Here is a 72,089-nt window from a genome sequence, read left to right as displayed (position 1 = left end):
GACTAAGATAGGATAGGAAGATCACATAAGATAGGAATAGGATTGTTAGGGTTTTTTTAGATTATAGGATTAGGAATTTGTAAGTTCTAGGAATGCAAAGTTGACCCTTTCTTATGTTTTGGTTATGTTATTAGATGGAGACTTCTTCTGAGAGGAGACGCAGAGAGTTGGCAGCTAAAGGACCATCAGCACCGTGCCTCCACCAGTGTCGATTGAGCCACCAGTATAGATACCGCCAGAGCAGATATTACCACCACCAGTCCAGTTACCTGGTCCAGTGGATTTCCCTGATCCATTGGGATTACCTGATCCAGTAGACTACATGCAGTTCTTTGAGCCTTTGTTACCACTACCACTACCACCAGAGTACCAGTATCCACAGGAGATTGAGCCACAATTTCAGCCTGCTTTAGCTCCAATTCCTTTAGCTGTGTATGCCCCCGCTCCTGAGATTTTCCAGATGGCACCTGCAGAGGGCATGGGAGATCACGAGATAGATCAGCATATGGGTATGCAGTTTGGTAGTGCTGAGATTGAGAGGGTACCATCCCGAGAGTCAGCAGGAGAGGTCAGGGAGCCCCGTACAGTACCGTATCATGAGTTTATCAGCATGCAGGAGGATATGCAGTACCGGAGAGCTCAGTGCCGAGAAATACTGGGTTTGTTCGAGCAGCGAGAGACAGGTCCGTTGGCAGTGCTTCAGCCAGACTATCATTTGAGAGAGAGACTCCAGCAGACATACCAAAGAGCTTCTTGAGAGCTGGGAGAGTTGGTTCATAAGGGTAGACACACTTGCGCGGAGTTTCATCGGGCTATTCGACTTATTCAGTCTGTTTTAGAGACGCTACGACATGAGGTGGATCGTATTCCACCAGGCTTCTGAGACAGGATAGACAGTCAGAGATGTTGTATGATATGTGACATATGTACATAGAGGCCGATATAGTAGTAGTGAGATTAGATATGTGTAGCTTACAGTTTTGGCTTGTATCGGCAGTAGTTTGTGACAGATCTTTTGTAGCAAGCATTTACACCTGATGTTGGTGTTGTTTTATAAATAAACCTTCTTCAACCTCTTTTCTTTTATTTATTTATTTATTTAACCTTCAGTCCTTACAGCATTTACATTTAATTTACTGTTTTACAGTCTTTTTCGTATTTTTAAATTATGTTTGATTTTTGAAAAGACAAACGAATTGTTTAAAAATGATATTATGTGAAACAGAGCTATAAAAAAAAGAGAGAAAAGAGTTTGATTTGTTTAAATTTTCTGTTCCAATATGAGCTAAATTGTTTCTTTACTTATTTTCAACTGTTTATTGGAGTATTAAATAAATTGTTTGTCTTATCACCAGAACAATGGCACCTAAGAGAAAGAATAGATCTGAGACTTCTAATAACAACTCTGAGGAACAAAACAATAACCACCATATGGACCAGGTGTTTCATTTGATGCAACAACATATGATTATGATGCAGCAACAGATGTGCAAATTAATGTCTACCTCTAGTTTTCGTGTTTTAAAAACGGCTCCCACTAACTTTTTTGGAAGAATGACCTGATTTTGTTTCCAGTTCTTAAAAGAATGGCACCCGTTCACGTTCACAAATTAACGAGAGCCATACTCTTGTTATTTACTCTGTAGTTTGTAATTTTTGTAGTGACCATACGAAAATAAATAAATAAACTGTATCGCATTAAGGGATATGCGATCAAATTCAACTTATAAGTTGAAATATAAAAGGCCGAACATGTAATATATATCTAAAAGGGACACGTAAATATGCAACAACGAATTGTCAATGAATTGTCAATACATATGGGCGATAGGAAATGTGATATAACTTGTAGGATAACGGGCGCGACAAGGGTTTAAAATCGATAATTTAATATGATAAAAATGCAATAAACAAGTAGAGAAACTAAGAGTTACAATAGAGTTTTAGAGGTTACAGATAGTTTGAGAGAAGAGATATCTTACGAAGAAGATTAGTTACTAAACATAGTAGAGAGATGGAGTGTTTGTGCCGGAAATGAATTCGTACATTCCCTCGTGTTATTTATATACTACACTACTATATGATAAGAGCCTCCTGTTACAAAACCAGTATATATGCTCACTTTGCTGGGCATTTTAATATAAATTTAATTGCAATTTTGAGTTTTGGTAAATTAATTCCATATGCATTAAATATTTTAAATAAAACTGGTTTGTCATTGGTGTAGAACTTGATGGATGTAAATACTGATAAAATAATTTGTTGCTAAAAACACATTAATTAAAAGAGAGAGCCCAATTACTTCATGGGCAAAGGCTCTCCTATTGTAAAAGTACTATAATTTACTACTTATTATCCCTAACCTGATCCCCGATATAATGTTCAGTGATCTTGACTAAATTAGATAAACTGAAAATTTTAAACATATTTATAAAAAGCCCAAACTAATTCGATGATACTATTGATTTCTTGTTAGTTGGACTAGACTGTAACTACTACTCTACCAGCATAATCCTCTGGTATTTGGAATATTCTTAACAATACGATGAAGTAACAATTTATAAAATTTAGTAAATACAAAATTATACTATATTACTAAAGGCGAAATGGAGAATTCTTGTAACCGGTCCTCGAGTTTGGTCTTTGGTTAGCATAATATTATTTATTTATAAAATTGTTAGGTTGGTTCACTTGCAGTGAATGAAATGAAAATTTGTGATCATAATTTATGGAGAAAAAAAGATGTAGGGAAAATAGTGAACAAACGTGATAGTTAAGAAATATTTTGATGAAGATTGCAAGAAAACTAAGGAGAATGGAGCATGCCTTCCTAAAATGGTGTGTTAATGTTCTAGTTTAATTTGTCTGGAATGGACCGAAGAAAAGAATAATATTGTAAACAGTGTCCCACTTTCATTACATCCATTATGTACTATTTAACAATATATTTGTAAATTTGTCTATAATAAATTGATAATAATTTAATTCTATGTACCTAATCAAGACGTCTTTTAGTATGCCAGGGTGAAGAGATCGAAGCTTGAGATGGTAGTTAAGGTTTTCAATTTGCGTAGATGGAGAGTATGTGATTCATGGGCTTTGACATTTGCACAGATAGAGATAGTATGTGAAGCAGATGGAATAAAAAATAACAAAAAATATTATCATAAGCTTCTAGAAGTTTCAATCATAAATTAACCCTGAAATCAGTAAATCAGATTGTATATGAGTGTGTGCACCGGAAAGAGGAGGGGGCAACTAAAGATAGAACATGCATAAAGCAAAATGCAGAAAATTATGTAATGCAGAAATTAATCTCTACTGATTCATTTTTCATATTCCAAACTCTCACCTTTTCTTTGACGGAGTCCTGACTGCTTACATGATCTAGATGCTTGCGTGATAAATTAGGATTAGCTTCAACTTCATTGACAATCTGTTGGTTCCAATCAATCTGAGATGTGAATACAATCATTAGTAGCAGGAATACTAGGAGAATTGGTCTTGACATTGCTTTGATTATCTCTCAAGTAACTTTTCCGATCCTTATAAAACACGATCGCCTGCCAGTGGAAGATTAAATAAAAAGTTAAATACCAGATATCTATTTTACAAGCAACTTCGCAATAAACATACATGTGTGTGAGTGTCTATAAATGTGTATTATTGGATAGTATCCAGCTTTAAAAAGGATTTTGGGGGTTGTGATGGATATGTATTTTGTAACACTTAATGTGTTTTAATTAATACGACCATAAAGTACTTATTTGATTGTCCCTTCATGAATTATATAATAATTCTAGAAATTTAAACAATAATTCAGGTGCAGTTTGGCATTATATTTTAGAAGTTCCATCAATTCCACCAGTTTTTATATACTGGCTGCAATTAGGAAACTTAAAACAGAGGACAAGAGAAGTAACTCAGCTTGGGACCACATATAGTAAGTGCATAATAATTGACCAGTTTGCATGGTCATAATAGGTTTGACAAAGTTAAAATATGAGTAAAGCACGCGATCCAGGAAGTCATGACTAGTACAATACAGTGGCGAACAGGCTACAACAGGGGCACAGCGGATTAAGCATATGGTCAAACATTTTATCTAAAATTGACAAGCACGGTGCAAAACTGATAAGCATAATGTCTCATACTGTGTTCATCAATGAACAAACTGCAAATTATCAATAAGAATCATACTAAACATAGGAACTAGTAGTATATGTAGTTCCGAACTACATATACCTCTGGAACAAAGCAGCAGAATCCTTTTTTTAATCACTAGCCAGATATCAGAGGCTCGGGATTTTTAGCTTGTGTTCTAATGAAGTTCGAAATCTTGGTGTTTTAGGGCCTAGAGGAAACCCACCAATCCATCTTGTAGTTGGTGACTAAAATCTAACAGCATCTCCAACAGTCTCTTAACTCACTCTTAAATATACTATAAACTATTGACTCTTAGTGGTTTAATGTAGATTCATCTACAACAATACTTCTTATATTCACTCCTTAATATATTTAATACTATTTAAAGTAGGTTATATCCATAAAAGTACAAAAGAAAGTGGATGGAGAAAGAATGTTTTCATATAAATTATTATATAACATTAGCTACGAGTGATTAGTAGCTCTTAAAATTGAGGGGAGTGAAGATAGTTTTAGTACATTTAAAAGCCACTAGGAGTCTCTTGGAGCAAAAAAATTTACCATCCTCTTCAAATTTCAAGTTAAAAGCCATTATAAAGAGCTTGTTGGAAATGCTCTAATGTAGTGACAATATGGTACCAAGGGGTCGGCCAAAATGTAGCTTAATGCCATAACGGAAAAAGCTTAAAAACACATCATGGAGAGCTGGCATTTGACAACAAACTCCTTGATGAAACATTAGAAATTGGTCATAGATTAACGTTCTCGCTTATGATTGAAAGTGACATCCTTCCAAACCAATAAAAGACTTGAGCGGGAATCAATCTACTTCGCTACAGTACAGAGGGCTTTCCATAGACCATGATGATGCTATGGAAACTGGGTAAGTTTACTTCCCTGCATTGACTTTCTTGTGCACCTTTAACTAGTGCGGGCAGCACTTGCTGCAAAAATATACCGTTTAAAAGGTTTATCCTGTGGTTCCAGCTCAAGTCGTGTAACATATTTGTAATGCCCAGACATTATGCTTTTAGTTCTTGAGTTAGTCGTTACGTCCAATATGCGTGGAGTGTGGTATACGGTATACGAAAACAACACATTTAACCTACAATGTTTCCAAAATCTGGCATGTGGCCACTAGTTTAAACAATAATAAATATACAAGTATGCAATTTCATGAATAATCATTCTTCTGTAATTACGTTCCTAAGTTTGATATTTGCCAAATTGGAACTTCTAGTTATAATGTAGCAGGTCAAACCATTTACATTAATTTTCGAAATCCTATCAATTATTGATGTTAAGTTAAAAAAGACAGTCCCACACAATTAGTAGATGATATAATTCTACATAGCTACAACTTCGAGTCTGGATACATAATACAAATCACAAGTTAATAGTTAGCATGTAAATTAATTTTAAATTTGAAGTGTTTGTATATATTTAAATGAACAAAGTAAGCAATTACTAACAAAGTATATAAAACATTCCTGGAAACAGAATTCTGCTACTTTAATGAAGTTTAGAGTATGATGATGAAGATGACATACCAGTAAAGAAGCTTTGATTTGTTGAGCTGCTCAGGTGATTGGGATTGTACGATTTGGTAACTAGAGAGCTACTTGATTCAATAGATACGCATTTGACCCGACCCGTACTGCCACTTCTATCAGAATGATAATGATAAAATTGAGCAAAATTGAACCGAAACCCGAAATTGAAATTGAAAAAAATTGGATAAATTGAATTAATTAATAACCAAATCGAATAAAAACTGAATCGATAATATAATTACTGTTTAATTTTAATTTTTTTAAAATTGAATATAAATTGAACTGAATTAAATTAATTATATATAATTTTTATATTATATATTTAAGAACAATAATATTTTTAATTGAAATCAGTAGATTGTCTAAAAGTTGGTCAATTACAACTTACAAGTATTTCATGTGAGGCCCAACTTGAATTTAAAGGCATCGGCAGTAGCCCATTATTAGGAGTTTAATTTGTTGTATAGAATCTCAAAGATAATTAGGCCGATTAGAGCATCTCCAATAAGGTTGTTAACAAAATTGTCAAACCATGATAAATCATTAAATATATTATTTTTTAATTTTCTCTCACATTCATATCACTCTTGATAACATTTATTAAAATTTTGCTCCAATAGTTAACCAACTTTAAAGATTGCCCATGTGATCCCTCTAAATTAATTTTATATTTAATTCAATATAAAAGTGGGTTGAATAATATACACTTTAGATGTTTTTTATGACTTTTTGTTAATTTAAGAAGTTGTCAGGGGGTTGCCAAATTTTGGCATAGGCAACCTCCCAACTCCAATAAGTAGGCAACCAAGGATGCCGTGGCACATAAGTTTGGCAATCTCATATCGAAGATGCTCTTAGAGCATCTATATATTCTATATTATATAATAAATCTTAAATCCACAAAATGCATGGTCTTTTACACCCCATACCCTAACTCTTCACACTTAATTACTAAAAATGCCATTAAAAAGTGAACCTGATTATTCAAACAAAACAAAAGACCCACGTGCTTATATTTTCAAATCTTAAAAAGCTTACCAGACAATCTTTGCACAATTATCAAAATTTCAACTACAGGATATTCAAAATTCAAATTTCAAATACTCTTTCAACACCGTCTCTCTTCTCAGTTCTCTTTTTAGGCATCTGAGTATTGTCTTATATATTCATTCATATTCTCTTTTTTAATTGGAATTGTTGACAGATCTAATTATTTTTCTAATCCTTCTTGCAGATATTTCATTTCGGTGATAATTTAATTTTATTTCAGGTATCTTCTCTGAATTGTATTTCATTTTTTGATTATAATACATGGTGATACCTAATTTTGTTTAGTTTGCAATTTTACTTAACAAGTGAATTCAGTTTTAGTTGATTGCAAGTAGAATGGTTGATTTTCAATAGCTTTGAGGTTATATGTCATTCACTGTTTGATATAATGTCTCGATGAGTTCATTGACATCTAAAATTAGATTTTAGTAATTTTTGTTCTCAGATGGATAATATTATGAACTCTTAGATTTATATGTCATCTAACATTTGATATAGTATTTCAATGATGTGTATCTATTTTGTTTAATTTTTACAAGTACCTTACATATTCGAATTGACACTTGAAGAAATTTTATGATTTCAAACCAGTAAAAGAATGGTCGGTATGTCTCGGATGTCCAGAATTGCCACCAAAAGAGAATGTACTCATGTTTTCTAGCCCCGTATATCCTTAAATCTCTCTATAATCTATTAGTATATGCGCATTGACACTTCTAATATTTTTGCAAAGATATGAGGTTTTTGAATTAATATTTATAGTAAGTATTATATTATTATTATTATCATGAAGTTTGATAATGATTTATAGTTGACGAATGATGAATAAAATGAGCTTTACAATTAAGATGTTGTAATTTGAATATGTAATGATGGCCATTTTATTAGGCTAATTTTCCAAGCCAACGGCAAGATCCACTATAGCCATACATGTGATAATGATTGGTGGACAATTAGAGATGAAGCATCAACACTTACGAAAGATGGGCCAAGTTCTAGGAATGTAGGTATCGCACCACTATCCACTACCATGTTTGAAGATGTCAAGAAGCAGGTGAGTCCTTGCGAGCATGAAAAATAGGCTAATGATCTTATTTAAAAAACACTAAGCCTAAAATTATCAATCTTGATAATCAGAGATCTTTCAGCAAGTCCACAACCAAAGATCTGTACGTGTACCTCACTCTCCTTAAAGTGTGAAGTACTCATGTATATTTAACTACCTAACACAACCAAACAATGACAATACAATACTTCAAATTGGACATTTCTTAATTGTAGCCACTGCTTTAAGAAACTGTTGTAATTTAGAATTCAAATTTGAATTATAAAGCTTTTTTATATTCAGATAGTCAAATAGTAGAAGAAGACGAAAGCTGAAGTTTGCTTTGCTCCATCTCCTCAAATGAAAGAGGTATTTCTGTGAAATCATCATCGTTAAAGCCAATTTCCTAACTGCTTCTACTGCTAACAAATTATCCGAATTTTATTTTCAGACAAACTACGGTCATCTTAGGCTACAAAAAGTCACTATTCAATCAGAATTTGGTATTTTTTTTAACTTTGTAATAATTCGCTTACATTTATTATTATTTTTATATGGACCGGATGTAGTTTAGTATTTGTAACTTTCTTTATATAGGTACACACCCCGGAAAATTGAGGAAGATTGATTTATTTAGTACACCCAACTTTGTTAATGTTAAAGGAATGAATTCATCTGAAGAGGTGCATGTTTGTTATTTAACTAAACTTCACTCTAGAAATAACATATGTGCTGCCTAAACTTTCCAGTAAATGTTTCTTTGTTTAATTTTTATATTCTAAATTGATGAATTACAGTGGTTTCTCCTTCTCCCGTGACACCCTTCACCTATATTTCCAGATGATTTCCATAAAATAGTCATGTTGTTACTTTTCCGAACTCTCCAGAATTAGTTGGGTTTGCCAAGGTTTTCTTATATGAGGCTTCCATCTTGCTGTAAAAATATCACAGCCGGTACAAAGTTATGTTGATGGTCATAAGGTAATTCTTAGTTTGTGTTTTGAAATTGGTGTTGCATTATTTACCTTTCATTACACCTTCACAATTCACAGCATGCAACTTACAAATATTTTTAAAGGTTTCTTTTTGGGTTTCTTGTGTGAAGTTTTTTGGAATAGTTTTATTTAAACTGTCACATGAATATTTCTAATGCTTAAGTTTGTTGTTTTCAAGAGTAAGAAACATTTCCTTGATTAATTTTATATTTTAAGGGTCTCTTTGTTCGTCCCTTTTTGGATTTCTTGTGTGGAGTTTCGTGGAGTAGTTTTATTTAAGGCAGGTCACCTGGATATTTCCGAGGCTTAAGTTTATTATTCAGGAGTAAGAAATATTTCTTTGATTATTTTTTTATATTTTAAATGTCTCTTTGTTTGTCTCTTTTTGGATATATTGTGTAGAGTTTCGTGGAATAGTTTTATTTAAAGTGTGACACCAGCCTAATTCAAATTTAAAAATTATGATATTTTTAAGTTACCACAGTGCTGAGAGTTTCGTTTGCCCTACAGATTTGAACCGTACTCCTCTCATGTTGAGAAATGAAGGCATGAATAGAGTTACATCTCTTTTGCTTCCATCTCTGTTGTCTTTCCAACTTTGCAAGAATGCTTGAATCTGGACATGAGGTTAGTTGCAACTGAAATGGTTCTTAACATAAGAGAAGGCCAGATATCTACTCCTCCATCTCCATATCATCTGAAGTGAACCAGTTTGTTAATCTCCTAGATACAGAAAATGAGTGAATCAGTTTGTTAATCTTCCAGAATATACAGAAAATGAGTTTTCTCAAACTCAAAATATGTATGCAAATTCTGCGGGAGGTTATATTGTGTTTTAAATCAATCAAAACTTTCAGTTTAACAATATCTTCCAATCATACGGTCCCCAGGAAGGAATTTGCTCAGCTCTATGACAAAAGGAAATGTAAATTATCACCTGTGTGTTTAATAATGATGGTTTAATGCCTCAAGAAGTGATGTAAATTCTAGATGGTAACCTCAAAGGTTTAATGGACTTGGAGGAACAAGTCTTTGATGGCTAATGTGTGAAGAATATATGAATATTGCATTCATTGGCGATTTTGAAAAACTTTTTAGTTTGCTTGCTCCCTAAAATTAACTATCCAAAATATTTTAAGGGGGGATGGGTGTCAAAACTCCAATCTCATGCACATAGAAGAAGTGCTCATGGAAATGTTTATGTGGAAGAGAATGCAGCTTGAATAATCTCAATTGTAATAACCGGGAAAATTATGTGAATATTATATGTTAAATAAATGAATATTAAGTGTTTTATAAATTTAGAGTAATTATTTCCATGATATGAGATGTTATAGCTGTTATGTGTGTTTTTGTGCGGACCAGAAATTTTTTCGATTGATTAAAAGGTGTTTAAAACTGCAATTATCTGAACCTATCTGCAATCGGGACGCGTATATATTAGCGTCTTTATTAAGGTACTCGTTTTATTTCAAGATATAAGTGTTTGAATGTATTTTACGTGTTTTCGGGATTTTCTGGTAATTTAGGGATCGTTTCCATTTTTCAAAAATCAACGGACCGGGACCCCACCGGGACGTCAAACCCCACAAAATCGATGTTTTTATTTTTATAAAATTATTCGTATTTCAAATACCCTTTATTTTTGTATTTTTGAATTATTCGCAATTTTTGGGAAATTTTGACATTAATTTTGTATTTTATCATTTTTAAAATTATTCCCCGTAATTATTATTTTGGGGCTTAATTATTGTAATTTAGGGATAAAAACACCCTTATTTGATTTTGGGGGTATTTATTTTCTGTTAATATAAATACCAGATTTTATTTATTTTATTTTCAGAATTAACAGAAAATATTATAAAATCAGAAAAATCGAATTTGGGGGTTTAGGGTTCGCTCTGGCACAAAATCGATCGATTGAACCTAGTTTCTAATCCGTTTTTTTTTACGATCTTTATACCCGATCAAAGCTTGTTTCCTGCTCGTCATTTTGACACCAAGATCGTCGATCAAGGTTCTGTATTTCGCAAAATCGACGTTCGTCGTTTTGTTTAATTTTTGTGTTTCTTTCTGTCGAATTTCAGACTATATCGTTTATGAATTGATGTTATGAATTACTGTATTAGATTGGTAGGATTACAATCTTTAATTTCATATAAGAATCGTTGAATTTGGTTGTGGATTTGACAGAATCAGAGGTTGGCCGGAAAATCGCCGTTTCCGTTCGTCGATTCGTCGGAAACTGATTATATGTTGTTGATTCTGATTGTTGTGGTGTTGTTTGAAGTTTTGGATGTTGTGGAAATGAAATTGATGCACAAAATCGAAGAAATGGTATCGATCGGGGTCGTTTTGAACCTCGTCGGAGCTTCGCCGGATTCCTGGCCGTCGCCGGAATCTGGTGATTCTCCGGTAGGGTTCTTAATGACCCGATTTCGTTCTTCGTGACCCGACTTCAACTCGGCTCATGACCCGGTTTTGATTCCCAAATACCCAATTCCAATTCTAAAATTTGTTTATGCAGATTTTATTTTAAAATTAATTCAAAATTTAGTTTAAAATCCTAAAAATTGTTTTTAAATTCTAAATTAATTTAGTTAATTATTTTAATTAATTAACTGAATTATTTTAAATTCCAAAAACTATTTTCTATTATTATTTTTAAAAATCCAAATTTGATTTAATTATTTATAATTTATTTTAATTAATTGTTTATTAATTTAATTAATTAATTAATTCATTTAATTAATTAATTTTATTTATAAATAGTTAAATAAAATATAATTATTTATAATTAATTCAAATAATTCCTAAAAATTATTTTTAAGCTTTTAAAAATATATTTAAATATCAACAAATGTTATGATTAATTGATTCATTCTTATTTTATTCATAATAATTAAATTGTTTGTCCGTTTAATACGAAACGAACGCGTACAGACTCAGAAAAATATTGCGCTTCCAATAAAAATACTTTTGAGACCTAATTTCTTTTGTATTGCAATGTCATTTGATTTGTGTATCCGTTTGAGTCGGTATTTGATCGGCAATTGCTAATATTGATCTAATTTTAATGTTGAACGCCCTAGGACGTATCTTTTAATGATCTGACTTATGTATTACATGAAATATGTGATTACGTGTTATACGAATGCCATGATTACGTGTTACGTGATATATATGCTATCTGTTATAGTTTTAAAATGCCATGCTAGTTATGAACGATCGGGTAGATGTCAAGACGTATAGTTACGTCGATTGAGTTTGGTTCTGTCAATTAAGATAGTTCTTTTGTTTATAGAATCGAGTAGCAAAGAGTGTGGTCAAGTGCTGGACGAAGTTGATAGCCAGCAGTTATAAGCCAGGGTTTTAGTGAAAAGTTATTGAGCATACCAGGCAAGTATTCTCCCCTATTCTAAATTCAGAATAGCTTATCGTTTTACATATTTAAATATAAGAACTGTTTATAAATACTCTGATAGCATATTGAATATCAATATTCCTATATTTATTGACATTCTCGTATTCTAGCAATCATTCTTATAGAACCAATCTTTTGATTCGATAGATAGTGAATAACTATACTATCCAGATATACTCTATATAGTGGAATTTTGAATTGAGATTAGCGAATAACTAATTGTTCTAGTCATTTCGCCATTACTTGGTGAGATAACTCCGGACCATGTGACATGGGGAGTTGAATAGATAAGGAAGTTATTGATCCGACTCCTTTAATCACAAATTGTTTTGTGAATTGATTCTTGGTTAGCATAAGAGGCCGAGGCACCGGTCCAGCGTGAGTTATTATACGAAAGTGTAATATCTTGCTAGGCGAATATATGCCTTCTTCATGGATATCCAATTGGTACGGTATGGCTGCGGGATATCGATGCCTATATTTACGGTATGGCTGCGGGATACCGGTGTTGTTTCATGACTGATCATCAGGAACAACATAGTGCATACTTTTATTTTATTAAACAGTCGCTTAAACTTTAAAGTTTATATCAGCTTCTGATTTTACTCAGATATTGTTATTGTTGTTCACTTACAAACTCTATATTACTTGTTGAGCATCATTTCGCTCATACTTGTTTATCAATCTAATCTTTCAGCTAAGCCAGAATAGGCTTGAGATCCAGGTTTGATCAGAAGTCGAGTGCTTGTAGATAGTTGGTGTGTTTTCCTGGTAGACTGTTTTGGGACGCTTGGATAGTCTAGAGGTTTGTAATAAAATTTGAATAAATGGTAAAACTAATTAGACTTATGGTTTGTAATAACAGTTGGTTTGTATTAGTGTCTATTTCATACTATAACCTGTGATCGATCCAGTGCAGGTAAAGGAGTCATATTTATTATATTATTCCGCTGTGATTATTTTATTATAGTTTAGTGGCAAGTGACCCCCAAATCTAGACCCCGGTTTGGAGGGCGTCACATCAATTGATGTTCTTTTCCCCTTATAGCAACATGATGTTCTCCGGGTGCTGTCCAGTTTCTTTTTTAATATTATGGCTGATTATCAAACAAAAAATATTATAAAAATGATAGGATCTTCAACAACTTTATTGCAGTTCAACCAAATTATAAATCTAACTGGTGGTACCCTATTTTGAAACTCATGGCCGACCACTTTAATATTTGGGAAAATTCCAGCTATTCTTTCTAGGCACATTTTATTTTTAGTGATTAATGATTGAATTGTAGTATTTTAATCTAAATTTAAATATTTGTAAGTTTGTGTCGGTTCTTCTCAAAACTAAAACAAAAAACTTTATTTTCAAACATTGTGATTATTTGCAATGATCTTTCTTTGCCAAATGTTTCCATGAATAAATTTAGAATTAGTTTAAATTTAATTTACTAATGTGAGTTTTAATTTTATAGAAAAGTAGATATTAATTAGTTTAAAGTAAATACTATTTTGCCTTAAAGGTAAATATTAATTATGTGATGTTAATTTTAATATATATTATTTGAAAAATGAAGAAGCAAGATGATGATTCGAGAAAATGAATATTTATTTCATCTCGTGACAATAATTTTTAAGTGTTAATGTGTTTTAAGTGGGTATGAATTTTTTTAGTGATTTTGACTATTACATGATACAATACGCCTAATAAATACGATTTCATATTTTCTCCTTTTAGTGGGTATGAATTTTTTGTAGTAATTTTGACTATTACGTGATATAATACGCCTAATAAATATGATTTCATATTTTCTCCTTTTATCACAAAAAAAATATTATACGAGAAAAATTATATTGTTCAGTACAAATTGTAGCACATGTTAGAAAGTACTAATAGTTACTTAGTTATTATTCTTTTATACTTAGTTACTTAGTAAAGATAAAATATATTTTTTATAGTTGGTAATATAATGATATCAATAAAAATTTGGTTTTCAGCTTTTTATAAAAATATTTTGTTCCCAAGTTAGAAAATAAAGGTAAGAATATTTACATTTTGCAAAGAATTTAAATAATAGGAATAAAATATTAATTTATAAATGCAAGGGTGGAGCCATAATTATAATAGTCATTATAGCGTCAAAACATTTTCCAGTACCCAAATCTGAAAATAAGACATTACATTGACAATAGTTTTTTTTGTATAGTTAAACTTATATGCCTTACCGATATATGTCCTAACAAACAAATCGGGTGAGCGACAATCGAATTATGAACGACAAGAAATAAGTCATTACTTATTCCATTGTCGCATCATAATCATTTCTTAGTAATATTTTTTTCCCTTTTATTCAATTTTATACACATTATTTTTTTAGATATTTTTCTAATTCAATATATTTCGAAATTATCAAATTAGCAAAATTTTATAATATAATAATTAATTATATACAATTATATTTTTTAAAAAAACTATACACAATTATATTAATTACTTTTTTAAAATACACTCATTTTATAATTAAATATTAAATATTATTAATCCCACCATTTACCCACTTTTCCTATTTTCCCGTTTAATTATATTTTTTCTTAATCTACTTTCCCAAATTATTCACATATAAATTAATGAGACATAGGGCGTATTGATTAGAGATTTCAACTTTAATTCCATGATCAACATCATAATCGATTTCTTCGTAATGCCAATTAAAAATTAAAACTTTAAAAATCCCTCCACTTTTATGCTCCACAATATTATGAGTTTCAAAAATTATATTATTGAAAATTACAACCAGCCTATTTTATTATGTAGTTTCCCATTTTTAAAATAATTAATAAATAAGTTTTAGTAGTTGGTCGAAATTTGATCAATTTGACTACGAAAAGTCAAATATGATATGCAAAAACGGGTGAAAAGAGTATATCTATAAATATTTCATCGGTTCACATAGCATTAAATTTTAAATGTAAGAACACTTTTATGAATAACTTTTAACGATAAAATTGCAGTGCACATTTCTTAAGATAAATATTTATCAGTAAATGTTAATGATAAATATTGTGCCTAATATGAATTTTTTTAATGTAAAACAACTTTAAAGCTTTTAGAGTTATTATATTTAATTGAATACCTCACAAACTATCCGGTTATTATAGTCATTATACATAAAATTTTATTGTATTTTATGATGCCATAGCGTAGCGGGCACATTGACTAGTCTCCAATCTCTAACAAAGTTGTCAAATCATGACAAATCATTAAATATATTATTTTTTAATTTTCTCTCACATCCTTGTCACTCTTGGCAACATTTATTAAAATTTTGCTCCAATAGTTAAGCAACTTTAAAGGTTGCCCATGTGGTCCATTTATGATTTTTTGAGTAATATACATTTTAGTTGGCAATCTCGGTAGACAACCTTAGATGCTTTTATCCTACTTGCTAGTAATGCTAATAGGACATGCCTTGCTAACATCTATTATAACTACGGGCTACGGCAGATACAAGTCTTCAAAAAAACCTGTACAAAAGGCATAAAAATAGTTGTGTTGCTCTGTCTTAATACAATTTCAATGAAATAAAAAGACATGTATCAGGTATATAGGTATATGATGCATTATAAATTTACAACATTAGTAGCTGATTCTGAACTGAAAAAATATAATTTAGTTTAGTTTGGTTTTAAAATTGAAATCGCACCATTTTAAACCGGAACTGAATTTAAAAATTGAAATTGCATCAACGGTGTTTAGTTCGATTTTGATTTTTAATTTTTAAAACCGAATAATTTTGATTACGGTTTGATTTTGGATCAAAAACTGAACCAAATCGAATCACACTCATCCCTAATGATAAGGAAGACTCTTTACAATTTTCACCTAAAGTCTAATATACATTTACACGTGCTAAAATTATTAATCAAATCGATGCTCGATAAGATAAATTTTACCTCTATTTGATTTTGTTTCGAAAAATATATGTTTTCAATGTAAACTGATAAAGTTGCAAATATTTTATATTGGACAGTGTCCAAATTTAAAGATAATATTTTCTAACTTGATCCTAATGAAATAATTATGATATAAAAATGCCATCGACGAGTTAATATAATGCATTTTCAGTTAGCTAAAAGAAATAGATATTTCTTTTATTAATGAATAAGGGTAGTATGGACCTTTATAATGTACTAGCTAGTAGATAAATTTCTATACATACTAAGGATATAAATGAACAAACAAAATAAGTATGAAATATGGTCATTTAAGTGCCTGTTTGGGGCACTCATTCTGGAGCCCGTTTACATATTAAGCCCATATCATTTTTATATACATGTTTAGCAATTTCATTTATAGGTCATATATGATCATTTTAGAGCCTAAATGAGAATGTTAGGAAATTTTAACATTCTCATTTTCATTCTCCATTTTCTTTACAACTTGCATTTTTTTTATTTTTTTATTTAATTTATATTAACTTAAAACTCGTGCGATATACAAAATATTTATAATATTAGGTGATTTTCCAAATTTAATTTGTCGAAAATATTAAAATATAAAATGTGTTTATTTGAAATTTTTAAATGACGATTAGTTATTTTTTTAGCCCATTTTAATCATATAGTTTGTTTTAACTTGATACCATTAAACCGATCAAACAAAATAAATCTAATTATATTTAGTTTTGAATTTTTAGCCTGACCATCTATATAATTTATTTTTTCTTAATATTTATGTTTTTTTTTACAAATGTGACTACTAAAAAGGGACGGACGGAGAGCGTATTATATAGTTTTATCTCAAGGTTATTAAACATTCTATTTTTAATTTTATATTCATGTATTAAAATTATTATTCATTCATGGAATTTGTAATTTATATTTTAATTTTGTTTCAAAAAAATAATTATAACTTATAAGTTATTATTTACCAAACACATTATCGACTCATAAGTAACTTATATGTAAAATTATCTAAACACTTAAATAACTTATAAGTTACAATGTTCATATTACTTATATGACACTTTTCAACTTTAAGTCATAAGTTACATTTTTTAAGAAACCCCAAACGGGCCCTAAATTTTCCTTTTCGGTTCTCTCCAGCTATGTTCAGATTTGTATAACAATGATGTTAAGTTCTTTTCTTTATAAAATTATCATGATATCGGAGTCTTCTTAAATTGGGGGCTGAATTAAACATCTCGATTTAAATGTTGCTAAAACCCTGTTTTCATATTTTTTTTATTCAAATTTATTGTAGTTTCAAGAAAATCAAAACTCTTTACTAGTACCTTTAAAATTTTTTTCTACTTTCGGGTATTCCACTCTAACACACCAAAATATGTGGCTTTTCTTCCTCCAAAACTCGAATTTCACCCTTTAGTCGGTGAAGAAGTTTATAAAATTGAATTTTTTTAGTGATGACCACAATATATTTGATGAAATGTGTGAAAAAAAGGATATTGATGAGAATGTGATTAGTGATATTGTTGGTGTTGATGAATGTGAAGTTGGTGTTGTAAGTGAAGAGGTTGTTGTGAAAAAAGGAGCATTTGTTATTGTGAGTTTTGATTTTGGGAATAAAAATGGTGTTGTTGTTGCGAGGCAACGCGCGATTGATGTTGTATTGAACGATGAATCCAAGAGAAAGTCACATCCTCTTGTTTGTTTTGGGGACAAATAATGGTTTCTTGGAACAACCGGAACTGCTTGTAATATGAGTAATCCTCAAAACACCGTTTATTAGGTAGCTTAAGAAAAGGGAGTTGACTGTTAAATTACCCACTAGTGTACGATGTGAATAATGTTGTGAACATGATGGGTCACAATAATTTACAGAGGGAAACCATGTAGGCTACTGGTTCTATATAACAAATTAAATGATAGAGTGGAGAATAAAAATACATTAGACAATCAATTAGAATGTATAAACAGTTCGATTTGTTCTGACTTTCCTAGCCCCGAAGAAGTTGTTGTCCATATCATTGGTCGATGTGCGTAACAATGTGTCAATAGTGGCTTCTTCTTCCCGAATATGTAAGCAGAATGACGGGGGTAATGATGTGAATGTAACTATTTAGGGGAAAAAGCAAAGTTTTCTTCTAAAAGTTCATTAAAAATGCAGAGTTTCAATTAAGTTAACTCTTCATTCGTAGCCCGTTATGTAACATCTCCAAGTTATGTTCTTGGCGATGATGATTTGTTATCTTATATCGTTGGAAGAAAATCTTTCGCTTTGATGGTAAAGGAAACTCTAGAGCAAGGCCTTCCATATCTCAAACGCCACAAGGCCACTCCTCGTGCAAGAGACATGATAGTTTTGCACGACGATGTGATACAAAATAATTGACAAACACATAATATATACGCTGATTAGGAAGGAAATCAACTTGTAACTAGGCCTGAAATATTGATAATTCAGAAACAGTTCTTGGAGGAGGATATGTTCACCGAGGTGTGGATGGAGTGATTGCCTCAATACACAATGAAACATAAGATCCGATTGAAGTCAAAAACTCTTGGATGATACTTCTCAATTTGGAATAAATCGAATCACGTTTCTATAAAGGAGAAAGCTCTTACTTTCATTGAAGTAGCAAATAATATTTATCTTTGTGATGAGTTCGATTCCAGGGTAGATGAAATGGGTAGAAGCAGCAAAATTATGGGAGTTAGAATCAACAATAAAGCTCAACATGCTCAGACATCTGCGTCACTGGGAAACCAACAAGGTAATGGGATAGTAATAATGCTTGGATCCGAATGTTGAAGTAGCGGAGGCCAGAGAGTTACAAGAACTTCGTTCAGAAATAATTGAAATGACTGTGGATGCAGAAAATTTTAGTGAAACTATAGTAGTTAATTCTTCATCCATAGTTGATGTTATTGAAAATGATGCGGGTAACCAGACAGCTGGAGTCATCCACTTTACTGATGTTACCAGTTAGGTAAATGCCTCATTGCTTTGACATTCTACAGGCCTGGGACATTTATAGTAGATGTGTACATTAATGTTAGTGAACTTTAAGTACCAGCAAAGATCAACACTTATACGATTGGCCAATTTTAATTTACAAAAATGAATGGGAAAAAATTAAGGTTACAGTTCTCCTAAAAGTGAACTGGAAGAAGAGGAAGCTGAGATTTCATTTGTGTAACAGTCAACAAAGATAAACAGATGAAGCTCCATTTGTGGTTGCTCCTTCAGGTGCCCTTTTTATGTGTCAACTTCATCAGAATTTGTTGGTTGCTCCTTAATAAGCTTGTTCTCTTTGTGGTTTGTGCTCTTTTATGGGTTGTTGAAGCCGATAGGTCACTCAATTAAAGTGATTGAGTACTCGTGCTTATTTTGAGATATGTGATCATTTATAGTAGAGCTTGCATAACGTCAATTTGGCTGATATTGTTGAGCTCTATGAGAAATTGTCCTCTAATGATAAGTAAATACATGATTTCTCTAATGGCGATCAAATCCAGGACCCTTTAATGGCAAACAAAGTCATGACTTAAATGAAGTTAAGGCGGCCCTCTAATGGCAAGCAAAGTTAGGATACCTCTAATGGCAATCAAAGTCAGGATCCTTTAATAGCAAGCAAAGTCAGGAGTTTAGAAGTTTCGATTCTCCATTTAGAATTCTATCATATTCGGTTAAGGTAGGAAGTGAGCCTTGAAGTGCATTTGGAAGCAGATGTAAGTGGTGAAGGAATGAAGTGATCGATGAAGATTCAAGAAAAGAAGACATGATCATATTTTCTGTATTTATTATACCACATAATGGGATGTTTGTATCATTTAGAAGCATCATCAATTTATTATCTTTAACTTAGAAGTTTCACGGTATTCCCGCTCCTTAGTTTGAGGGGGAATATTAAGAAATGAGGGCAGTATGGAACTTTACTATGTATTAGCTAGTAAATAAATTTCTATACATATTATAGATGTAATGACCATACAAAACAAGTAAGAAATTTAGTCATTTAAATTCTCCCCTCCGGTAATCTCTAGTTATGATAAGACGTGTGAAACTATGGTGTCATGTTCTTTTAAGTTATCACCTTTTAAATTATTTCCCAATTTTAAACTCCATAAATTGAGAAATTACGATATTTATTTAAACTCCTTAAAATTAAAAATAATTTTCGTTTTTATTTCATATTTTGATAAATATATTTCAAAAAGTTTCATTGTTTATCTTCTCGTTGGAAAATGAAATATTTTACATAGGATGGAATTATTTAAAAAAAAGTCACGTATTTAAAAAAGAGGAATATATTTGTTGTGATTAATTTAAAAGAACATAAAATAATTATGTAGGCGTCATCTTCAAAACTCAAAATACCCAAAAAACACCATTTCATTTATCGGCGGAATAAGCACACAAATAAAAAAAAACAAAGAGTGATCTTTCAGGGATTGTGCTTAAGGTAGAACATGATAACTCCAAATTTTACTCTGTATCCTCTCCTAAGCCCACCCAAATTCGGACTCCATTAATGCAGGAATGTGAGATAGTAGAGGCTTAGTTAGGTGGGGCTCCTGCAAAACAGAACCAGAGGGGGGTGGCGGCCCCGCGGCACCTCTAACGTGAGAATGAGATGGAATTTTGTAGAAGAAGGATAAAATAGGAATTACTCAAATATATGTGGTGTGTGTAGGTGTGTAGGTGAATAATGAATGTCGCCCCAAACCCCCTTTTTGGGAGCCTTTTATAGGCTTTCAATTAGTATTTAAGGGTTTGTACATTGGATCCTGATCGTTGAAAGGTTCTAGAGTCGAGGAACCTGGACGTCCCTGATTGGAACACGTGTCCAAGTCCTCTCTATCATTGGAGTGTGCCGAAATGGGATTGGCGTAGGCCTGGAGCGCGATGGGGTGTGCCTGGTGTGCGACGTCCTGTGGGGACCTAAGTGTGAGAACATGCGAGCCACGGTAGGAGGGAATATCCTGAAGTGACAAGGGGTCTTGGGGTCCACTAGCTTTCTGGGGTCACAACGTCCTGGGTCCACTAGCGCTCTAAAGTCACAACGTTCGGGGTTCTACTGCCATGTGGTGTCAAATGGTCCATACTGAATCTGTACTCATTTCTCTTGGGCTTTTGGAGTCATATTTGGACCGAATTGTAGTATGGCCTGTCATTTTCCTCCCACTCCCTTATGCAGGTTTCCGGATGGGGGAGTAGTGATGAAATTGTTGTTGTTTCCTTGATTTACTTAGAAGGAAAATTTTGGATTTCTCTTCGATTTGTAGCCCCCAAACTCCGGGGTGTAATGTATATTGGACTCCGGAGTTGACTCATAAGTCTAAGGTTGGATTCCTTGAGGTTGGGTACCATGATTTACTTCGAACAAATTTTTTCACTTTCATATTTGACCCCGGAGTCTGGGGTGCGATCCTCGCTGAATTCCAGAGTGCGATGTAGATTGGACTCTGGAGTGACTTGAAAAGCCCTTTGATTTTGGTTCTCCACAAGTCCAAGGTGAGGCACGGGTACCTTGATTTACTTAGAAGAAAATTTACAACTATTTATTTTTTTGACCCCGGAGTCAGGGATGCAATTATTGTTGGACTCCGGAATCAGGAGTATGATCCTCGTTGGACTCCGCAGACTGGAGAGCGATGTAGGTTGGACTACTGAGTTACTTGAAAAGCCTTTTGATATTGGTTCTTCACAAGTCCAAGATTGGGTACCTTGATTTACTTTGAATAAAATTTTTAACTTTATTTTTTGACCCCGGAGTCTGGGGTGCGATCCATGTTGAATTCCGGAGTGCGATATAGGTTGGACTCTGGAGTGACCGAGAAAGCCTTTTGATTTTGGTTCTTCACAAGTCCAAGGCGAGGTACCTTGATTTACTTAGAAGAAGATTTTTATCTATATTTTTATTCTTTTTGACCTTGGAGTCTGGGGTGCAATCATCATCGGACTTCGGAATCTGGAGTGCGATCCTGGTTGGACTCCGGAGTCTGGAGAGCGATGTAGGTTGGACTCCTAAGTGACTTGAAAAGCCTTTTGATATTGGTTCTTTACAAGTCCATGGTTAGGTACCTTTATTTACTTCGAATAAAATTTTTAACTTTTTTTGACCCCGGAGTCTGGGGTGCGATCCTCGTTGGATTCTAGAGTGTGATGTAGGTTGGACTCCAGAGTGTCTTGGAAAATGTTCTGATTTTGGTTCTTCACAATTCTAAGGTTGGGTACCTTGTTCTTTTTAAAAGAAAATTTTAAACTTTAGTTTTCACCCCGGAGTCTGGGGTGCAATCATCGTTGCACTCCAGAATCTGGAGTGCGATCCTCGTTAAACTCCGGAGTCCAGAGTGCGATGTAGGTTGGACTCCCGAGTGACTTGAAAAGCCTTTTGATATTGGTTCTTCAAAATTTCAAGGTTGGTTACCTTGATTTACTTCAGAGAAATATTTTAACTTTATTTTTTGACCCTGGAGTCTAGGGTGGGATTGGATTCCGGAATGCGATGTAGGTTGGACTCCGGAGTGACTGGGAAAGCCTTTTGATTTTGGTTCTTCACAAGTCCAAGGTGAGGTACCTTGATTTACTTAGAATATAATTTCCAGATTTATTTTTTAATTTTTTTGACCCCGAAGTCTGGGGTGCAATCATCGTTGGACTCCGGAATCTAGAGTGCGATCCTCGTTGGACTCCGGAGTTCGGAGAGTGAAGTAGGTTGGACTCCTGAGTGACTTGGAAAGCCTTTTGATATTGGTTCTTCACAAGTACAAGATTGGGTATCTTGATTTACTTCGAAGAAATTTTTGAACTTTTTTTTGGACCCCGGAGTCTAGGGTGCAATCCTCGTTGGACTCCGAAATCTGGAGTGTGATCCTCGTTGGACTCCGGAGTTCGGAGTGCGATGCAGGTTGGACTCCTGAGTGACTTGGAAAGTCTTTTGATATTGGTTCCTCACAAGTCTATGATTGGGTACCTTGATTTACTTAGAAGAAAATTTTTAACTTTATCTTTTGACCCCTGAGTTTGGGCTACGATTCTCCTTGGATTCCGGAGTGCGATGTAGGTTGGATTCCGGAGTGACTTGAAAAGCCTTTTAATTTTGGTTCTTCACAAGTACAAGGTTGGGTACCTTGATTTACTTAAAAGAAATAATAAACTTTAGTTTTTGACCCCGGAGTGTGGATTTTACTGAAATTAATGATTTTGTGTTCCTGGACGGAGTAGATCGTATAAAAGTATCACCACCACAAAATTGGGTGTTTGACCCCTCCCTCTAGCACCGATGATAACTCCAAATTTTACCTTGGATTCTCTCCTAGGCCCACCTGGATTTAGACATTATTAATGCAGGGATGTGAGAAAATAGAGGCTTAGCCGTAGGTTGGACTCCTGCAAAACAGAAAACGGAGTGGGGTGGCGGCCCCGCGGAACCTTCGGCTTGAGAATTATATGGGATTTTGGAGAAGAAAGGTAAAATATGAATTACTCAAATATATGTGGTGTGTGTATAGGTGTGTGTGAATATTAAATGTCACCCCAAACCCCTTTTTTGGGAACCTTTTATAGGCTTCCAATTATGATTTAGGGGTTGGTACCTTGGATTCTGATCGTTGGAAGGTTTTGGAGTTGAGGCACCTGGACCCAAGTGTGGGAACATGCGAGTCATGATAGGAGGGAATATCCTGAAGTGACAAGATGTCTTGAGGTCCAATAGCTTTCTGGGGTCACAACGTCCTGGGTCCACCAGCACTCTGGAATTGCAACATCTTGGGGTTCATATTTGGGCCGAACTGTATTATGGCCTATCAAAACTGGCTCGAGTTGTTGTTATGCCTTACCATGCTGGTGGTGGCTTCGGTGGAGCTGCCCGGGGTATTGACTAAGATGAGTTCGAGTTTTGGATCTATTAAGTTTTGTAATGTCGGGACTTTTTGAATAATGGTAGTTTTATTTTTGTTGCTTGATGTTGAGATCGTTAATTTGTCTAGACTTACCTTATTGTGAGTCACTTTAGTGCAATAAATTATGAGCTATTATTTTACTATTTGAATTGGGAGGTGTTGAGGTGTTCCGCTTTTTTGTTAGGAGATTGTGTTTACGACCTTATCTAATATAATAGATTTATAAACAACGTGATTTTCTAGAGCTTAAAAAGACAGTCACATAATTTCAAAGTACAAAGCATAATTTTAACTTTAATATCAATATTTATTTTATTTTTTTCGTCCATTCCAAAAATTGTGTTTCAATATATAAGAAGATTTTAGCATGTCATTTGCCTTCATGGATAGTCCGTTGCTATTCAATCACCTCAAATTACATGAATTACTTATTTTGCCTTTTATTACTAGAAACATAAATTTTGCTCATTCTTGGTTTGGATACAAAAGTATGTCCATTGAATCTCAAGCATGTTTCATTAAATTAAACTTTAATTAATTAGATAATTTGTTTGTTTTGAATTACACCTTCAAACTAGATGAGATGGGTGTTCATTTGTTGATCAATGTTCTACTATATATATTAGACAGTGTTCTTACTTAGTCATTGTTATTACAAATTGTTGTGCTTTCCCTCCATATTCGTCATTTAGTTGACAATTCGTGCATTATTGCTGAGGTTTGGATTTATGATATGAAGACGACTCGTTACTCCTATAATCCTTTTCTGTTTATAAGTAGGTTTTAAGGTTGTGTACATGGATGTTTATTTGTTGAATTAACGTTTATCATTATATGCACATTCAGAGATATATATTGTTGTCCCAATATGCTAAAAGTGAGACCATGTCAACTGTTAGTCCCTTAACAATATAGCAAGAATTACAGAAGGGGGGTTGAATGGAATTCTTGAACCTTTTTCTTGAAATAAAAATGTTCAACTCGATTATGGATATATTTGTTTTGATTAGCACAATGCGGAATGTAAACTTGAATGAATCAAAATATAAGTAATTAAAAACAAGAGTCTTTAAAAACTTTCTGGTGGATTTAAACAATTCCACCAGAGATATATTTAATATATCGAGAGGACTCTGTGTGCAGAAATGCTCACAGCTGCTTACAAAAATAGAACTGCTAAGAACACAGGAAATGCTAAAGATAATGCTTACAAAGATTTCTCTGTTATTGTTTCTTAGCTATCTCAGTTATTTTTCTATTTGCTACTCTCTTGGTTTATATATTACCAAGATTACAAAGTCAAAAGAACTGAACAAATATAAAATCTAACAGTCTTGATCTTTGCTGCTTTTTGTCCTCTATTACCTAGTTAATGGGCTTCCACAGTGTACTTGTATCCAACTCAATGGTTGTGTGTCAGCTTTCACTGTTCAACTGATGTTTGAATCTTGATATGATCATCCGTCAACTTTCAGATCATCCGTCGATGACTTAATTGATTATTCGTCGATGACTTAATTGATCATCCGTCGACTGCTATGTTAAATATCCGTTGATAGTCATTTGATCATCCGTCGAAGCTTTGTTAAGCATCCGTTGGTAGCTATTTTGGTCATCCGTCGAAGCTTTGTTAATCATCCGTTGGTAGCCATTTTGGCACTTGACTTCATTTCACTTATACAGAATTACAAGACATTGCTTTTGTACAGTTAATCAACCTATTCTGCAAATCTAGTTAAAGTCAACATGACTTATATGCTACTACAGATTCTATACAAAGGTGCATACAACACTGTGCTACAAACTTATTATTACATAAGCTACTCACTCGATGGATAATAAGTTAATCATCCGTCAAGACTATAATGAGTTATCCGTCGGGACTAAAACTCTTATCCGTCGAGTGCTACATTATTTCACTAAGTAAAATCTACTTAGACATTTTGTTTAAGTGATCATTAAGTACACAACATATTCATAACAATCTCCCCCAATTTATGTCTACTGGAATTGTAGCCATAAATTAAGAGACACTCGATGATCACAAAACATCCTAAACATATATCTTTAAAGATAAGTAGATAAAACTGAAAGTGCTTCAATTTAAAAAAAATGTACAAGGTTTGGCTCACAGTCAGTTCAAGATGCTCCTCTAGTCTGAGCAGATTTTTCTAGATTCTTGAAGGTCTGGATCTTCTTCCAAGCTTTCTGTTGTTTTCTTCAATTTGATTCTGGAGCTGTCTGTGGAATTCTAATTCATCAGATTCTGAGAGATCTAACATTTCTTGCATTTCCAAGAGAGTCTCATTGCTAGAGATACTCAATTGGTCTTCTAATCTGAAGAATCTTCTCACACCCTTGTCATCCATGAATTCCATCAGCCAGTAGGGCCTTAGATGCACTCTTCTCCCTGTGTATGGGATGATAAGAGTTTTGGGTAGTGCATCTTTGGCTCTAACACTCCTTAGCTCTTCAATCTTCTTCAATACTAATCTTCTTGCAGTTATATTGAACCCAAAGTTTTTTTTGAAGGATGAATAGACTTTGATCAACACAGCTTGGCTTTCTTGAAGTATCCTGTGAAGAGGCCACTGGATCTTCCTTCCCCCTTTGTACTTGAACACCAACCTTTCAGGTAGGTTTCTGTATGCATCAATTGCCCTTACCTCATCCAGCTCTTCCAGATAAAGGTTTAGATCTGAGAATTCTTTGATGTTACACAAGTACAAGTAGTCTCCCCTGTTGACCTTGGGTTGAGCTTTGACTGCTGACTTGGATTTGAGAGGTGACAGCTTCACTTTCTTGACTGCCCTTGATTTTGTCCTTCTTGGCTTAGTAAGAATTGGCAAGTTGAAGTCAGGAATTGGTAATTTATCCCACTCTATTGGTTCATCCTTTGGCACAATAGTCTCTCCATGTATGTTCCTGTAGGGGTCCACCACCCTTATGTCTTCAAACACCACAGAGGGCTTTGATGCTTGAGTTTCAGCTTGAGTGGATTCCTTTGGAAATTGATCTTCCAATTCCTTGTCAACAACATCCAACTTTCTTTTTGTTCTTTTAGCCAGTTCTTTCTTTCTTGGGGATTTCTTCTGTTTTCAATCTTCTTCTCTGATTCAATAGCTTGAGATGGTTGAGAGGGAATTTGTTGAGAAGAATTCACAGCCTGTAGCTTGGCCAAGATAACAAACTGTTCTTTCTTTTGTTTAGACTTCTTTGCATCTAGAGTAGCTTGCCTCTTTTCCTGCTTCAATCTGGCTTTTTCTTCTTCCTTTGCATGAATAAATTGTGGATGTCCAGCTACCACACAAATTTCCTTCCCATTTCTGAATATCTTTGTAATTCTCTTTCTTGAGGCTGAATCAGCTGGATCTTTGTAGAGGAGAATAGATCTTAACAGAAGCTTCTTTTCATCAGGCTTGGGTGTCTCATACACAGAATCCATAAGGTTCTTCAAAGATAACTTTGGATAGTTTGCCCTTGGTTTAAGAATTATCTCATCCTTTGTAGTCTTGATGCAGGAAGATTGTCCTTTCTCCAGATAGTTCATGCTCATCTCATTCACATTGATTGGCTTGACATGAGAGTGATGGATGGCTGACTGATCTGGTTCCTTGACTAATTGAAACTTTTTCTGTATTTCCTCATCAATCTTTTTCCAGTTGATCAGAGTCAACTCTCCTTTATCAGCATCTTTCAAATTTGCTGCTGCTACATTTATAAGATCTATACCATCTGCAACTGGTGGCTTGGAGATAGTAATTGAAGGTACAATTACTTTGCTGATTTGAACTAGAAGTTTCTCCCCCTCAGTTGGTCCTTTCTCCCCCTTACTTGATTCTCTCTCCCCCTTTTTGTTATCATCAAGTGGAGGAGTTAGGCCTTGTGCTTTAGCCAGTTGCATTAGAAGATTTGTCTGAGTCTGTTGATTTTGAAGAAGTAGAGCCACTGAATTCTCAATAACCTGAACTCTGTTCTCCAGCTTGGCTATTTTCTTGTCAGAATCTGATTCTCTCCTCAATCTTAGTAATAGATCATGCATGGTACCATATGGCATTATTGAATCCAGCTTCTCAGAGTTATATGTCTTTAAGTCAGCTATCTCCTTTTTCAATTCATCCACACTGAGATTCTATCTTGAGTGTTGGATCTTCATTAAATGTAAATAGTCTAGGTGAGCTTGAAGAACAGCCTTGGTACCAGCATCTGAAGCTTCCTGAAGGGCCTGCTGAATAGCTATTACTTGTTTTACCAAAGACACCTCAAATTGCCCTGGTGAAAATTCCTTTGCCCATGCCCATTTAGGTAAACTGAAAGCAGAACTTGGGCCTTCAGCTCCCCCTAATTTCATGCTTCCATCCAAAAAACCAGAGTCATCATCATCATAATTTACTCCAAATTCTTCAGATGGCTCTCCAACTTGAGAAGGCATTCTGTTCACAGCAGCTTTATCTCTTTGAAGAGATTCTGTGGTGTGCACTAAATTCAAAGTCTGCTCTACCTCCACATTGCCCTGAGCAGCCAACAGTTGATAGGCTGAAACAGGGTGAGTAAAAATTTCAGCATCCAAGAAAATGTTATCAATTACAGCTTTGTAATGTTGCTGAAATTGTCTTTCCTTTTCAGCATCATCCACAATCATTGACTCACTAGCAATGGCTGGTTCCATCCTTATTTCTCCAGTACCTGCCTTTCTCTCATATTCTCTCTTTTGTTGCATCAGGGTCTCACCCTGGCTCCCCACCCTCACACCCTCACCTTCACCTACTAAGGTGGGACTCCTCTCACTCACTTTTGCCAATCCTTAATGAATGGATTGCTGAGATTTACTCTTTTCCTCTCCTTTTGCCTGGGAGCAACCCAGCCTCTCACTCAATGCACTCACCTCTCTCAGTCCTAAGAGTGATTGTATTACCACCAAATCTTCTGCACTTGAAATTATTGAAGTTTGAAGTTGTGCAGAGACACTCGACGGATAAGTGATATCCGTCGGGTGAGTGGTAAAGCTATCCGACGGATAACTGCTGTTAAGCTTATCCGTCGGGATACAATCACTACTCGACGGATGAGCAATATCCATCGAGAGAGTAGAAATGAATGAGGTAGGAAGAGAAACTATTGTTGACTCTGTGTTGATTGAAGTTATTTGAGGCACAGATGTCACAATAGAATCAGAAAGAATTGGCAAGTGAGCCAACAAATCATCTAAAAGATGATGCTCACTTGCACTAGATTTTGGCTTCCCCAACAGAGTTAAAGAAGGGGAATCAGGAATTGAAGTGTTTATCATGTCCACTTCCAGTGAGTTAGTTGGTGAGTATTGTGTTTCTGTGGCTTCTATTATGAGAGATTTTGGCTGTGACTCCACATTTATTGGAGCCACATCAATCTGAATTTGAGAAGGTGCAGGGACTGTGTCTTTAGCACCAGTTTGCACTAAGTGTGTGCCCTGTGCATCCCCAGATGTTTTGGATTTCTTCTTTCTAGTGTAAGTTTGGTGTGAGCTTGTGTCCCTAACCCTCTTGGCCTGTGCTCTTGGATGAGAGCTTTGTTCAATAGCCACATCCTTTTGGGAGGATGCAGCTAGAAGTGAGCTTTTATCCTTTTTAAGCCCTACAGTTTGTTGGGAAACTGCAGTATGGCTAGGCTGGGATTCACTCAACTCTCCAACCTTATCCTTGGGGTTTCTTTGATGTTCACCCCTTCCCTCACCTATCTTACCCTCCTTCACACTCCCCTCTTTGGCTTTGGTAGATTTTTCAACTGGTACCTTTTGAGAGATACCAGAGGGGGTTTTCTTTGATTTGGATTTAGAAATTGCAGTTGTTTTGGCAGCTTTGGTAGGTTTTTCAACCGGTACCTTTTGAGAGATACCAGAGGGGGTTTTCTTTGATTTGGATTTAGAAATTGCAGTTGTTTTGGCAGCTTTGGTAGGCAACTGTTTGGTCATTGTCACAGTTGCCATAGCTAAGCCTGAAGTCAAAGAAATAGAAGAGATTGGAATAGTTGAGGGTCTGGATGAACTTACCTTACTTACCTGAGGTGTCAGCATTACAGGAAAATAGAACATTGGCACATCCTTGTGGTGGTTGGCTCTGTTTAAGTTTGCAATGATTCTTCTCTCTTGAACCCAACAAGCTAATTTGTTGTTTGGGTTCTCAAGTTCAATCTCTTGACATAGATGGTTAGCCAAAAGCATAAAAAATCTAGCATAGTAAATTGTAATATTTTTCTGTAACTAGCATGTATAGCATGTTAAGCATGGAAATGTTCACAGAATCAAAATTACTGATTTTTCCAGAAAAGACTTTAGTTACTACATCACACAAGTAACTCCATTCCTTCCTAAGACCTAGTCTTCTAATTTCACTTAGTTTTGCAGTAGGAAGTGCATAATGAATGGAATTGAGCATATTGACAATATCAGTGTCAGTGTGTGGTGCAGTTACATTATCATCAGGAATCTTGAAACATGCTTTTATTACACACTATTGATACAGAAATCATTACATTTGATGGTCAGAGTGATTGTTTTGTCAGTAGAGTTGTAGATTGTTGTTGTCCACATCTCCTCAACAACTTCACAATAAATTGTGGGTGATTCCAGCATTGCAAAACTTAACTTGCAGTTTTTCACGAAGTCCATCATCTTATGATAGTCTTCAGATTGCTGAATCCCCTTATTGACCAAAGCAGTGAAGTTGTTCTTCTCATAGATGAACCCAGTCTGTGACATGATCTTTACTACGGGTGCCATTGTTAGAGAAGAAAAGCTTGAAGAGAAAGAGGATTTTTGCTTGAGAGAGAATGAAATAACACAGTTGAATTTGAGAGTGATAAAAGAAAATAATTAGAATGAAATAAGCTTTTATACTTTACTCAAAATCAACGGATAAAAATAATAAAGAGAAGTAAATTACCCAAAAGAAATTGCCTAAAACAGCCGTTTTAAAATAAACTGTAAAAATTCTACCCATTATCCGTCGTGTAATGCTTACAAACTGTAAGTATACTCGATGTATAATGTTCAGGGAATTAACGGTTAAGATTTAGACACTTCGACGGATGAGGATAAGTTGATATCCGTCGAGCTTTAAAATACTCCAGAAAAGTAATTGATTTTTATTTACAATTTGTATATCGACGGATGACTCAACTCGATGGATAATGGTCATCCGTCGAGATGCAAATTTCGATTTAGCCAAAATTTTCATCCAAGACTAAAAATCAGTTAAATTTCTGGCTACTTTTCAACTTGCAAAATAATTCAGATAAATTCAAGAGTAATTAAGCATACCTAACTCACTTACCAACCTAGAAAAGGTGGATTCATCCAGTGGCTTGGTAAAAATATCTGCAAGTTGCTTCTCACTTGGAACAAAATGTAACTCTACAGTACCATTCATTATATGTTCCCTTATGAAATGGTACTTGATGTCTATATGCTTTGTCCTTGAATGTTGCACTGGATTTTCAGTGATGGCAATTGCACTTGTGTTGTCACAGAAAATAGGAATCCTTTCAACTTGCAAACCATAGTCTAGCAATTGATTTTTCATCCAAAAAATCTGTGCATAGCAACTGCCAGCAGCAATATATTCAGCTTCAGCTGTAGAAGTAGAAACTGAATTTTGCTTTTTACTGAACCAGGACACAAGCTTGTCTCCTAAAAATTGACAGGTTCCTGTTGTGCTTTTTCTATCAATTCTACAACCTGCATAATCTGCATCTGAATAACCAGTTAGATTAAAGCCAGAATCTCTAGGATACCAAATGCCAAGGTTTGGTGTTCCTTTGAGATATCTGAAGATTCTCTTAATAGCTATCAAATGAGACTCTCTAGGATCAGCCTGAAATCTAGCACACAAACATGTAGCAAACATTATATCTGGCCTACTAGCTGTTAAGTACAGAAGTGAGCCAACCATGCCTCTATAACTTGAAATATCCACAGACTTTTCAGTAGTGTTTAGTTCAAGCTTAGTTGCAGTGGCCATGGGAGTTTTTGCAGATGTGCAATCCATTAGATCAAACTTCTTTAAAAGATCAAAAATATATTTAGTTTGACTAATGAATATTCCATCACTAACTTGCTAAACTTGTAAACCAAGAAAGTAAGTTAGTTCTCCCATCATACTCATTTCATACTTGCTTTGCATCAGTTTGGCAAACTTTTTACAAAGTTTCTCATCTGTAGAGCCAAAAATAATATCATCTACATAAATTTGAACAAGTATGCTAGAGCCATTCACATTTCTGAAAAATAAAGTTTTATCTACAGTACCTCTTGTGAAGTGATTTTCCAAAAGGAACTTTGATAAAGTGTCATACCAGGCTCTAGATGCTTGCTTCAGTCCATAAAGTGCTTTCAGTAGATAATAGACATACTCTGGGAAATTTGGATCTTCAAAGCCAGGAGGTTGACTTACATACACTTCTTCCTCCAAATCTCCATTCAGAAAGGCACTTTTGACATCCATTTGATAGACCTTGAAATTGGCATGGGCTGCATAGGCTAAGAAGATTCTGATGGCTTCAAGTCTTGCAACAGGAGCAAATGTTTCATCAAAATCTATTCCTTCTTGCTGACAATAGCCTTTAGCAACCAATCTTGCTTTGTTCCTTACTACTATGCCATTTTCATCCATCTTGTTTCTGAATACCCATTTGGTGTCTATTGGATTCTTTCCTGTAGGCTTGGGTACCAACTTCCATACTTTATTACTTTCAAATTGGTTTAGCTCCTCCTGCATAGCTAAAATCCAATCAGGATCTAACAAGGCTTCTTCTACCTTCTTTGGTTCTTCCTTAGACAGGAAGCTACTATATAGACATTCTTCTTAAGTTGCTCTCCTGGTTTGAACTCTGGAAGAAACATCACCAATAATCAGTTCAAAGGGGTGATCTTTTGTCCATTTTCTTGGTTGAGGTAGATTAGCCCTAGATGAAGAGACCTCAATGTTGTCTTGATGTGTGATTGAGTTTTGATTGCTAGAAACTCCCCCTGAGTTTGTGGATCTTTGATTTGAGATTGGGGTGCTTTCTATGGGTGATCTACCTTGACTTCCTGCTCCTTTTGATAACCCGACGGATGGTGAATTTTGAGTACCGACGGATGATGCAGGTTGTCTTCCAAAGGATAATACAGATTGCCTTCCGACGGATGAAGCGTTATGTAACTCGACGGATGTTGAGTTTTGAGCTTCATTTGTAGTAGATTTGTCTGCATTATCCTTAGACACTATTTCTTGATCACTCTCATCATCACTTTCATCACTGACCATCTCAACATTGTCGAATTTGAGGCTCTCTTGGTAATCTCCATCTATTAGTCCTTCAATCTTTTTATCATCAAACACAACATGTATAGATTCAACAACAATGTTGGTTCTTAAATTGTAGACTCTATATGCTTTACCAACAGCATATCCAACAAAAATTCCTTCATATGCTTTAACATCAAACTTCCCATTTTGATCAGTTTGATTTCTCAGAATATAGCATTTACAGCCAAAGATATGAAGAAAGTTCAGAGTTGGCTTCTTGTTCTTGAACAATTGATAAGGTGTCATGCATCTTGCTTGATTAATCAGAGAGATGTTCTGAGTGTAGCATGCAGTGTTTACAGCTTCAGCCCAGAAGTATGTTGGTAGTTTTGATTCTTCAAGCATTGTCCTTGCAGCTTCAATAAGAGATCTATTCTTTCTTTCCACTACTTCATTCTGTTGTGGAGTCCTTGCTGCTGAAACCTCATGCAAGATTCCATTTTCCTCACAAAATGCTCTCATGACATAGTTCTTGAACTCAGTTCCATTATCACTCCTGATTCTTCTAACTTTGAAATCAGGATGATTGTTAACTTGCCTTATGTGATTGATGATGATTTCACTAGCCTCATCTTTGGACTTTAGGAAATATGTCCAAGAGAACTTTGAGAAATCATCTACTATTACTAGGCAAAATCTTTTCTTTGAGATTGACAATATATTGACTGGTCCAAACAAATCCATGTGAAGTAGTTGTAGAGGCTCTTCAATTGCGGAATCAAGTTTCTTCCTGAATGATGCTTTAATCTGCTTCCCTTTTTGGCAGGCATCACACAGTCCATCCTTTGTAAACTCCACCATAGAAATGCCTCTAACTAGCTCTTTCTTAACCAGCTCATTCATGGTCTTGAAGTTCAAATGGGATAGCTTCTTGTGCCATAGCCAACTTTCATCTTGACTTACTTTACTAAGAAGACAAGTTACAGATTCTGCTTTAGTTGAGTTGAAGTCAGCTAGATACACATTTCCTCTTCTCACACCAGTGAGAACCACTTTGTCATTTTGATTATTAATCACAACACAGGTTTCTTTGTTGAAGGTTACTGAGTTGCCTTTATCACAAAGCTGGCTAATACTCAACAGATTGTGTTTGAGACCATCCACTAAGGCAACCTCTTCAATGATGATTGAAATCAAGCCATATCCCACAGTATAACCTTTGCTGTCATCTCCAAAAGTGATGCTTGGGCCAGCTCTCTCTTCAAACTCTGTGAGCAGGGTAGAATCACCAGTCATGTGTCTTGAACAACCACTATCCAAGTACCAAAGATTCCTTCTGTTTTCCTGCACACATCAAAATCAAATCAAGTTGATTTTGGTACCCAAGTTTCCTTGGGTCTTGCCTTGTTAGCTTTCTTCTTCTGTTTCTTAGGTCTTAACTCATTTGACTTAGGAATTTCAGATTCTTCCTTAGTCATTTGGGTTGGGCCTTTGAAACCACTAGATGCAACAGAATTATCATGCATGTTATGGCTAACAGGAAATGGCATGCTTGGTACAAACATGTTATTCCAGTAAGACATGCTAAATGGCATTTGAGGCATATTGTATGCAGCATAATATGGATTAGGTGCAAATGGCATATTAGCAAACTGTGCATTCATGTTCTGTGTAGGCATAACATTAACAGGCATGGGAGGCATGGCATTCATGTTAGAGAATTGAGGCTGAACAGACATGGGAGTAGGCATGGCAGATTTGCAATTAACAGACAAATGATTTACACTACCACATTTGACACAGATTTTTCTAGGAGCATATTTGTCAGGTGTGTAGTTATTATGTTTGTTAATCCCTACTTTACCATTCCTATTGTTTTTCCTTTTAGTCTCTGTTTTTACCTCTATCTTCTCAAGTCTGTCACTTAACTGTTTGACAGTCATGTGACCAACATTAGCCTTCTTCCCTTTTTTGGCTTGACTTGACTCTCCTGAAATAAAGTTCTTGGAAACAGACCCATACTTTTCATTTAGCTTGGTTAATTTGGCTTTGCTAATGGGTTTGCTCACAGCCGACGGATGAGGATTTTTATCATTCGACGGATAACACTTTTTGTTATCCGACGGATAGTTCTCATCATCCGTCGAGTCTACATCTGTCAGCAATCCATCTACCAAAATAGGTTCTAGTTTCTCCTTATTCTTTTTCCAGGCTTCATCACAAAAAGACTCAATTCCTTGAACCTTGGTGATTTGAGCATGAACATCTCTGGATGTTTTCCATGCTTTAATCACCTCTTGTTCACGATCGAGCTGCTTCTTTAAAATTTCTTCCTTTTTCAAGGACTCAGTTAATTCCTCCTTGGCAATTCTACACTCAATTTTTAGTTTCTCAAATTCAACAAACTGAGACTCAAGCACATTATTCCTCTCACTCAAAAACAAGTTGTTTTCTTTGATTTTTGCATTTTCTTTAGTGAGGGACTTAAGTGTAACACGCAAATGATACAATTATGTATACATGTCATTTATTGCATCATTACACTCAGCTTTAGATAAATGTGCAAGGTTTGTAGTGATTACCTGATTGCTTGAGGAACTTGTCTCTGTTTCATCAGACTTGGCCATAAGGGCTAGATTGACATAGCTGACATCCTCATCTTCATCCAAACCATCAGCTGCCCAGTCATTCTCTTGTGTAATAAAAGCCCTTTCCTTCTGTTTGAGTATATCAAAGTATTTTTGCTTATAATCCACAGACTCAAATCTTTTCTTACTGGAATCTGACTTTCTACACTCATTTGCAAACCCTGCCAAGCCACATTTGAAACACTTGAATTTTGATTTATCCACCATGTTTCTATTTGGCTTGGCAGCTCCAAAGTTCTTCTTGAACTTGAGCTTGGCAAATCTTCTTGAAAGGAATGCTAGGTGCTCATCAATGTCCTCCATGTCATCTTGACTCAATGAATCTTCACTTTCTGCAGCTAGCCCTTTACCCTTGCTTTCACAGGCCTTTGAAGTTGATTCCACAGCTTTCATCTTCACTTCCTTCTCCTTTTCCATTTCAGCCACTAGTGCAATGGATCCTCCTTTCTTTTTTCCTCTCTCCATTCTTTCATCCTGCTCTATCTCAAGCTCATAGGTCTTCAGAATGCCATACAGTCTCTCCAAAGTAAACTCCTTATAATCTTGTGAGTTTCTCAATGAGACTGTCATTGGTTTCCATTCCTTTGGAAGAGATCTGAGAAATTTCAGATTGGAGTCTTTAGTCTGATAGACTCTTCCATGCAATTTAAGAGCATTTAGTAGTTTTTGGAATCTACTAAAAATGTCAGTGAGTGACTCACTTTCTTCATTCTGAAAATGCTCATATTGCTGAATCAGGAGCTGCATTTTATTTTCTCTTACTTGCTCAGTACCATCACACTTCCTTGGCAGTCTTGCAGTTGATGATGTTATCAAACATGTCTGCATCAACACCATTGAACAGAATGTTCATGGCCTTTTTATCTTTCCTGACTTGTTCAATATCAGGATCAGACCATTCATGCCTTGACTTTGGAACAGATGGTTCATTTCCAGTTGCAGCTCTCATAGGAACATTAGGGCCTCTTTCTATGCAGTCCACATAGGCCTCATCTTGAGAAAGCATATGAAGATGCATCTTTACCTTCCAATGATGGTAATTATCTTTATCAAGAAAAGGAATCTTGACTCCAACATCTTTCTGGTTCATCTTGCTGAATTGTTTTGATCTTCAAACTCTTTGTAGATTAAGAGCTTGCTCTGATACCAATTGTTAGTCCTTTAACAATATAGCAAGAATTACAGAAGGGGGGTTGAATGGAATTCTTGAACCTTTTTCTTGAAATAAAAATGTTCAACTCGATTATGGATATATTTGTTTTGATTAGCACAATGCGGAATGTAAACTTGAATGAATCAAAACATAAGTAATTAAAAACAAGAGTCTTTAAAAACTTTCTGGTGGATTTAAACAATTCCACCAGAGATATATTTAATATATCGAGAGGACTCTGTGTGCAGAAATGCTCACAGCTGCTTACAAAAATAGAACTGCTAAGAACATAGGAAATGCTAAAGATAGTGCTTACAAAGATTTCTCTGTTGTTGTTTCTTAGCTATCTCAGTTATTTTTCTATTTGCTACTCCGTTGGTTTATATATTACCAAGATTACAAAGTCAAAAGAACTGAACAAATATAAAATCTAACAGTCTTGATCTTTGTTGCTTTTTGTCCTCTATTACCCAGTTAATGGGCTTCCACAGTGTACTTGTATCCAACTCAACGGCTGTGTGTCAGCTTTCACTGTTCAACTGATGTTTGAATCTTGATACGATCATCCGTCGACTTTCAGATCATCCGTCGATGACTTAATTGATTATCCGTCGATGACTTAATTGATCATCCGTCGACTGCTATGTTAAACATTCGTTGATAGTCATTTGATCATCCGTCCAAGCTTTGTTAAGCATCCGTTGGTAGCTATTTTGGTCATCCGTCGAAGCTTTGTTAATCATCTGTTGGTAGCCATTTTGGCACTTGACTTCATTTCACTTATACAGAATTACAAGACATTGCTTATGTACAGTTAATCAACCTATTCTGCATATCTAGTTAAAGTCAACATGATTTATATGCTACTACAGATTCTATACAAAGGTGCATACAACACTGTGCTACAAACTTATTATTACATAAGCTACTCACTCGATGGATAATAAGTTAATCATCCGTCGGGACTATAATGAGTTATCCGTCGGGACTAAAACTCTTATCCGTCGAGTGCTACATTATTTCACTAAGTAAAATCTACTTAGACATTTTATTTAAGTGATCATTAAGTACACAACATATTCACAACATCAACATATGAGGATGTTTTAGTTAAGCCATGGTGGTTATCCGGGATCTGATAAATGAACATAGAGAAAAGAAAAAGGATCTTAAGCCAAAATATATATGATTGCATTAGTAGATGTTTCATATATCCATCGTTCATGGTTGATGTTGACAACAATTTAGAATCGGAGGTAGTGGATAATTATTAAAAAAATTATCTTGTGGCATATAGAAAAAGTCATCAAGTTTTACATGAGCTTAATGTTAGTATGCTTGGATATTTCAAAATGCCCAGTCCAAGATTCTCATACTGCAAGATAAGTAGAGCTGTCCAGGACTCGAACAACACTATATCGAAAGGCCCCAACTGTATTTAGTCAAAAGATTACATAGCTTTTTCGTTGATTGTGATTAGTTACATTCATCCAACTAATCTGTTTGAAAGATTATTTAACATAGTTTATTATATTGATTTGACATCTTAATTAGATCAAGATGATTTTATGTCTTGACCGACATCCTTGTTAAAGTTTGGTTAATCAATCATGTCGCTCACATTTTATATGCAACAACAATGCCATTGCTAGGCGCGTCCTTTGCAGTTGGTAGTCGACACTTCCTTTTCAATGTTGATGTTGCACAAACCATTTGAACTGGATTTATTGGCATATGCTTCTATTCGGAAATGACTTCGCCATTCGCCAATTCAACACACAGGTTCTTCACCAGTTAATAATTGCGAGCTTTAACATTGTGTAAACATGTAGTGATTGTTGTTAAAATAGCAGAAGATGATTGAACTGAGAATCGATTGGGAGTAGGATTTATTCGCGTTAGTTTTGGTTTCTGATATTATAACAATCTGTGATTAATACATATAATAAGTGTGTGCGAATAACAGAAATAAACAAAAAGAATATGAAGGTCTCGACTCTTGTCGTATAACTGTCTCCTTAAAACTATTACGACCCTCACCGTATGTGCGAGTCGTCAGCCTTCCAGGATAAAACGGGAAGACAACGATGTTACGCGAACAACACCTTTGGCGAAATAGAACGGAGTAAGAAACTAATACCGGAACAGAGAGGGTAGAGTTTGTATTTAGGAGGCGGCTGTGTGTTGTATATCGAATGAATCAATAACTCTAGGCCTGATACAATATTATATAGGCTTGAGCAAACGTGTGCGCTACTCCACGCGTAATTAATTAAAACGCGTTAATTAATCAATCGGTTAATAAATCACATCTGTATTTGAACCGGATTATTATTACGTCAAATCAATTATAATAATCTGTAGTCAAAACGAATTAAAAATTTACAAACCCCAAACCCAGTGGAAATTAAATTTAGCAAAACTAGTCTGTGATTATTTAGGCCAATGTTTTGCTACATTCGTGTCCGCGCGTCACACACGCGGGCAAGCTCGAAGGCTATGCAAGCCTCAGATTGTCCTCGAAAACCCAAGATTTGCATCCCTCTGCACGCGCACGTAGGTGTTGGAGCAATATATAAGTAACACATTTGAAAATTATATAATTATTTTGCTATATAAAGCTATATATGCTACTTTGCAAAGTCAATTTGGGACTTTTATTTTTTTCACAAATTTCCACTATTAAGAGACTAAGTTTGGATGATCATGTATCATCCATCTCTTAGTCATTTAAGTGATTTATTCAAAATATCTCAGAAAACTCTTTCGGAGGAGAACGCATTCACACACTATTAATCCGCTCAAGTTATGGCTCAAATTAACTTGATAATATAACATTACTACCCATATTTTCTAACACCTGGGTGAACACTGATTTGAATAAATCTCAAACTTACGGACCATATGGTACCCGGTCGATACCATCAAAGTTGTATGTGCGTAGAAATGCAGGTCATTGGTGTGGTATTGCAGTGCAATCTTTGCTTTAACTAGCCATTAGTTTGCAATTTTATCGTCTCAGCAATTAACAAAAAATATTTGGTATTGAGATTCAGATAAAAAAATTGCATAAGAAATAAATTATAAAAAGTTCACAAATTGTTAAGTATATTTGTAGTATTTCTACTATATTATAATATACGAAATATTAAAAGTTTGATAGTCAGTCGGTATTTGCTGAAATTACTTAATTACTCTTAGTTAATTATCTTAATTCTAATTAGTGAGTTGGTGGATCAGTCAAATTCAATTATAATTGATATTATAGTCAATCTCCTCTAACAATATAAATTATATTTCATATCGAACTCTATATCATTATTAATTAATATTAAAGTTAATTTCTTCTGCCAGTTTTAAATTATAATTTATATTTAGTTCTATATTATTCTAACTAAATTTTCAGACTAAAATTAATTTAAGCAAACTAAATATAATTATCGGTTAAAACAAAATAATAAATATTACCGATACGGCAAAAAAACTATACAATAGAATTAGGATAAATAAAATAATATAGATTAGTCATCTAGGATTAAAAAATATATTATACAATTGATCCAAACTGACACAAAATTAAAATCAAAATATACTTCGAACAACTAAAAAAATCATATATACTAACTATTCGGTCTAAAACAAAAATATCTTATTGATCCGGACATAAATAATTAGAATTAAAATAAAATAATTAGTTGGATTTAGTCGTAGTAATAGCCTCGAGCTAAAATAAAATAATGTAAATCATGACACGGGATAAATTAAATTAATATGAGATGTATCATAATTCGTATATTATTGTTATGAACCAAAAATTAATTTTTAACTAAACATTATTATTATTATTATTATTATTATTATTAAAACACACATATAATGATGAATAAAAATATATCGTTCAATATGTACTATTGTGTTTCTCAAATAACTCTTTTAGTTTATCGATTAAATAATAATCTCTCTAAAATAATATTTTTGTTAAGGTTTCGACATAACATAGATATTGTATTTTTAGTCTCAAAAAACTATAAAATCGCTATAATAATATTATTTTTCCCCGGTATCAAGGTTATTATCTTAAATAGGTTTAATTAATCTAAAAAAACTATGAATATATAAGTGTATTAATAGAATTATCATGAAGTTATATCATTTAAAAAAATTAAATATAAAAAAAAATTATTTAACAATTTTAAGAATTCAATTAAAAATATTTTTTTAAAAAATTATATAATATTAAAAAAATATTGTGCATCCGTGCATTGCACGGGTTTTAAAAGCTACTCCCTCCGTCCAAGTGGATTATTTACGTTATTTTTCGGCACGCTTTTCAATGCTCATTTAAAATATATTTTCATAATATTTTTTTTTAAAAAAATCTGAAAAAAAAGTTAATATTTAAACTTTTATTAAAAAAAGAAATTAAAAAAAAAATTATGAAACTATACCAAGTCTCTAAATAGGTGTACATAGACTATGCCGCTGAAAGGAGATATGCTAAAATATTAGGTGTCCCGTTAAGAAATGTCCATTTCCTTTTTTGCTCATTTTGGCAATGTTTTAGCCGTATCGTTATAAAAATGCAGTGTCCGCTTAAATGACAAAAGCTGTACCTAATACTCAAATTAAATGACAAAAGCTGTACCTAATACTCAAACTACCACAACTAGTTCAATGTACACACACACACTTTACACTTTCAAGTTTCAACTTGGGTTTCTTCATCATAATCGTAATAAAGAAATGACTTCATTCATCATCTTACTATTATCCATTTCTCTTCTTCAACTATCCACCTCATTATTGGACTCAGAAATAGTTGGGCCTCTAGGCAAAGAGCTTCTTGAATCAGCCAAAGAGCCTCATTTCTTGGAGTATGTTAGATGGATCAGACGGCAGATCCATGAGTACCCTGAATTGGGATTTGAGGAGCACAGGACAAGTAAACTGATCAGGTCTGAATTAGACTCGCTTGGTATTGACTATGTTTGGCCAGTGGCTAAGACTGGGGTTGTAGCTTCTATTGGTTCCGGGGACTCGCCTGTTTTTGCTCTTCGTGCTGATATGGATGCTCTCCCTATACAGGTAATATATTTATATGAGTGTGTTATTGTTTGTTTAATTAATTGTATAAGTATTAGTTAATTTTGGTGTGAAGAACTTTGAGGTAGGGTCCGAGTTATCTTGCTGTCACTTTAGTGAAATGAATCATGATTTTGTACTTTGTAGTCAGCTCACCTGTGTATTGTGTTGTGATGGTTGACCAAACTCTAAACACACATACTACTGCTTAGATGAACTTTAGGTACTTATTTTGGCTGTAAGTGAATACTATAAGCTAATCTAAACACCGCCAATGTTTTTCTTTCCGGGCATTAATTCTTAGTTTTATTGTACTTCACTCCAATATCGCAATGCTGGTCTCTGTTTAGTAGATTAAGAGACCTTGTAGCAAACTGTTACGGTCTAAATTAATTTCAATTTTGCTTTAAAGTTGCCATTACTATGTGGAAGGAACTCGTTGACGTGGGGTATAGGAGCAAAGTTGATGGAAAGATGCATGCATGTGGCCATGATTCACATGTTGCTATGTTGCTTGGAGCAGCTAAGTTGCTTCAATCTAGGAAGGACACATTTAAGGTATCATACTCAATTGCATTAAGAATTCTGATGCAAGGCATCTGCACTTTTTTTGTTGATTCTCTTCCTAATGAGCTGCACATTCTTAAAAGGGAACTGTGAAGCTTGTTTTCCAGCCAGGCGAGGAGGGATATGCTGGCGCCTATCATATGTTGCAACACAGTGCTCTTGACGACATCAGTGCCATCTTTGGTCTACATGTTATACCGTCACTACCAACTGGAACCATTGCTTCGAGGGCAGGGCCAATGCTTGCTGGGTCAGGCCTGTTTACAGCCACAATTCATGGCAAGGGAGGGCATGCTTCGAGCCCACACCAAGCCAGAGATCCACTTGTTGCAGCATCGTTGGCAGTTGTAGCTCTTCAACAGATTGTATCTCGAGAAGCAGATCCTCTGGAGGCCAGAGTAATCTCCTATTATTACCTTTTCACGTAGCATAACTGAAAAATCTCTATGCTTCTATATGACCATTCATCATAATAAAGAAGAACCTTCCAAGTTGACTCTACTATGGTTACAATCTAATATGTCTTGAGCATCTAACTATTCAGACATGTCACTTCCATTCAGGTTTTATGCATCCTCCGTGGTTGGATTGTAATTGTTAACCCCAAAAATATATCTACAGCATTTCCTAAAATTCTAAGATGATTCAGTTTTTGGATGCAGTGCATTCAAAGCTAATTTAAATTCCTTTAGGTTGTGACAGTTGGGTTCATTGAGGGAGGGAAAGGCCCAAATGTAATTCCAGAGACCGTCAAATTTGGAGGATCTTACAGAAGCTTGAGTGCTGAAGGTCTTTCTTACACGCAGGAACGTATTAAAGAGGTAATGTGCATGTAAAATTTTCTGTTCTGTGCAATAAACAATTTTCTATTGTTATTATCATCTCCTCATTTTCAACAACTGCCACAGTTATTATTTTTTAACCTCTTACATAATCATAAGCCATCAAACGATTATTATTCCTGGCACACACACAAGATATTGATAATCTTCCTGTATTTACGGAGTATTAATCGTTGTAATTCCTAGTCTTTCAAATAAAAAAAACACCCGACAGATAATAGAGATTCAAGCAGCAGTGCATTTATGTAAAGCTGTAGTGGACTTCAAGAAGGAGACACCTCTGCCTTACCCGGTGATGGAGAACGATGAATCGCTATATGAACATGGCAAAGAAGTTGCAGAGATATTACTTGGGAAACAGAATGTAGAGATCTTTCCGGTTACTATGGGTGGCGAGGACTTTAGCTTCTATGCTCAGAAAATGCCAGCTGCCATGTTTGTCATCGGAACAAAGAATGAAACGCTGAGATCAGACTGGTCACTTCATTCTCCTTACTTTAACATCGACGAGGAAGCTCTTCCAATAGGATCAGCTTTACATGCTGCTGTGGCTCTCTCTTATCTTGATAGTCATGCTGCTCATTCCAGTATATAGCATAGTCTTGTTGTGGAAACATGTGTAGATCATGATCCAGATAAAATTGTTACATGGCAATATAATCTTCACTTTTAAGTTAAACACGTTACTGTGCATTGTTTCATGCTTTCATTATCAACTAGCTCTGTCGTGTAGCCCTGTCCCTCTAAAATATTACATAATTTTGGTACTTGAGTTCAAGTTAGTGATCGAACTTGGCCTATTGTTCAAAAAATCCTCCAAATTTAATTACATCACCTGACTGAAAAATATCTTCACGTTTTAACTTTAGTAAATTTATATTATATCTTACCAATAATGTAATTTTTTTTAATATCTTATGTTAATATAAATTAATGTGTTTGAGATCTTTATAAGATCAAGTCAATTAATTATTTGTATGAAAATAACTAAGGTAGTGCATAATTGTTTATGGGACTTTTTCCGATTTTAAAAATATTCGATATTTGATATGATCTCACGATATTTGTTAAAATTACGATGATATATCAAATCGATTTATTTTTAATTTTTAACTTTAAAAAAACCAGCTTTTTAAAAAGAATTATGTTAGTTAAACAATATTCATTGATCAAAATAATATTATATAAATATTTTGATTTATTTCAATATTTTGAATTATTCAAATAAAAGTTACATTTAAACTATATTGTATCATTTGATTCGTTGCATTTTATACTATTTAAAGAAAAAATACATATTATTCAATAATTTGAAAGAATTAACCAGTTCAACTAATATTTATAAAATTTTATCGAATTGAAAAATATTTAATTTTAGGAGAATAGTATACAAAGTTATCAAATTATTATATGAAGAAATATTAGAGTCGTAATGAAAGAAACTTAAAAATGGTTTAAATAATGATATAATTACAATTTTTCGTTCGAATTCTTGAAAAAAAAATTATGAATATCAATAATAAGTCTTTACGATATATAATTTATTTTTATGTTACAACCATGATTGATACTCTTGCGTTAAAAAATAGAAATGGATTGTTTATGAGTGATAATGTGAATACCATGTAAAAATTATTGTAATTTATTTATTACATAATTTTAATTTTTGAATAATTATAAATGCATGTTATATAAGTAATCAGTTGTCTCACTAGATGTTAATAATGATTATACATGTACATAAATCGTATATTTAGCATATCAATAATTGAAACCATCGAAATTTACTAAAAAATGTAACATGCGATAATTTATATGCACTTAATCTTACTTTATTAACTGTGGTGTAAATAAAAAACTAACATTTTTCCATACATACATACTATAAATTTTAAGAACTAACATTTTTCATTAAAATCAACTTTTATATCAAGAATAGTGTAAATTTTACATTATTGCAAGTCATTCTGACTTCAGTTATACATTTTGTTATCTTTTTAAATTGAGTAAAATAATTGTAAGTTAGTAATGAGCTCAATAATAATATAAACCAATACATATAGTTTATTTAAATAAAATTCAAAAAAATTGGTTAACTCTGTATTCAACATATATGTTAATTTTAGATTTTTCTTTGTAAACATACTAACGGCATCTTGCAGATTAAGTTTAATCGTTTTGTTTTAAACATACACTGACTACCCTGTTTATATTTATTCATTAAATACAAATTATACAATACAAATAAGAATATATATATATATATATTGACTAATGAGTTATATTAGAAAAGTTGTGTAATTTGATAATGTCTTGCAAATTGATAAACAATCAACTTGTATACGTTAGACATTATACAACATTTACAAATAAAAAAATAATTAAAATATTATAATTACATGATGCATAAAAAACTCAAAAATAATCCGTGCTTTGCACGGTTTATTATGCTATAAATACATTAACCAAATTTATTGCTTTAGAATATATACATAAACGTAATTTACAAATTAAAGTTAATCATTAACCAAAAATAAACTCATCTATTTATTCGTTAACTAGAAATAAACATGATTACAAAAAATCGGGAATGGGATATAAAAATACAGAACTAAAAAAGTCAAGCGGGGGTTTATAAAAGTCAAAGAAGGAATAAAAAGACCCAAAAGAGAGAGTCCTGTAGAAGCTACAGAGAAACTATAAAGAGAGAGGGGGGTGGAATGGTACTGTGGTCATACCCACCTACGCCCAAGCAATTGGCAGTGTCGGCCGTGTTTTTCCTCACCGGCGCAGCTCTATTCGGCGTCGGAGTACACCTTTCCTTCACAAACATAGCTCCTCAACAAGCTCGAACCAAAGCTCGCGGTGAATTTGTCAAACAGCGCCTCCGTAAATATCTTGACGATTAATTATATTCTCTCACTTCAAACCTACACTCACCCTTAAACAACTCCATTCGACCAACATTTTCTTTTTTCAGATACAACAAACAAACTACCCTGGTACAATTCTATTCTCCTCTATTCTGTTTTATTACTTATTTATGTCATGTGTGTGTTAGGTTTCGTGTTCACTTCTTTTTCCCCATTTTTAAAATTTTGAATTCTCAATTAGGGATTAGTGCTTATTTAACTGTTTATTTGTCTTTTATGCTAGTGAGATAAACTTTTCAAGAAATAAACAAGTGTTTTTGTTTGTTGTGCTAAGGTGCTGAGGTGTGAGGAGTAAACAATTGCCCCAAAATTTTTGATTATCCGAGAGTACATATTTGTGATACTGATATGTCAATATTTAATATACTAATAAAAAGATGTTGGATGTCAAGATGTGCGTGTTGATTGCTGGACATTAGAGGAACTATTTAAGTTTTACCATTGTAGAATGTAGATGATCATATATTTTTAGGTATTTGAAGGTGCGGCCTGCAGGTCTGTTTATAAGAGTGGCCTTCCTTTTTCAATGCAATCGGTACACAATGAGTTGTGCCAAGTTTTTTTAGGAAGTGAGTATCGTCGTAAGCTTATGTCACAGCAGATTTAGGTTCATTGTTCTACACTATGCTATACAGTTGATGATAATGCTTCCAGAAGCTATTATGTTGAGATCGTTAATGTATCTCTACTCACCTTGTTGTTAAAAGCTCAACCTTTTACTTGTGCGTTATGTTCTTGTTTAGTGAAAATATATTATAACAGTAATTATCACAGGACCTGGTTTGGGCCTATAATTTCAAATGCTCCATTGTTTGAGGCCAATACCATTAGCGGCTAGGCGACATCTTCATCCTCTCTCACCACGTTTTCAAGGTACACTTCTGTAAAAGCTCCCTTGATCCCTGTCATTCTTTATTATAATTATCTTTTAACACTTTTTTTGTTGAGTTTATTGCAGGAACTTCTGATGAGGGTACACCAGAGTCAAGTGATCAGCCTTCTCCTACAGTGAACCTCAGTAATGCATACAAATCTGCAGTGCAAACTACTTCGTACGGAGAGATACGGTCCAAGTTATACCCTGACAACTCTGATCTACATGAGGGGGAAGCACAGCATTTGGATGGCCGAGAGGAAGAACATATATTAGAAGAGGTCCTAAACCCAAATCGAGTATGTGTCCAGGAGGCATTAGAATCTGCTAAGAACAGCACTCTCACCCGCCTTATATCATCGTATTTTGAACAAAGTGAGCACACCTCACGTTTCTGCCTGCTCCTTCACCATAGTTTACAGCATGCACGCTCTAGTTATGTCCCTCTACACAAACTCATTTCCGTCCTTCCCATTGACTCCGAATCTGAATTCCTGAACCAGTTACAGTGTGACCAAGCTTTTAAAGTATTCCATGATTTTGACCGCTTAGAGAATCCCTTTCCCCACCCTGACTCTGAGAACTTCAGTCAAATGCGGGACTGCTTTTCCCAGCTGAAACGTCAGCTGGACTCCTGCCTCCTTAAGTCCCGCTCTAGGATCCGAAATGTTCGACGGGCCACAGTTGGTTGTGCCATTTGTTTGATTGGTACGGTTGTTGGTGTTACCTTGACTGCAGTTGCCATTGCTACCCATGCATTTGTTGCCCTTGTTGCTTGTCCTGTCTGCTCAACATTCCTTCCCTCAAATATTACAAAGAAAGAGCTTGCGCATATGGCACTACTTGATGCTGCTGCAAAGAACACGTATGTGTTGCTGAATGATCTGGATACTATTGACCGTCTGGTGGCTCGTTTGCATACTGAGATTGAAGGAGATAAGCTTCTGATTCGTCTTGGATTGGAGAGGGGCAGTGACAGACATGCCATCCAAGAGGTAGCAAAGCAGCTTTATAAGAATCATTTGAATTTCCTCAGCCAGCTCTCTGATCTTGAGGAGCACTTGTGTCTATGCTTTGCTGCTATTAATCGGGCTAGAGCACTTCTCCTCCAAGAGATCCATCTTCAACAAATTCATCTAGCCTAACTAAACTCAGCATTGATTAGTAAGGTTTGAAGTTAGTTATTTATAAAGTCATACATTCATCTACTTGCTAAGGTTTAAAGTTAGTTATTTATAAAGTCATACATTCATCTACTTGATTATGATTACCTATCATGTAGAGCATTTCTCGACATTTTTTGACAATTCTAATTATTGAGAAATTTTTTACAGATTTACTCATTCTATATTCGTTATTCTCTGTATTTTATGTGCATGATCGATAGTGATTCATTGTTGCCAAGTGAAAAGAAAATCCTATTTATGTACATAGGATTATAAATGCAACTATTTTGTGGAATGGACGTATGTTATGTAGAATGATTTACTGTAAAGGAGTGTATAATTAATTGCCGTGACGCCTTCGAAAGTTTAGTTTTCGTCACCTTTGTTGGCATTTTAATTTTTTGCGACATTAGCCAGCCTTCCCTAAATAAGGCACCTGTAGAAAGGAAACCCGGTGCAGATTGAAGAGGGAGCAGTACCTAGCTTGGAGAAATCAGGAACATTCTTAGGAAGATATTTGGCAATATAGTGCTGTAAACGTGCCGCTATAATCATGATGGGCATCAATTAATTAACTGTTAACAAAACTAATGAATTTGGAATGAGGGGTGGGTCTATCTTTGTTGAAACGTTAAAAGTAATATTTTCAATAAGTACACACTAAGAACTATTGATTAATATTAGTTTAATTTTGAAACGCAACTAAAAAGTGATTCTCCATGTGTAGGCTAATCTTTACAACTCTCAAATCCTCATCGAATATCAAGCGTGCTTGACCATTATGTTGTCATCATCAATTATAAACTTGGAAGCTTTAGTTTAACAATATTATCAATGGGCTAAATATGAAAGTGGTCACTCAATTGAAGGTCATATATCAGTTTAATCATTAAAGTTAACGGGGTATCATTTGGATCATTAAAGTAATAATAAATATCAAACAAATATCTCAAAATACGTGCTCGAGAACTAAAATTTATTTTATGAAATTCTAAACATTTTTTTAAATCTTATTACAACCAAATGAAAAGTTATGAATTCATAGTATTTTAGATGTTTTTTTGAGATTTTTAAAAATTTATCTACTAATTATTTTTGTTTAAATAAATCAAATAACTACAAAATTAAAAATAAATAGTAGATAAATTTAAAAAAATCTTATTATATTATAGAAAATACTAGAATTCATACATTTTCATTTGGTTGTAATAGGATTCAAGAAAAATATATAGAACTCTATAAAATAAATTTTAATTCTCAAGCACATATTTTGAGGTATATGTATGATATTATTATGACTTTAATGATTAAAATGATATCCCGTTAATTTTGATGATTAAACTGATATATGGCGTTCAGTTGAGTGACCCCTTTGATATTTAACCATATTATCAATACAAACTACTCTTGAGAAAATATATATCTAGTACTATAGCCCAAGACCCCGGGTCAGAACAAGGGACCAGTATTCCAGTGCGAGGGTGTTGCGAATTCTTAAACCTTTAACAGGTGCAAATACATCCATTACAAAAAAAAAAAAAATTGAACTGAAATTCCAACAAAAAAAAAAACATTGGGAAATGACATAAGACTAAGATATATCGATGCCGTGTGTAAGACGGACATTATATATTATCTAGTAATGTTGAAAACAATGAAAAGAGTCAAAAGACTTTGTTAACAATAACAGTTGAGAAAGATGGTAGGATCATAGTATCTGCATTGTACTGATTGTCCAGATTCCCCACTTAATTAGTTTAAATTTTGCTAAATTTCCAACAAACACTCTTAGTTCACTCAATTTAAAATTTCAAATAGTTAGTTAATATAATCGGCAATTGCTTAATTGCTTTTAAGTGCACCAAACTTTGGAGTAACTTCCCTCGGGTGTTTTCGAATTCTTAACCTCTTTCTCAGAGAAACCAGCACATGTGAAGCCAGAGATGCACGAAGAGGCATCAATCTGGCCGGGTCTTGACCGGATCTTAAAATTCCCGGGTTTTGACCGGACCGGATATTTCGGACTTTGACTTTGATCAGACCGGGCCGGGCCGGGCTTTCCGAAAATTTCAGAGCCTGTTTGGACCCTCGAGGGATGCCTTACCGGGCTATTTTCGGGCCGGATCGGATTGCGCCGGACTTTTTTCTAATTTAAATCAGATCGAGTTTTTTTAGAAATCCTGAAAACTACGTATGTTAGCAACTAGATTATCGTAAAAATGTATTAGTTTGCATGTAATATTTTATGTTAACATTATTTCGTTGAAAACATTTAAGTTTGACAAAAAATAAACATGTTTATAGAATAATATGTTTTATCAATGTTATCCAAATATATATAGTGTACTTACGATATCTTCTTTCAATAATCCTGCAATAAAGTATATAAATAATATTAGTAATCACGAATATGTAAATATATATGTGTTTAAAGTATTATTTATAGTAATAGTAAATGTAAATTCATAAATATAAAAGAAAATATATTAGAATAATCAGATTTTAACCGTGTTTTTTCGGGCTTCTAATCGGGCCGGGTCAAAGACCGGGCCGGGCCGAAGCTCGCCTTTTAACCGGGCCGGATCGGGTCTGGTCAGATTTTCGGGCCAGACTTTTTGTGCATCTCTATGCGAACCTCATAAACATGATACAGGAAGATGATTGTAACATCCCGATATTTTATAATTATTTTTAGTTGGATTATTTGATTTAATTATTTATTTATGTCAATGTGTTGTAATTAAATTAGTTTGTGTAAGATTTTTTTTATATTTATAATCTAAATATTATTTTAAGAATATTAGTTTAAAAAAAATAGTAAGGTTTTTATTAAAAAAAATGAGGGTTTTAAAAAAAGGGAGAAAGAAGGATGAGAAGAGTTTGGGTTTGCTTAAAAAAATAAGGGTTTGTGTTACTCTCATCAGAGGAGAGAGGAGAGAGAGAGAGAAGAGAAAGAGAAAGAGAGAATAGATGGAGATGGAGACGAACATCAATGTAACGCCCCCAAATCCGGGGTCAGAAGATTTGGTCGTCACTATGAAACCTCAATTCAAATCAACCTATTTAATCAATAAATAAATGCCAGCGGGAGATATTTATCATAAATGGCCCCAACTAGTCCAAGATCTTTTAAGGTTACAGTTCTAGAAACAAGATATCCAAATTCCATAAATAAATTTTTCACTTTCTTTTAAAACTCTTTTCAACAATTCTCAATCTCAAAACTTAACCCGCTAGTATAACTTCGAAAAGAAGTATACTAGGCCCAACTATAAAATACACAACTATAATATAATATAATATAATATAAACAACTTTATACAATAAAACTTACACTAGTCCGCCAACCCTGGACCAACCACCTTCCAAAAGCTTTTTCTTTGCTTCCTCGAATTACGCGGCTAAACAACGCAAGTTAATCCTCACTGGAGGTTAAATTTGAAAACAGGCCAGTATGAGCGAAAGAAATGCTCAGCAAGATCATTGTAATATATATATGGTCGTTTTGATATAAAACCGACATCTGCGTTAGAGCAGAACATTTGAAATTGTAATTGCTGAATCAGAAAATATATTAAAGAATCGGATAATTGTTTTTCACTGTACTCAAAACTCTTTTTGATATTTTCGAGCGAAATGCTTCAGCAATACTTTGGATCCTGACGAGAATAAAACTCGTAAAACAGTGTTTACGGAAATATCGTAAACAACAATAACAAGAAGTAATGATTATGGAATGAATCATAAACTTTACTCAAAACCGAACTCTTGATATTAATACTTATTTTGATGTCATATCAAATTAGATATCAATACGAACTTTGATGCTCACAACCTACCCGCGCTAAAATAGGGAAGTCAACATCAATCATCTGCATTAATACCACCTTTGATATTTAACAACAACTTAAATATCAACATCAATCAACAACTGAATTAAAACTGCATTCCACCTTTATTCAAAACCAAAACAGTTGATAAATCATTTCCTTATAAGATTATCAAAAACAATATAATAATTTAGATTGGAATCCTCGAACGACGGTGTGTTGCCGCCGGTGATCAGCCGCGGAGCAACACCGGTATGCCGAAGCATATCCAACTAAACAAAGGGGTACCCAAGGCACATATCGGCCTAGCAAGGTGTTATATCCCGTATAACACATAGCTCACGCTGGATCGCCGCCAGGTGTTATATCCCGTATAACACATAGCTCACGCTGGACCGCCGCCCGGCCTCTTACGCAACCATCCAATCTTAAAAACATTTTATTGAAAGGGGTCATAATACTTGACACCCTTATAAACTTTTATTCGCCCATTTACTTGGGCAGAAAAACCAAAACAACGTCATCTTTCTCAAAATCCAAAATATTTATAAATTCAGTAATTTGATGAGTAAAATCACTTAGACATTTTGAACATAGAATATCAGAAGAGTACTTGCATAAACAGAATCATTTAATTCAACGATATGTAAAACATTTATCTATTCTGAACTGAGAATAGGGAAAGCAATATTTGCATAATGAGATTCAAAATAAATATCACTTGAATAATAAGTGATGATAGAGATACTTGCCTTTGAGATTTAGCAGTTAGTCACACTCGCAATGACACATCTATTCTGACATTTTGTCTCAAAACATCACTGTCTTTCACTTCGCTAAATCTATGATCTGCTGCTCATGCAGTGCTGCAACCCAATATTCCATACTATTTAACTCTAGTTTTCATCCATTTCATCTGGTCATGATCGTCTTGAAACACTCGTATCCAAAATAAATTATGGTCACTCCAAAGAGAATATCTGATGTCCGGAAAATATCTCCAGAAAAATCCGAAATTAATATCCATAGATATACATACGCTGACATGCCATGTGGAGTAATCAAAATCGTCAAACTCCTTTTGTACGTCTCAAGAATAAATTAAAACGGAAATATGCCCCGCAAATTATCTCCTCAAAATCTTGCAAAATATATATCTATGCGTAGGTATCGAAGCGCTGATCGTTTATTTATATAATAATTGAAATTTAGACGAACAGTTTGTAAGATATGAATTTTTGAAGATTTAAAATATAAATGTAAGTGGAAAGATAGACAGACAGAGATGGAAGAGAACAGAGATAGTCAGGGATGAACAGAGAGAAAAATCGGGGGGGGGGGTTGCGCGCGTGAAGTAAAGGAAGGGGAGCAACTGTGATGCGTATTTTTTTTATTTAATAAACCAACATGTAGCAAAATAAGTTATTGGTTGCCTGCCACGTATTAGTTAACTTATAAGAATTTTACACGCGTCCGAAAGGATAGACATAAATCCCCTGCACCGTATTTTCGTACCGTGATTTGCAATTTAATGAACAAATTTGCGGGTGAAAATAACCCGAAAAAAAATTACCGTAATACTTCTTAAATTCTCAGAATATCTAAAAAATAATAAAATGAAATTTTCATAATTTTTAAAACATTTTTGAATTGTGCATCTGATTTGACCCACATTTTACAATTAACGAACCGAGCTGCACTTGAAACAAATTCAGAAAATCACGAAAATAGTCTTAAAATGTTAAAAATATCCCAAAGTTTATAAAAACATAAATTTTGAAATTTTAAAATAATTTTTGAAACACAATTTATACCCGCTTTTAACAATTAATGATTCAACGCGCGGGTAAAATTAATCCCAAAAAATCCCAAAATAATTTTAAAATTCTCAGAATACTCCAAACTTCAATAAATATGAGTTTTGTAATTTTTGAATAATTTTGGAATTAAATACGGATTTTACAAATATATGAAATCAGAAAATCATACAGGGCTAAATAATTGATGAAATATTGACTTCTAAATTTTATAAAATCCCAAAAATAATTATTGTAATTATAAAGTCATAAAAATAATTTTAAAGATAATTTAAATATTTATGAAATTAAATTTTCAATAAAATCACTTTTAAAGACAAAAACAAAACGATACGACTCAGTAATTAATAATACAAATAATCCTCAATCACAACTGAGTCCCACACAATTAATATTACATACAACACATAGCAGATATAATATATATCCAATCTCTAATATTACTAAACGAACTCAATTTACCGATATCAATAAAATGATCGGTTTTCAAATAAACTTTTGAAAATAATACATTTAAGTAAATATTTTTAGTAATTAACAAGGATCGATACATCACTTAACAGTTAGCACATAACCATTTAATACCCCAACTCATCAAATAGGAATAAAACATCCACCATTTTATTCCTTCTAAATCAGAAAAGCGCATAAGTATATTAAAATAAAAGTTATAATAATTCTGAAAAATACGGGATATCACAATCAATAACTTTTTGTAGGTTATGAATTTAGAGTTTGTGGAATTGGGGTTCTTGTGATTTGGGGTTCTGAAATCATTGTTAGCATTCTCGATAACTAAGATCTCGAGGTACGGACATCTTTTTTGTACTCTTTCTTTTCAAATTCGAATTCGTGTGTACGGATATCTTTCTCTTTCGCTTCGTATTCGTACTATTATTCAAAATTTGTATGCATGATTTCAAGCAACTCTGATTTCTTGTAAAATATGTATCTGATTCGTTATTTATTCGAATGTTGTGATTCTAGACTCCTTGGAACGATATTTCGATTATATACAACTTTTGTTCTTTGTGTTTTTCTTAAATCTGCTCGTAAATAGGTCAAAATATGTTTTTTGTATAATCTGTTGGTTAAATTTCTATTTGTGCGGCCTGGTTTCGTAAATTCATATTAAATTGAATATTTGTTCAAAAATTATGAGCGATACCATTCTGGAAATCTCTTTTCGACATCTGCATTTTTCTTTTACATTCCGCTGCCATATTCCATAATTCAGATGCCTTAAATTATAAAATATTGAACTGATTAGGGGATGATTCTGTTCTACAGTCCATATTTATTTGTTTTCTGAATTCTTTACTTATTCATTTTTGACGTGCCTTATTATTCTGGAAAGGTCTCGGAATTTTCTACGACTTTCGTGTTTCGTACTTTTTCATTTGAATTCGTCTTTATGCATTAATTTGACATTCTTTGGAACTGATCAGATTTGACCTGATCAGTATAATTAGTGATTTTGTGTGATGTTAAGTTCTGTGATATTTGATTAGAGTGTTTTGAGGTTATTTTGATATATTTATATATGATTTTTGAGATATAAAATATTTGGGTGTGTGATATTTGAGAATGTTTTTTGAGTTATTTATGTTATTTGTATGACTTGGGAGTTTGCAAGACATCCGTCGCGAGTGGATAATCTCGTGCTTGGCACCTCCTATGCGGTGTACTTAAATTGTATGGGCGTGTCCCCGAAGTTGTGGGACACGTATAGCCATGGCTAGTATGTGTATGATTTGACCTTTTGGGTAACACGTGCTTATTTCCGTGCAAGCCCCTGTAAGATATTGGGTAGCATTTATATTGTGTTGTGCAAGCCCCTGTAAGTTTTGATGACTACAAATGTCTGGATTACCGAAAATGTAGGACATCCTGTAAGTGTAAGATTGTCTTCCATGTTCGTATATAAGCTATTTTGTGTATTATTTTATAAGTGTGAGAATACGTGCAAGAGTATGTGTAAGGGTATGATTCTATTTTATCAATATTTTTTCGATTGTATTTTTATTATGATTATATTATGCGTAGGTGGTAAGATTAATTTGTTTAAAGACAATTACTTTGATTTGTGAGTTGAGTATCCATTTTCTAATTTTCTCATTCATTATTTCTATTGATCTTCATTCAGATATTCGGTTGTACTTTAGCCTCGTCATCTTTTAATATTTGTTCAGTTATGCTTTGTTCTATATCCGTATATGAGCATTTCGCTCACTGCCGGTCCTTTGTTCTCTTTGTTTTTCTCTGGCAGGTATTCTCTCTTTTAGGTGGGTTGTTTAAGGGGAAGAGTGCGAGTTCCAAGACTTTGAGGAGTTTGGCCTTTTCTTAGTTTTCTATGAGAGTTTGTTGGCGTGGTTGTAATTTAGTTATTTTTTTAATTCAAGAATTGTAAGTTATCGGATTTTTGAGAAGTTGTAAAGTTTTATCGGAATTTAATGGAGTTTTGATTTAAATAAGTATTATCAAGAGAAATTTTATTTGTTGGGTTGTTAAATGATACACAACATTGCTGGTAGGTTAAATATTTTCACTAAAATATTAAAATATATCTGAATAATTAGTAATCTAATTGCAAATATAATCTTCTAGAATACTAACTCAATATACATCCCAATAAAATGTAATTAAACACCTAAAATTAATTATTTGTAAAAAGTTGATACAAAGACTTAAATAATAATATAAACTGGGAATAATTATGTTACTCTTTTTCTTTGGCTTTCCATTTTATAGAAAGTGTTAGATATATTTGATAATGTCATGTGTAATATGATTTGTGTTTAGTTTTCAGATATTACCTAACATGACAAATCAGTACTTAACTGGAAATCAACACTTATACTGAAGACAGAACTTAAGATATCAGAACTTAAGTTATCAGAACTTAAGTGATCAGAAGATATTTTATCAGGAGATAATATCAGGACTTAAGATGACTTTCAGATAAGGCAGACGGGTGATTGAAAGGAAAGAAGATCGAGACTAAGACAGAAATAAATATGCATGAAGAAGGAATTCTATGAAGAATAGAATACTTGGAAGAAAAGATAACTGGTTGATATATTTTAGGCAGCAGAATTATATTCCATATCAATTAGAATTTATCTTGTAACTGTATAGTATATAAACACAGACATAGAGTTTACACTATAAGTGTTACGATTATCGAAGTTATTATTCTTTGTAAATCTAGCATCTCTCGTGATAATTTGTTCATCATTGAGAGAGGACAGTTCCATATTGTAACAAAATTTATTGTGTTGAATAAAATCTGTTTTCTGTTACTTGAGTTCTTATAATCGATTTGATTGTGCTAAACACTGTATTCAACCTCCTTCTACAGTGTGTGTGACCTAACAAGTGGTATCAGAGCAATCTGTTAACACACAAACAGTTTAAGATCCAAAAACAATCATGTCTGAAGAAGAAACTACAACCAAGCCCACCAAAACTGAAGAACCTCCAAAAACCATAACCCATAGTCGATATGAGACTATAAGAGTTCCCATGTTGAAACCTTCTGAGTATTCCATATGGAAAGTGAAGATGGCTATGTTTCTGGAAGCTACAGATCCAGAATATCTCGACAGGATTTATGAAGGACCACATATGCCAACCAAACCCTCTGTGAAAGTTGCAGGTCAGCCAGTAAAGTCTGTACCAAAGGATCCGCTGCAAATGTTAACAAACTTAATAAGGCCAAAGGATCCAAGCAAGTCTGGGTCCTTAAAACTAATCATTAGTGGTCTTTGTGATTGCAGGGCAACATGAAAAACATCCTAGTTCTGGACAGTGGATGTTCAGGACATATGACTGGAAATAAAGTCCTGCTATCAGACTTTGTGGAGAAAGCTGGCCCAGGTGTTTCTATGGAGATGGCAACATTGGAAAAACTCTGGGATATGACAATATCAATCTTGGGAATGTCATCATTGAAAAAGTAGCTATGGTCTCAGGACTTAAACACAATCTGCTTAGTGTTAGTCAAATATGTGATAGAGGTTATCATGTGAATTTCTTTGAAGAACACTGTGAAGTTGTAAACAAATCTACATGCAAAGTTGTTCTGAAAGGATACAGGCATGATAACATTTATGAAGCCAAGCTTTCAACAAGTACTGATGGTTCTGCAATCTGTCTGTTAAGTAGAGCATCAATTGAAGAAAGCTGGGATTGGCACAAGAAACTCTCTCATTTAAATTTTAACAATATAAACGAACTAGTCAAGAAAGATCTTGTGAGAGGACTGCCAAAATCAGTATTTGCTCCCGATGGCCTTCGTAATTCATGTCGTAAGGCAAAATAAAGAAAATCTTCATTCAAGAGCAACACTGAATCATCAATTCTTGAGCCTTATCACCTACTACATGTTGATCTATTTGGTCCTGTTAATGTCATGTCTATTGCAAAGAAGAAATATGCTATGGTCATAGTGGATGAGTTTACCAGATACACATGGGTGTATTTCTTGCACACAAAAAGTGAAACTGCATCTATCTTGATTGATCATGTCAAGCAACTGGATAAATTGGTCAAAGATTCTGTGAAGATCATAAGAAGTGATAATGACACTGAGTTCAAGAATTTGATCATGGAAGAGTTATGCAAAGACCAAGGAATAAAGCATGAATTTTCTGCTCCTGGAACTCCACAACAAAATGGAGTTGTTGAAAGAAAGAATAGAACTCTTATTGAAGCTGCACGAACTATGCTTGATGAAGCAAAGTTGCCAACCTACTTTTGGGCTGAAGCTGTGCAGACTGCTTGTTTAACTCAGAATACAACACTTATCAACAAGCATGAAAAAACACCATATGAGATGGTGAAGAAAAAGAAGTCAAATCTGAAGTATTTTCATGTATTTGGATGCAAGTATTTTGGTCTTAAGACTCATCCCGAACAACTATCCAAATTTGATCTAAAAGCTGATGAAGGAATTTTTGTTGGATATCCACTTTTTACAAAAGCCTTCAGAGTCTATAATATAAGAACAAGGGTTGTCATGGAATCTAAAAATTTATCTTTTGATGGATTACTGGACTTGAAGATTTCAATGATCATGATCAACTGAGATTCAAAAATGAAGTTTTAAATTCTGATTCTGTAAATCCTGACAATCTAAATCCTGATACTGCAAACTCTGATGGATTAAACTCTGATTTTATTGAAACTATGGTGACTACGCCTAAGGAAAATGCACCTGTGTAGGGGGAGCTTACTGAAGATCCAACCATATCTCAAGAAGCATCAGAACCTACAACAGGCTCTTCAAGTTCTGATGGGCCAAGTTCTGATAATTCTGGAAACTCATGTTCTGATATTTCTAGAAACTCATATAATGAAGGATCCAACTCAGAGAGCATAATTTCAGGGGGAGCATCAGAAAATGTTGATGGAGACAGCATGGATCATGGGGGAGCATCCAGTTCTAGAGAAAACCTTCCATCTGCAAGGAAGTGGACTAAAGCACATACACCTGACTTAATTATTGGAAATCCTGATGCAAGTGTCAGAACTAGAACAATTACATCAAATGAATGTCTCTATTAACCATTTGTACAGATTTAAGTCGATTCAATCTTTCAGGAGTTGCTCCAACACCTGGTACACTTAAGGAAGTTGGATCATCGGTAGTGTTATGTACTCTTCTTTCATCAGAACTACCCAATCCAGATTTATCTCTTGCTTCTTTTCCTGTAACAACTATTGCTTCAAAACCACTAGTTGCAGTCTCCAAAGGTTGAGCCTGTTTAGCTTTGGTGAATCCTGGTAGGAGTATCTTTGAAGGTTTAACATGAGCAATGTCAGAGGTTTCCTTTTCCTTATCTTCTGATATCAAACCAACTTGAGCTAAGTCATAGGTTGCTTGCTTCACTGTCATATCAGAGCCATTTCAGAGGTTGTTTGAGAAATCTTCTTTGAAATCAGAGTAAGACTAGTATCTTCTTCATCATCAGTTATTTCTTCATCCATGACTGGCATATAAACCTTTACAGGTTCATCAACTTTTTCTTTGCCCCTGGACCTTGCATTTGTGATTTGGCTTTGATTGCCTCAGAACTTGTTATTTCCTTTATCACAATACCCTTAGGCTTTGGAAATTTCTTTTCTACAACAGAAGCTTTAGATTTTATCTTGACACCTTCTGCTTTGAGTCTGGCTTCTTCTTCCTTTAGACTCTCAAAGTCCATTCCTGGATTTTTTTTAAAAAATAACTGCTTTGAAATTTCTTCATCAAGTTTCAAATGTTCACCAGAACTTATCCTTTTACCAGTATCAGAACTTATTATTCTCCCAGTATCAGAACTTGTTCCTTGACTTGTAATTCTAGCTTTACTTGATGAAAATCATTTGCCTTGACCTTGACCTCTACCCTTATTAGAGTTTCCCTGGTCATCATTTCCATCATCCTTTCCTTTCAGTGTCTTAATAGATTTGCATTTGGACTTAATCACTTTCTCCCCCTTTTTGGCATCAGCAGGTAAAAGAAGAGAGACAAGCAATTCCACTGAGGATTGGATCTCATTGAGTTGAATGTAGGCAATTCTGTCAAAGGTTGGCTTGAAAAATCTGTTCTTTTCAAGTTTCACATTCATATCTTGATAAATTAGAGCTTTCTGAATTTTGTTCACCTTGTCATGAGTTATTGAGTGTTGACCTTGAAGGTGCCTTGTACTCAATGCAGTAACTCGCAGCTGTGCATTGAAATCATCATTTATCAGCATTTCATCAGCTTTTGCAAGATGCTCAGTAAGAATCTTTTCAGAAGAAATAAAACTAATTGTGTTCCATTCCTTAGTCCACTCTTTCCCTCTAGGAGTTTCACTCCAAGGTACTGGTACTTCCCCTGTAACAAACTTCTTCACTAAATCATCTTTATGAACAGTTTGTTGAGGTGCATGTCCTGATGGACCAGCTGCATCAGCATCTAAATTGGCAGCAGCTTCACCAGTAATTTCTTCATTGGCAGCATCAGAACTTGTAGATCCTGCAGTATTAGCATCCTCTGGTAAAACAACAGTATGTGAGGCTATAGAGGCTTCAACATCATCCTCTAAATTCTGATCTACAGCCAGGTTCTGATCAACATCCAAAATTGATGTTGTTAGTGGAGTGAGTTGAATTGGTGGAGCTTCCAAGTACAAAACCTCAGGCACAATCAAGTTATGAATATCAATTTCAGCACTTGTACCTGGTTCTTTAGAATGTACTGGATTAACTATAGGTGACATAGGAGGTGTAGGTATTTTAACTTGAGCGGTTTCATGTTGTGTATAAGGAAATGATTTAATAACAATAGGTTCTGTTGAGATCAGAGATTCCTGATCCCCTTCCTTAGTTGCTTCCACTACATCTGAATCTGACTAAACTATGTCCCTGTGAGCTCTCTGTTTCTTTAACTTCTTCAAAGGTGGAGACACTGTAGGAGCTTTACCATCAGAATTTAACTTTCTAAGCCTTTTGAGGAGCCTAAAACTCCCAGTTACAGTATCTTTCTGAGAAGAAACCTTCTCGGCTTCTAAAACAACAGGTTCTGATATTGGAACCTGTTCCTCAGTTGTTTCCTCAAATCAACAGAATTTAATCAACACATTCATCACAAAATAAAATTGAAAGTCGATGAAGTAAAGATTAATAAATTTCAAGTAAACATGCACAGTCACATAATTTGAGAAACAAAGAACAAATCTTGCAATTAAAGAAAATTTCATTGATATATCAGATGATTACATTTGATGAAATTAAGCAGTTACATGCAAAAATTACAAGATAGTCCTATTCTACGATTCCTTACATCAACAGCCTTAGTCCTAGTCTAAGAAGACCTAACGACTAACTTCTTCTGATGCTGACGAAGAGCACTGCAGGACGGATGATCTGTTCTTGCTGATGGAGAGCTTCTCTCCTTTCCTCTTCCAACCTATCAAGATGGAGATGATACTCCATTGATAAGAACAAGAGTTCTGTGTGAACCTCTTGTGGAACTGAGTTCCAAAGCTCGTCAGGAATGGCGGTGACATGCCACTCCTATTGCCATTCATCACAACTCAACTCGATATGAAAGGTTTCATAGCTCGGGAACATTTTGAAACAGACCATTTTTGTTGGTATGAATAAAAAGAGAGTGAGTTTGTGAGAAAATGAAAGATATTTTGGCTGGAATGAATGGTTGGTTTAAATAGCCAATAGAATACCAAGGGACGCAAGGATTGGTTAAACATTACAAGTAAAAATAATGATCCCTCGACTCCCTAGACTGAAGTGTAATAATAACAGTCAGTAAAAGATCTAAAGCCAGAGTTAATGGGCACGGGATATGATAATAAATATTGTGCGCATGCAGATTTTCAAGACATACACGCTAACCACTAACCCATAATGATTATGACTGTTTTATCTCACATTAACCAATATTCTGTAAATATATTATCATTCAAATAATGACCAAAAATAAACCAAGTAAATAAATACTGTCACGTCAGCATCAGAACTTGATTATTATCAGGATTTAAAAGTCATCAGAATATGGCTCCTTAACTCGAAAAGTGAATGTGTATTCATGTAATTGTTCACACAAATACTGATATGGTTTCATCAGAACTTAATCATCATAACTTGCCCTCAGAACTTGCCCTCAGAATTTATGCAATCTGACACATAGACTGTTCATCTAAAACAACATTGATCATCACATCAATTTTCATCATTCATATGGAGTGTAAGTGTGTGCATTAAGCTAAAGATTAGACAAAGAGTAAAGTCCGATTCACTTCAGTACATCTTAGAAATAAGGCATAACTAAGAATTTTGCTCAAAATCTGTCATTATTCTGAAGTCTACTTTAGAATGAGTTCATGCATGAGTCCACCTCAACTGTTTTGTGCTCATTTTATGCATCTTTTGAAATTCTATTTTACAGTGGTTTCTCAGTGTAAGTGAGTCACGACTGCTTATCAGAATTTATGTTGTTATCAGAGTATTCTCCAGTAATCATAGAGTGTGAAAAGTCACCAAGAAAATTTTTATTTTGTTTTTCTAATGCATATTACTTAATACCAGCAATGCACTTGGGTCTTCCCTTCCACATTTATACTCTAGATCTCAAAGGAGTACCTGATTTTTATTTCTTTTCTTTTCTTTCTTTTTTGATAAGTGAGGCTTATCAACACTTAGTTCATCCACCAGATTTACTAACATCAGAACTTAACAGATAAGAAACACTATTCTAGTTTTTAACTTAGTAATAAGATACACAAAGTAAACTTAACTAAGCTCAATATCAGAATTTGCTTGTGTTAAAAGATTTTCATATAAACAATTACTTCAAACATGGGATCTTTAGTATATTAAAGACTACTAGTTCAGCATCTAGCACGGTTATCCTCATTGGATTGAATAGTCACAGAAACATTCATATCACTATCAGAGTTAGAATATTCCTACTTCAAGTGAAAGACAGATTAACAGATAGTGCTGCAGGATATTTAAAGTCTCAAATTCAAAGACATAAGAAGCTTTATTCTGTAAAGTCTGACAGCACATACTGTCCCAAGTACAGAGATCACAAGGGTGATATGGTCGAAATGAAGCCTAACTCTGCTAAGATTATAACTACTTTTCTGGGTTATAAAGCTGTGAAATTCAATTTAGAGTCTGACAAGGCATATCTGATTAGACTAGATCAGGAGATAAGAAAAGCTAAGATAAATGATCTCAGAGCAGCTATTTTTCAAACTGGAGAAGATACAAATGAATTGATAAATTCTAAAAGGAGGATGGTTAATGAACTTGAATATGCTGAGAGATGTTTGTTGAAGAACTATCTCAGGACAACTCCTGATATCAAAGAGATCAGAAATTGAAATTGAAGCCAAGTCAAAGATCTACAACTGCTTAAATTCTGAAGTGTATACAGACTGAAGCTGTTATCAGAAGTTAAAGATGGTAAAGCTGAAAGGACTGTAAGTTGTAGTTATCTAGTCAAATTCTCATGCATTTGTACTTAATGTTTTTGACATCATCAAATATCTGTTGAACTTGTATATTATGCTAATTTACAAGTTGGGGGAGATTGTTAGATATATTTGATAATGTCATGTGTAATATGGTTTGTGTTTAGTTTTCAGATCTTACCTAACAGGACAAATCAGTACTTAACTGGAAATCAACACTTATACTAAAGACATAACTTAAAATATCAGAACTTAAGTTATCAGAACTTAAGTGATCAGAAGATATTTATCAGGAGATATTTATCAGGAGATAATATCAGGACTTAAGATGACTTTTAGATAAGGCATGCGGCTGATTGAAAGGAAAGAAGATCGAGACTAAGACAGAAATAAATATGCATAAAGAAGAAATTATATGAAGAATAGAATACTTGGAAGAAAAGATAACTGGTTGATATATTTTAGGAAACAGAATTATATTCCATATCAATTAGAATTTATCTTGTAATTGTGTAGTATATAAACACAGGCATAGAGTTTACACTATAAGTGTTACGATTATCGAAGTTATTATTTTTTATAACTCTAGCAGCTCTCGTGATAATTTGTTCATCACTGAGAGAGGACAATTCCATATTGTAACAAAATTTATTGTGTTGAATAAAATCTATTTTCTATTACTTGAGTTCTTATAATCGATTTGATTGTGCTAAACATTGTATTCAACCCCCTTTACAGTGTGTGTGACCTAACAGAAAGGACCAGCTAATTTGTAACAAGTAATGTATTTTTAATATTTTATTATCTAAACTAGTTGTATACTATATCCCGTGCAATGTACGTGTATACTCTAAATTATGCTAATTTAAACTGATGATATATTTTATGTTATTACCTAATGAATGAATAATTTATATATTTATGCATATGAGCACGAGTGATTAAGCTATTTTTACAACTATACATTCGCAAAAAGTAATAAATTATGTTAGTATATATATTTTTCGTCACTTCATAATTAAATGGTATTTTTAATAAGTTAATGCTTAGAAAATAAATAAATACAAGTGATTATGTCTTCCTGATGTATATCAATCACTTTAAATATAAAATAATTACTAATTTGTTTATTAATTATTTAACGCGTTTATGTGTTAGAAATGTGATTGATGAGTCATACTATATAGGCAATTGACGTCAGTACCATAAGTTTACTCACCAAATGATATATACCGAATGACATATGATTTACTGTACCATAAGTTTACTCACCATATGACATAAGTTTACTTAAGCCTCATGTCGTAAATCATATACACATACACGATATGTAACTATAAATGAAAATATTTGTATTATATAATGTACAATTACATATAATATATAGATTATATTTAAATTATCGAATGAGGCTTAAGTTAAATCGGGTTGAGTTAGGTTGGGTTAGCCGAAAAAATCTTGAACCCGTACCCAACCCATTTAATACGGTTTGAATTTTTTTTAACCCAACCATGAATCGAGTTTTTTTAAAATGATTTAATCGGCCTAAAAGAGGGTTGGGCTGGGTCGGTTTGATCGGGTTGACGAACCCATGAACACCCCTACATATGATACTCTCCGTCCGAATAACTTTCTATTTTGGGATGTTCCAACAGATTGTTAACATTTCCTAAAATAGCATATTAACTTTATAATGGCTCCAAAATTTGCCCCCGCTTTCTTAATTTTTTTTCAACATAATTCATTTTTTTAATCTATATGTCTAACAACGATGTTAACAACCCATGGGACGGTAGGAGTATATGATATATATGTCATAAAATAATAAATAATGTAATATAAATCGTACATATGTGTGTAAATAATTTATTTTATTTTAGTTTTAATTTAAATTGAATTTAATATAATATTTTGCCATTTCATTATGTTGGAGGACGAGTTTAGATTGATGACAATTAAGAATATACGAGTATGTGTGAGTGTGTATATCCCTATATTAATATATATATTTATTTATTTATATATTTATTGTACGTATGTATGCACATATTAATTATACAGTTGATAATTTTTAATAAATGAATTAAATAATATATATATATATTAATGCACAAGTATAATTGTCATATGAATTATTTTGCTCAACAAAACCCCTTTGACGATGTTAATAACCCATGAGACGGTGGGAGTACATGATATATATCACATAATTATTAATAGTGAAGTATAAATCGTACGTATATGTATAAGTAATTTGTTTTATTTTTTATTTTATATTATTTAATATAATATTTGATCATTTCATTATGTTGGAGTATGTATCTATGCATGTATGTGTATGCATGTATGTGTATGCATGTATGCGCACATGTATGTATATATGTATATATATGTATAGATGCATGTATTAATTTATATATATGTATGTATATATTTATTGTGTGTATGTGTTATGCCCCCTTTCGGTCATGGACCCTAAACAGGTCCCCATGGGAATATTGAATAGTTGGGCTCTCGTGTGTGAGTTAGAATCGTGGATTAATGTGACTTGGGCCAGCGATGCGAGCTGGGCTCATGATGAGTGAGCCGATGGGCTCTCACATGAGAGTTGGGCTATCACTTATGAGCTGGGCTCACACATGTAAGATGGGTTCACACTTGTTATCTGGGTGCCTACACGTGGGCTGGGCTCAGGCGACAACACGCGGGCTGGGCTCAGGTGACCACACGCGGGCTGAGCTCGGGTGATAACACACGGGCTGGGCCCATGAGCCCACATCTTATGAAAACGAAAGAAATATTGTATTTATTAATTGAAAAGGAAGGCGGTGCAGGCCGAGGTCACCAGGCCGACCCGCATTAAAGGACTTTGTGTGCAACATGGAAAGTGACTCATACATGACTGGGTTGCTCGTAGATTTCGGAGCCGACACAGGTTGTTCCTATAATCACGGGAAGAAATGTGGAGATGCCGCGAAATTGTAGGAAGCGTGTGGAGCCGGTCGAAATTTACGTGACTAATTGGCTGAAGGCCTGACTTTATCATGGGCTTGGGCTGCACAGATTGAAGAACCCTAACCCTAGCCTATGTGACTTGTTCCCCAAAAACTACGTGAAATTTGATCCTTATAAATAGGGTACGTAAGCACTTATATGAGACATGAGTCAATACTTGATAGAGAATAATAAAAACCCTATTCTTTCTTGAGGAGTCAAGCTCAGCCACCACCACAAACAACCTTCATCCGCCTTCAAATACCGTCCTTAATCCTTGTTCCACCCATCAACCTCCACAACACTATTATACGAAATTCTCCCTATAACAGTATATATGCATTAATGCATGTATTAATGTATGTATACACATATTAATTATAAAAATAATTAATAATTTTTAACAAATGAATGATGAAATAAAATAAATATTATATAGATATTATTGCATTATATATATAATAGATAGTTTAGTTGTTATTTATTTTACTTAATTATACCATTGCAGCTCTACAACTGTTATTTATTTATTTTTTTACGAACACAATCATTAAAAGTTGTTTGGAAGAAAAGATTGTAAAGGTATATTCTAAAAAGATTAAGAAAATCATGATAAATTAATTTTTTTAACAAATATGATTTATAGGCTTAGAAGATGTTCTAAAATTTTTTTAGGATAAGTAAGAATCAATGATAAATCTAGCCTATTCGCAAATAAAACATTTAAACCTAAAATAAATACATAAATTTTCCAAAAAAAGAAGAAAGAAAAAGACCTTGAATAAACAAAGAAAAGGTTATGACAGCTCACATGAAATTAGGACAATTAACACCTATCTCGTCGTCCTTTTTGCTACTTCCCCAACTCATCATCAAACGTATATTGTACTACTACTCTACAGTGCCCTCACTCATTACTTCATTACCCATGGGCCATTACCATTACATACAATACAACTAACGTTGTATCTACATTCTCATATTAAAGTACTACCTATACATACACTGTACCTGTATTTATCTTTTTCACCAAAGATCATACCTTTCCTATGCTTCTTAGGATTCTTCTCATCACTTTCTCATCCCCCCGTCACAATTCTCAGATCTAAACAAACCATTTGAATTCTCCACTCAAAACTCAATCTTTACACACTTACACAACTATTTGTGTCTAAAGATTCAAACTTTATTCAAGAAACCACAAATGTCAAGACATAATCATGTAATGGAAGATTTAATCCACGATTCTTGCAAGATTAGAAAAAGGGGTTGCTCATCTTCCTCTTCTACATCATCTAAGCTTCACAATTATCGATTTAAACGGGCCATTTTGGTGGGTAATAAGACCCGAAAAGGACTCGGGTCAAGATCCAGTACACCGGTTCCGACTTGGAAAACGACGTCGTTGTTGAGAAATGGAGGCGTGGTTGAGTCACCTACGTATGAGAGTAGTAAGTCAAGGCCTGTTTCTGCAAGAAAATTGGCTGCTACACTTTGGGAAATGAATGAAATGCCAAAAGTTATGGAAGAAAAGATGAAGATTTTGAAGAAAAAAGAGAAATTGAGGTCCGTTGTTTCGGGTTCTTTGCCTCCTCATTTGTCTGATCCATCACATAGTCCTGTTTCTGAGGTGGGTTTTTCCTATTTCTCTCATTTTGTTGTTATGTATGTGTGTGTATTTATGTTGTTTTGTTGCGTAATGTGTAATTGTGAGTTGTTAATTTGTTATTGTTGTTTTTCTATTGCGGTATTTAGGGGTTTGGTGGATAAATTGACATATATGTTGGTTGGTTTATGTGTTTCTATTTTTTAAGGTTGTTATGGTTGGTAGAGAATTGGTAGAAATTAGGAACAATGTCTAAGGGTGTCGATGTTGGACACGACATACGGCCACGAACCTGACTCGGTTATTGTCAATGGATTAAGATGTAGCTTCGGGTTGAGTTTGTTTATTATGTCGAGAATGACTTGTACATATTTGTGTGAACTGAAAGTTTTGTACTAGTGTACCTGTTGTTGTGGATTCTGATAAATTTGTGATGCTTATGATTATCAGCTTTTGATGAATTGCTGTTCATACCTCTTTGAGTAGGTTGAAGGGGGTAAGGTTTCAATAAAATTTACTGTTCTGAGGTGACATTTTAGATTTAACCAGAAATATTTTGAACTTAATACACGGTTTGAAAAGAATACTTCTACTGTGTTGGTGTATATCTCAAATTTGTAATTTGAACGGAATGTCAAACGAAGCATTGTAATATGTTATCAGAATCCAGTCATTTGCTGGTATATAGCCCGGGATAGGTCTATATGCATGTGCTGGAGTGAGTGTTCACACAACAGACTGTTTTAGATTCTAATTATAAACAGCTGACCTGTACATGCAGAGAATGGATAGGTCTGTAGCCGGTAGCATTCAAAGGAGGACACCCTCAGTTTCTCAGAGGCATAGACTTTCAGAAGAAACTGCTGGGCACGTGGACTCTCGTAGCAGTGCAAGTTTAATGGAGGTCATGGCATAATCCTTTTATATATCTTTCAAGTGTAGCTTTTCATTTTCAACTACATTCATCTGTACTGTAATGTAAGCTTAAAATTCACATCTTATTCACTCTGTTGTTGTATTGCAGATTGAAACTAGATCTCAAGCCCAGACTCCTGGTGGGCCTTCAGTTGGTATCAGGACCCGTTTAAAGGATGTAAGTAATGCTTTGACCACATCTAGAGAGTTACTGAAAATAATTGTCCGCATCTGGTCTCACAATGACCCGCCTACATCAACTGCATCTCTTGTCTCAGCCTTGCATTCTGAGCTTGAGAGAACTCGTCTTCAGGTGAATAGGCTTATTAAGGAACAGCTTTCAGAGCAAAATGAAATAAATTATATGGTCAAGTGTTTTGCTAAAGAGAAGGCATCATGGAAGAATAAACAGCAACACGCTGTAGAGGCTGCTATCGAGTCCATTGCTGGTGAACTTGACACAGAAAAGAAGTTAAGACGTCGTTCTGAGAGTTTCAGCAAGAAGCTTGGAATGGAACTAGCCGACACAAAAGCATTATTATTAAAAACAGTGAAAGAACTAGAGAGTGAGAAGAGAGCAAGAGAGATACTGGAGCAAGTGTGTGATGAATTAGCGTCGGATATTGGTGGAGATAGGGCTGAAGTTGAAGTTCTAAAGAGGGAGTCTGCAAAAGCTCATGAAGAGGTTGAACGGGAAAGGGAGATGCTTCAGTTAGCTGATAAGTTGAGAGAGGAAAGGGTTCAGATGAAACTTTCAGAAGCTAAACACCAGTTCGAAGAGAAAAATGCAGTTGTTGACAAGCTGAGGAATCAACTTGAAGCTTTTCTCAGACCCAAGAAAACTAAGAAAAAGGGTACTCGTCCTTTGACTCCCGGAAACAATGATGAGATTCCCACCTACTTAAGTAGGACTAACTTTGATTTTGATCAAAATGATGATAAAGAAGATGATGGAGAGGTAGACAATGAAAGCGATACTGATGAGGACTCTGGAGAAAGCGACCTCCATTCTATAGAATTGAACATGGACAACAACAATAAGAGCTTTAAATGGAACCATATGTCTGCTAATACTCATGATTCTAGAAGAGTTTCAGTTGATGACAAAATGAGAGGCAGAAATTCTGTCTCTGGTGACGTTCCAAGGAAGATCACATCTATTCAGAGAAGCGTGTCAGATGGAGTTGAATGGGGAAGCCATACCAACACCATGCAGAACTCTGGAGATGCACTCAATCATGAGAGAATTCTTGAGGTTGAGAAGCATAATCAACAAAAAGGATATGGAGACGACCTGCAGCGATATAAATCCGTGAAGGGTCTCAGGGATCAAATATTGTCGAATTCAAGGACAGGGTCAGCTGGAGATTTTCCTAGTCCGGTCCGACCGCTGGCGCAATCACGACATTCTGTTGATACTGTTCAACTAGTTCAGGATAGACTTCATGTTGTGCAGGGTAGTGGTTCAAAGTCGAGGCTAGTGGAAGCGCGAGGGGAAGGTCAGATGGTGAGAAGATTAAGAAGGTGAGTTCTTTTGTTATTCAGTAATGCTATATATCCAAAATGTTGCAAAGGCGTACTTTGATTTTTAGCTGGATCATCGACATAATTGAGCTAAGAATCTAAGAATGACAACCTTGATGGTGAGAAGTTAACATCCTGTTAATTTATATAACAAAGGTTCTCTTTATCTTTCAATTACTTGACTTTTTAGTTTTGCTGAACACGTGGATGAGCATTAGTAGGAGAAAAGCGTGGTTTCGTAAATTTTTGTAGAAAGTTGTCAAATTATGTAATTTGTACATAATCATCTTTTGTAATTGAAGAACGTTTAAAGTATTAATTACTCCATCTACTATAATTTGTTTTCACGTCAAATGATTCTAGGAAGCTGGTCCCCAACAATCAACCATCTACTATAATTTTCAAAGTGGTGTATTGCGGAAAGATGACATGGCAACCTGAATTCACAATTTAGTAATAAACTTATCTGCTGAATAAATTACGGCTAATAGATGGCTACAACAATTGCTTGTCAGGACCAGTACCAGGAGAACGGGACAAGTAGTAATTAAGATGATTATCTGAAAACTGGGCTCGTGGGTGGGTTAACGAGGCCCTGTCAAAAACAACATATCTACAACGAGTGTACAATCCAACAAGTTTGGACACCTGGCTCTTGCAGGATCTAAAAATAAATAAATAAAAATAATTAAATATAATACCGGGTCATGTAGGAATTGACATTATGCAAGTGCAGAGCCCTCTGATTGCCACCCTGAATTGTCCGTATTGTAACTTGTTAATGCCTCAATAATTTATACTTGAGGGTTAAGATAGAATTGTTGTT

At 34.1% G+C, this 72,089-nt stretch overlaps 4 protein-coding genes and 1 long non-coding RNA gene across 5 annotated transcripts in view; 4 read left to right on the top strand and 1 right to left on the bottom strand.

Moving 5' to 3' along the window:
- The window catches only part of LOC141690137 (uncharacterized), a 15,040-nt gene extending 9,205 nt beyond the window's left edge, over positions 1-5,835 (bottom strand). Inside the window, exons 1-2 of the long non-coding RNA XR_012562669.1 lie at positions 5,697-5,835; positions 3,353-3,563 (exon numbers count right to left, since the gene is read on the bottom strand). This is a non-coding gene — a long non-coding RNA (uncharacterized LOC141690137). The remainder of the gene's footprint in view (positions 1-3,352; positions 3,564-5,696) is intronic.
- A 35,929-nt stretch (positions 5,836-41,764) lies between these two features.
- LOC141693335 (IAA-amino acid hydrolase ILR1-like) lies at positions 41,765-44,312 on the top strand. The gene is made up of 5 exons (XM_074498403.1): positions 41,765-42,227; positions 42,657-42,782; positions 42,875-43,189; positions 43,484-43,612; positions 43,848-44,312. The coding sequence occupies exons 1-5, from the start codon at positions 41,772-41,774 to the stop codon at positions 44,226-44,228; spliced, it is 1,407 nt and encodes a 468-aa protein (XP_074354504.1). The 5' UTR covers positions 41,765-41,771; the 3' UTR covers positions 44,229-44,312.
- A 1,982-nt stretch (positions 44,313-46,294) lies between these two features.
- Positions 46,295-46,542, top strand: LOC141693320 (uncharacterized). Its single transcript, XM_074498381.1, has one exon. The coding sequence runs from the start codon at positions 46,354-46,356 to the stop codon at positions 46,540-46,542; it is 189 nt and encodes a 62-aa protein (XP_074354482.1). The 5' UTR covers positions 46,295-46,353.
- Positions 46,543-46,596: 54 nt separating this feature from the next.
- On the top strand, positions 46,597-48,773 carry LOC141693319 (UPF0496 protein At3g19330-like). The gene is made up of 3 exons (XM_074498380.1): positions 46,597-46,635; positions 47,341-47,439; positions 47,525-48,773. The coding sequence occupies exons 2-3, from the start codon at positions 47,367-47,369 to the stop codon at positions 48,583-48,585; spliced, it is 1,134 nt and encodes a 377-aa protein (XP_074354481.1). The 5' UTR covers positions 46,597-46,635; positions 47,341-47,366; the 3' UTR covers positions 48,586-48,773.
- A 19,248-nt stretch (positions 48,774-68,021) lies between these two features.
- LOC141692249 (uncharacterized) lies at positions 68,022-71,594 on the top strand. Its single transcript, XM_074496988.1, has 3 exons — positions 68,022-68,848; positions 69,606-69,728; positions 69,849-71,594. The coding sequence occupies exons 1-3, from the start codon at positions 68,423-68,425 to the stop codon at positions 71,265-71,267; spliced, it is 1,968 nt and encodes a 655-aa protein (XP_074353089.1). The 5' UTR covers positions 68,022-68,422; the 3' UTR covers positions 71,268-71,594.
- Positions 71,595-72,089: the final 495 nt, after the last annotated feature.

The sequence above is a fragment of the Apium graveolens genome, chromosome 10 (genome assembly GCF_009905375.1).
Source record: "Apium graveolens cultivar Ventura chromosome 10, ASM990537v1, whole genome shotgun sequence".
Classification (NCBI taxonomy): domain Eukaryota; kingdom Viridiplantae; phylum Streptophyta; class Magnoliopsida; order Apiales; family Apiaceae; genus Apium; species Apium graveolens.
The sequence above is the reverse complement of the archived record's forward strand: the minus strand, read 5'-3'. Positions and strand labels throughout refer to the sequence as shown.

What these genes read in the sequence shown, in the direction of transcription:
- LOC141693335 (XM_074498403.1), top strand. Translation starts at nt 41,772, where the DNA reads ATGACAAAAGCTGTACCTAATACTCAAACTACCACAACTAGTTCAATG. An exon ending in TGGATGCTCTCCCTATACAG is followed by an intron (nt 42,228 to 42,656) that starts GTAATATATTTA and finishes ACTATGTGGAAG; the next exon opens with GAACTCGTTGACGTGGGGTA. An exon ending in CGCAGGAACGTATTAAAGAG is followed by an intron (nt 43,613 to 43,847) that starts GTAATGTGCATG and finishes AACACCCGACAG; the next exon opens with ATAATAGAGATTCAAGCAGC.
- LOC141693320 (XM_074498381.1), top strand. Translation starts at nt 46,354, where the DNA reads ATGGTACTGTGGTCATACCCACCTACGCCCAAGCAATTGGCAGTGTCG.
- LOC141693319 (XM_074498380.1), top strand. Translation starts at nt 47,367, where the DNA reads ATGCTCCATTGTTTGAGGCCAATACCATTAGCGGCTAGGCGACATCTT. An exon ending in TCTCTCACCACGTTTTCAAG is followed by an intron (nt 47,440 to 47,524) that starts GTACACTTCTGT and finishes AGTTTATTGCAG; the next exon opens with GAACTTCTGATGAGGGTACA.
- LOC141692249 (XM_074496988.1), top strand. Translation starts at nt 68,423, where the DNA reads ATGTCAAGACATAATCATGTAATGGAAGATTTAATCCACGATTCTTGC. An exon ending in CACATAGTCCTGTTTCTGAG is followed by an intron (nt 68,849 to 69,605) that starts GTGGGTTTTTCC and finishes CTGTACATGCAG; the next exon opens with AGAATGGATAGGTCTGTAGC. An exon ending in GCAGTGCAAGTTTAATGGAG is followed by an intron (nt 69,729 to 69,848) that starts GTCATGGCATAA and finishes GTTGTATTGCAG; the next exon opens with ATTGAAACTAGATCTCAAGC.